The 72,089-nt window shown below is 37.3% G+C and overlaps 1 long non-coding RNA gene across 1 annotated transcript; it reads right to left on the bottom strand.

The window, feature by feature from the left end:
* Positions 1–16,456: 16,456 nt before the first annotated feature.
* Positions 16,457–52,007, bottom strand: LOC306640708. Its single transcript, XR_013757866.1, has 3 exons — positions 51,634–52,007; positions 51,184–51,223; positions 16,457–17,473 (listed from the first exon to the last, which is right to left on the bottom strand). It is a non-coding gene; the product is annotated as an uncharacterized lncRNA (long non-coding RNA).
* Between the last annotated feature and the right edge of the window lie 20,082 nt (positions 52,008–72,089).

Here is a 72,089-nt window from a genome sequence, read left to right as displayed (position 1 = left end):
GCAATTCCTTGGCACAAACCCGATCATATCTTTAGCAGAACTTTTTAAACCTAGATTACTCTCTATCAGCATCTTTCTGTGGCAGAACTTCAATTTGTAACGAACACAATGCCCCTTTGTCCTTTGGATGTATGAAGTAAGTGACTGAATTTCTGTAGTCCACAATATAAATCCTGACTTATTATCAGACACAAAGTTATACCAAAAATCCAAATATAGGAGTTTGGCCTTCGGATGTCTCCCTTACAAATAAGAGAAAAATGTTGCATTAGGACAATATCCAACTTTTCAGAGAACTGGAAAATAGAAGGCACATTCAGGCTCTCTTTACCAAAACTTCTTTCATAGAAGTATGTGAAAGAAACTTTCTAAGCATTGACTAGAGACTTTAGGAAGTGGCTTAATCAAAGGAAATGAATCTAGGCCTAGACTCACAGGTGATTCATTCAGGGTCTACTTTTGGCAAAATATCAAAGTGGACAGATTCTTTCCTTCTAGTAGGAAGGCAGCTTAATATTACAGAAAGAGCATTGATACTTACTATGGACTGAATTGTGTCCTCCTCCAAGTTAATGTGTCAAAGCCCTCGCCCCCAACATGATGGTATCTGGAGATGGGGCCCTTGGGAGATAACTAGTTCACGAGAATGGAGCTCTCATACTGGAATTAGCGCATGTTTAAGAAGAGATACAAGAACTCTGTTTTTCTCTCAAACACACACACACACACCACACACACACACACACACACAGATGTATAAAATATGAGACCATCACAAGGTGGCCAGCTGGCAAACTAGGAAGGGAGCTCTTGTTAAAAAGTAAATCAGCAGGGACCTTAATAGGAGACTTTTCAGCCTCTAAAATTATGAGAATTTAATGTCTATTGCTTAAGTTACGTAGTTTGTAGTATTTTACAATATATCCCTGAGCAGTGTTGGACCCAGAAGCATTTTAATTTAAAGTCCTACCTAGGCTTCTTAGTAGATGAATGATCTCAAGCAAGTTACTTCAATTTTTGAATCCTAACTTCTTCATTGTTAAATGGGATAAGAGATGCTTTTTAACATTTAAATGGGAGTGGCACATACAAATGACCTGACAAAGTACTTGGAGCATACTAGTTAACAAACAAATGCTAGTTTTTTTCCCCCTGGCTTTGGCATTTTCGGACTCTTTCATCATATATCCACTGAGAATATCTATCTTCTTCTTCCCTCATTCCTTATATCTCACATTTGAAAATAACCCAGAGATTAGATTTTAAGTGTTCTCACCACACAAAAAATTAAACATGTGGTACTGTGTATGGTAAGTTGTTTGATTTAGGTATTTCACAGTGTACCATAAATGTAGAAATTTTCTATCAATTAAAATAAAATTTAAAAAGATTCAGTATTAAAATGCTTTGAGGACAGGTGGATCTTTTGAGCCTTCTCATGACTCTTACCATGGACAATGATTACTTTGCAAGTACAAAGAAAAAGTAATTGAGTCAAACATAAAGATAAAACAATCATTGGATCATCCATGTTAATCCACTGGGCTTAAAAATGAACAAACTTAAGTGGATTATATATTTTATCACTCTGGTCACTAAAGTGTGGCTACAAGACTTTACCAGTGGTGACAGGTGACAATATTTCTGACTCACATTGCATTGTTCTTCTCATTCTCTGCATTCTAGAGCCGTTGACCTTCTGTCGGTCCTTTAAGGACACCAGACTCATTCACTTTTAGGGGCTCTGCACTTAATTTTTTTCCCAAGCCTTTCTTGGCAGTCAGCTTTTTGTCATTGAAGCCTCTGCTTTTTCCTTCCTTCTTGCATTGAACAAACATTCACAGGTCAACCTTATGTGCTATACAGTATCATAAATCCCTGCATTCATGGAGTTTACTTTCTAGTGGGTGGAAGGACAGTCAGCAATGATCATATAACATAAGTAAATATTATAGTACAAAATGGCAAAATGCTATAGGGAAGAGAAAGCATGGTAAGCAATCAGAAGTATAGCCCTGCATTGGGGAAGGGGAGAGATTGGTTAATGATATGTTATAGTCGGATAACAGAAATAACAGCTAGGGATTGAACCCAGGGTCTCAGGCATGTTAAGCAAGTGGTCTACCACTGAACGTACATCCTCATGCCCAGATAAGAGATTTTAGATGTATTCACCATAAAGAAATGATAAAAGTTCAAGGTGTGTTGAACATGGTGAGCACCCTGAGTTTATCATGACCCAATTTGTACCTGAACCATAAATATCACATTGTATTTCATAAATATGTTACAAATATTATATGTCCATAAAAAAGAAAAAAGAGAGTCACGAGCAAATATTGACAGAAATGAGGCATTATTCATTCAGATATCCATAGGGAGAATCTTTCAGGTTGCAATAGCCAGGGCAAAGGCCTGGGGCTAGAGTGTATGAGTGAAGGCAACAGAGTAGGAAATGAGAGACATCAAGAACCAGACTGAGTAGAGTCTGGGCAACATGAGAATTCATTAGTGGTATTAGAATAGAGAGATTTGATGTGCTGTAACTCATGACTTTAAAGAATCAACCAGGGTGTCTGGTATGAGAAGAGAGCATAGGTCCAGGTTTTTCAATCTTGGCACCATTGACATTTGGAGTGGATAATCCTCCACTGGGGGCTTAGCTGTGTATTGACAAACGATGATCGCTATCTCTGGCCTCTACTTCATAGACATCAGTAGCAAATGCCCCTCTACTTGTGACAGCCAAATGTGTCCCCAGATGTTACCAAATGTCTTTTGGGCAAAGTATTCCTACTTGAGAATCACTGCTGTAGTGAAAAAAGTAGTTTCAAAGGTCATAACAAAAAGTTCTCCTTGACTGCCCTATTTCAAACCACCGCTACTAGCTGCATTGGCCCCTGTACAATAACACCTTGTTTTACTTTCTTTATACTATTAAGGCCTGAATGTTTGTGTCCCCCCCAAAAATCATATACTGAAAATCTAATCAATGATGTAATGGTATTAGTAGGTGAGGACTATGGGAGATGATTAGGTCATGAGGATGGGGCCCTGATGAATGTCCATAGTGCCCATATAAAAGAGGCTCCAGAAAATCCCCTTGTTCCTTCCACACGTGAGGACACAGGACCCAGTGAGAAGGCCTCATCCACAATCTTGAAGCAGGTCCTCACAGAAACAGAATCTGCTAGCACCTTGATCTTGGACTTCCCAAGCTGTAGAAAAAAATAAGTAAATTTATTTTTGTCAATTTATTCTACAAAATAAATATCTATAAGCTACCATGTCTATGCTATTTTGCTATAGCTTTCCAAACAGCACCATACATCACCCTGAGAAATTACCCTGACCATTCATCAATATACTTGTTTACTGATGGCCTCTTCCCGCACAATGGCCTTGTAAGCTCCACAAGAGAAAAAGAAATCACCTGAATTGTTCCACTACTCTCTTATCCAATGCTTTGAAAAGTATTTGGCTGTCAATCACCGCTAAAACCACTTAAGATATTATATTACTTTTTCATTGCCTATGCAAGCCATGCAATGTACATTCTACAACAAATATAGATGAATACTCTAAAGCAAATGCAAAGTGAATTTTACTGCATTTAAAAGACTAATAAAATATATCAAGTACACTTGGGGAAAACCTTACTGCTTCAAGTGGGACACAGGGCAGGGAGAGATAGCAAAGATCTGCGTTAAATATCTCTTTGACCAGTTCAAATCATAATTTCACTTTCTCCTTGATGCTAATTTTATTGTTTTATTCATTTGTATTCTATGCGACGTCCTCATTGGGTACCCAGGTACTATTCCATTGCTGAATAATAGTTCACATTCTATTGAGATTGTTGCAATCTTTCTGTTCTACTTATCTTTTCACAGGTCAAAGCTAAAGTTAGAAGCATCTGGATTTACAAAAGTAAGGATGGAGGAAGGATTCTAGAAGTGGAAAACTCCATAAAAAAGAAACATTCAAATGCTTTTTGTACATATTGCCATCCTCAATATAGGGCCAGTACTGGCAATTCTTGACCATTGTATTGTAAATTCACTACACAAGACTTTAAGTTTCACACTATGACTCCATGACCCCCCGAGAGCCTCAGTTATTAGTAACAGACTGAGAATCTTTGATTTTATTACCATTCTCTTTTCACAAGAGTCATAAGATACTGGGAGATGAATAGCTTCAATCATTAATTCATTCATCCTGCAGATGTCTACTGAAAGCATCCCTGTCTAGGCATATATGAAGCACTGGGGAAAACTGAAAGCCTTGTGTAGTCAATTCTGGCCAGGGAACTATGAATTAGTTTTATAATTAAATATTCTGATGAGCACTATAAAGGCAGTGCAGGATGTTATAAAATTTATTTTGTGGAGACTAACCCAATCTCAGGGAATATGGGAAGATCACCCTGAGGAATATCATCTTTGAAAAACATCGGCAATTTAGACAGGAGCTAAAAGGTAAAGAATGGTCTTTCCAGGAGTAGGGAAGATCATGTGCACTTCCTGTCCTCTATGCCAGAGCATCAAAGGACTTTATATGCTCTCCATAAATAAAAAAACTATTCTAGTGCTTCTCATGTGATCTTGTTCGGTTCACTTAATTGATCCCATTCTAAAAGGAAGGGTGTGGATCAAGAAGCTTTTAGCTTCATCAGCTTTAACCATTACTAAGAGCCTGCTAGGTACTCTCAAATTCCTGGCAAAAGGAGGTAGCAGACATTTGGAGGATCAATGAGTGGAAGCTTTCCTTTCCAGATCTGTTGTGGTTATTGTGGAAGGAGAAGGGTAATAAACCCAGGAGTCTTATTCTCAGTCTGTTACTGGTAATTGAGAATTTGAATTCAAACACAGAATGTCCACCACACAATGGTACTTTCCCAGAAGGATCTCAGTTCGTATGGCATGTTCATGTGCCCTGAACTTTTACTCCCCTCACAGGGCATCCTGCCTCCAGCCTTACTATTATGAACCAGTGCCCCAAGCTTAAACCTCCATCTAGGAAAGTTGAACACTAAGTGTGTACAACCTAAATATAAAATGAGACAGAAGAAAGACGGGAACTGTGCTTTAGAGGTTATCCTGACAGTGATATTAAAAACATTTAAATTAGGGCAAGAATTGGAGGCAAGAAAAGGGAGTTGGGACCCACTGGAATAAACCACAAAGAACTCAAAGGGAACCTGCCTGGGAAAAGAAAGCCAAAATGGAGGTGGAAGGAATAAATCTGAGCTGACTTGCATAGCCAGAATCAAAAAAATGACAGGACAATGGATTGGCTACCAGGTTGGAGGGAAAAGGGAAAAATCCATTTAAATCACATCATTTTCTCAATTCCTTGTGGTTAAAAAAATAGGGCAGGTTTTAAAAACCTGACACTCACCCCTCCTCACCACCTCCTAAGTCCTCCCTTCACAGAAGTAAAAGAATATTGAGAAGATGTCTGGTTGTTCTCTTCTATCAAATTAATTTTTTTCATCCCCCATATGTCATCGTTACACAGCCTGTTCTAAATTTTGATCTAGTGCATTATGATGAGCTCTTAAAAAGAGATTAGAACAATGATCACCCACTCTTTTTCTGGGAAAAAAATCTTCACAAGAAAATGAACTGGCAATTTAACTAACATGAACCATTCTACTAGTCAGTAAATCATATGTATGGCAGACTTTTTGACAAATGTAACATTTTCATTGGCTAAGTAATATCTTTGTGGGCCTACTGTGGGATAAAGCACATGATTGACAACTGACTTATTTAAAAACATTTGATTAGATTTACATTTGCACACTGCGGGGGCAGGGGGGCAGAAATATGCTTCTTAATATGCTCTTAGCTAATCTTAATGATAGAGGTGTCTCTTATTTACTGGTGATACAAATGGCAATTCTAAATCCCTTTCAGGAAGAATTTTATAGTCTAGTATATCTGTCTTTGGGATACGCCTGAAGTATTTTTCACTTCTCAATATTATTTTTTTTTATTCTTGGTAATTTCTTATTAAAGTGGGGCTTTTTAAATCAAATATCCATGCCTGACTTGAGCATTTATAATTAGAATTCAAGTTTTGTATTGCCAACATAGTAAACTGAATAAGAATGCAAATTTTGAAGTACACATGCCAAATCCCAGCCTACTTTCATGTACTATATCTGCTCTTTGACAAGCTATGACCAAGTCAAATTAGAAGGGAAAACAATGATTTTTCTCATAGAAATAATCATGATTGAGGTTATTTTTAAGTAAATAGCAATTAATTTGCTTAAAATTAATTTTTTAGATTCAAAGAAGGTTTTTATTATATTACTGTTAACTCACTGGTAATTCATTTTTAATTGTGTAAAGTACTATTTTCTTATTGCCAAAACAATAGTGTGTTCATAGTAGAAATTTTTTTTTAAAATGGAAAAATAAGAAGCAGGAAGAATAGAGAATAAGGCAGAAGGAAAGATGAAGGAGAGGGGAAGGAAGCAGGGAGAGGAAGAAGAGAGTGTATTCACTGTCATGCCACCCAAAGGGGGTGACTATTAATTTATTTTGTGGCCTTCCCAATCTTTCATAATTCATTTTCAACTAAATTGTAATTGTAGTATAAAATTCTGCTTTGTAACCTGCTTATCTCCCTGATAACATTACTGGCAAGTCAGCAAATAGTTTTCTACAAAATATTTTTTCATGATCAAATATTATTTATTAAATATATATTAATATATACCATTACTTACAGTATCTTTGCATGTTGGACACTTCGGTTATTTCTACTATATAAAGTGCTATAATAAATAGATTCATACATATAAATATATATATATATGTTTGCAATTTGCTTGACTATTTTCTTAAAATTAGCTCATTGTCATGGTCTTATCCATTTCTTGAGGAGCATAACTTGTTTTCAGCTGCCACTATCTGCATCTCTTTGGCTGCCACTCAACCCAAGCTGACAGCCAACTGGAACACCAGGGAATTGACAGTCTCAAGATCGGTTCTCAACCAAGTACAGGGTCACATTTTGAGAATGGCTGGAGAATAAGGATATATTCTCGAGTCCTTCTTCCCTAGCTGTGATAATTTTGAGGCACATATTTATACTCTCTCTAAGAGCTTCCCATGACATTGTGTCCAACAACCCGCTATAGTTAGTGCACACTTTGTTAACCATCTATTCCCTATGTCACAGCCTCATGTCTTTCCTAGTGGGCTCTGTATCTCCCAAATAAATGGATACCATTTGAATTGTTATCTCTGGGATTATTTCGGGTGAGCCATATAAGACTCTGGAATAATTGCAATTGCTGAATTAAAAGGGTAGTACATTTTAAGATTTTTTTGATACACATTACTAAGTTGCCCTCATTAAATGCTATATAATCTTCCATTTACATGCCTTTTAGCACAATCTTACCAAAAGGTAGATATTTTATGATTAAAGACTGCCAATTTTGATATGTAAAATTCATTTTAAATCTCATTTATTATTGAGATGGTTTCTTTTCATATGAATATTCTCACTTATATTGCTTCCCATATTATTTATCTGCTTATATTCTTGGCCTATATTTTAATCTAATTTATAGGAGCTCCTTTAATCTTAAGGGTATTAACTCTTTTTTAGTGGACATTTTAAAATTAGCTAGTTAGGATTCTCTTTATTCAGATAGCATTACCTCCCAATCATTCATATATATAAATTCTTCATGGGAGCCATGCCTTACCTATTGCAGGAATATGCATGTCTTTATTGGAAAATCTCTCTTAATAAATGAATGTGTGGACAAAATAATTGCTGGACTAGTTTAGTTCTGTTGTTGGGGTGGTAGTGGACACACTGCCAATTACTGAATTATCTATAGTTTTAAAGAAGAGAGAAGCCTGTGGACTTTCTTGTTTGTAGCACTCTGGATACATTCATTACCTGACTCTAAATTCCATGATCTCTCACTCTTACTACCTTACTCAAGAAGTAAAAAATTACCTGTCTTCCTACAGAGATGAGAGTATAAACTTGAATGGCTATGACCATTGAGTTTTTTAGATACATTTACTATTGAATATAAGGTATTGCTGATGTTAAATCAAATTTCAAATACCAATAGGCAATTCCTAGGAATAAATTAGCCTTTATTCTTCTTAACAATTCAGCTGTTTTGACCATTTTTGTGATCTCATCCCTAACCCTGATTAAGGCAATTCAGACTTTATGGCTTTTTAAAAGCATTTCTACTGATGTATCATTATCATCTCTGGAAACTTTAAAAAATGCTTCTAAAATGCAATGTCACTCTGTGCTACACAGTATGAATTGTATTAATTCCCTCATTTTACAGAATTGGCCTGCTTTGACTTGATATCTCTGCAATCAATGACTTTGATTGCCAGGTCTACTGTTTAGACCATTTATTGTATTATTTCTAATCAACTTTCCTCTTTTACTGTCACAATAATTTCCAAACCTTGGCTGGCTGCCTCTCCACTCAGGGCCAACATCTTTCATCATAAAACATTCAAAATGATTAAGCCTCAACAATTGGCAGCACGGGAAAGTCAAAGGAATTATAGATCCAACCTCACCACACTGCCAGTCTGAACTCTTCTCCAGTAGGGCCTTTTGACACTCACCAGGAACTTAGCTTGCGTAGGCACCCACCACCTCAGGGATAAAAAGCCCAAGGTCACAACATTCTGAGTTTTCGGGAACACAATGCCCATCCTCCCACCCACCAGGGAGTCCAACACAAAACTAAGAAGATCAGAAGGTGAAGTTCTTGTCCCATTTGACAACCAGTTAACTTACCTGTGACATACAGAGAGTAAATGATAATACCTCTCAAGGTTATATTGAGTACTCAAGATCGTAAGAGATTTTGTTAAACACCTTCAGATGTCATCCTATTTAATCCTCAAAAACCTATGAGGTATGTTACTACTTCCATTTATAGGTAAGGTGACTTGGACATGGAGTTATTTCATAATTCACTCAAGGTCACAGAGGTGCAAGGGGCTGGGTTTTCCAGTCTATATTCAGGCTGTTCCACTATAGGATCTTTGCTCTTAAAGACGATGCTACATATGAAATAGTTAAATAGCAAAACTTATAAATAATGTTTCTCTACGCACACACACACACACACACCACAAAACAGAATTATCAGTCTTAGAATATAAAGAAATTGAGTAGGAAGGGACATTGTACGACAGAATTAAAAAATTATAAGTATACTAAAACATTCTAAATAAAGATAATGTGTGTTGCCTAGAATGTTAATATTTTTAAAGAAACAATAACATATAGTGTCATTCAAGATATAAGGAAAATTTCCATTCATAAATTATGACAATTCAGAGTATTCCTCATTTTTTTCATAAATTTGCCTTAGAAATTGCCTATCTTTTACCAAAGTCATTTTACAGTTAGGATTTCATCCCAAAGAAATAATTATAGATGTGTGTACTGAAAGTTATCTACAGGGATGATCACTATAACTTGGTTTATAATAATGAAAAGTGAAAATTTACTTCTATCAAAAATTAGAGGTAGTCAAATAAGAAATGTCCAAATAATGGAGTACTACAGACCATTAATAGATGACATAGTGGAAGAATATTATCAACAGCAATATTTGTAATTGGGTAAACTGGATATTTATAAGCAAAAGAATGAAATTGAACTCTCATACCATACACAAAGAGCAACCCAAAATGTATTAAAGACTGAATCTGAAACCAAAAACCAGAAAATTCCTAGAGGAAAACTAGGGAAAAACTTCTTGACATTGGCCTTGGCAAAGGTTTCTTGGCTATGACAATAACAGAACAGAAAACAAAAGCAAAAATAGACAAGTGAGACTACATCAAACTAAACAGCTTCTACCCGGAAAAAAATAATAATCATGGAGCAAAAATTCATCTTACTGGTAGAAAATATCTGCACACTGTAAACATGATAAGGGATTAATACTCAAAACACATAAAGACTCTTACAACTCAATAACAACAAACAAAACCTATCTAGTCCAATTTAAAAATGGGCAAAGGAGCAAAACAGACATTTCCTCAAAGAAGACATAAAAATACCAAATAAGATATGAAATAATGCCCAATATTACTATCATCAGGGAAACACAAATCAAAATCATAATGAGATATCACCACACATCTGTTAGGATGGCTATTTAAAAACAAAACAAGAAAAATAATGATGATGGAGAAAAAGGGAAACTTTGTATAATTTTGGTGGAAATGAAAATTGATGGAAAATAATATGACAATTTTTTCAAAAAGTGAGAACTAGAATTACTATATGATCTGGCATTTCCACTTATAGATTATGTATCCAAAGGATTTGAAATCAGAATCTTGAAGAGATATTGCATTACCATGTTCACTGCAGGTCATAATGGCATTATTCACAATAGTCAAGATATGAAACAATTTTGGTTAATGGGTAAAGTAAAAGTGATATATGTGTACGAATAACTGTGTGTGTGTGTGGTGTGTGTGTGTGTGTGTATATGCACACATACGTATCAGCTATAAGAGAAAGAAGAAAGAAACCTTGCCATTTGCCAACCACACTAAGGACCTGGAGGACATTATGCTACAGGAAATAGACCAGATACTGAAGGACATATATTACAAAAGCCACTTAGAGAATGAATCTAAAATAATCAAACCCATAGAAGAGAGTAGAATGGTGGTTCCCAACGGTTGGAGGGTGGGGAACAGATATAATTAAAGGACACAAAATTTTGGTTTTATAAGATGAAGAAGTCCTAAAAAAGTACTATACTATGCAGTGTCTGTAGTCAACAACATTGTGTTTTGTTTGTAAATATTTGGTTAGTGATAGTGTCACAATGATATTGTCTCCAAACTCATCAAGTTATAGACATTACATGTATAGAGCTCAGGAATGTCAACTATGTTAGAAAAAGGGAAAAGTTTTAGAATTTGAATATAGGTCCTTTGGAATCAAAATTCTATGCTCTTTCCATTAGATCCCGCCACAATTGGAGCTATCCGGTCAGAAAAGGTTGTCACTCATACCTCAAAAACGTGGTTCATATATGGCTGTAATCACAGTGGCTCAGGGGGACCACAAATTTAAAGCCAGTCTCAGTAACTTAGTTAGACCCTACCTCAAAATAAAAAGGACTGGGAATATAAATCAGTGGTAAAATTATCCCTGGATTCAATCCCAAACAAATGGGTTCAAAAAAGAAAATTAAATGTTTATGATAACATTAAGAGGCTTGCAAAATATTATTTATAGGGTAAACTTACACTTCATATACATGTACCAGAATAAAAATGGAAGGATATATACCAATATGTTGACGGTAGTAAGAGCTGGACAATAGATGGGTGAATGCTTTCTTAATTTCTTATTTCTATGTTTTACATAGCAAAACATATTACAAGCATTTTATTATTTTTACACCTAGAAAATTTTATTAAAAGTAATTACAAACCTAATTCCTTTTGCCCCAATTCTAAAATGGACCAGTTGCACATCTCTTATAAGACAAGCAATGTGGCATGGTTGTTGCAGACAGAGTAGAACAAGTTATTTATGTCCCAGTTATCTGTAGGACGTGGTCCAGCTTTCTTTCACTTTGGGGCGGGGCAGTCCTCCATCTGGGGTAGCTAATTAGCAATGATAGCTGCAATCTGTAACTTTGCTGTTTTGCTTGAGAATCATTTCTTTTCTTTGGAGACTGCCAGCTTGTTTTAGAAGCTATACACTTCAAGGTTATCTTTTTCAAAAAAATCAAGATTTTTGAATGTGCAGTCTCATTTATCAAGCAAGTTACCCAGTTGATAAATTAAAGAAAAAAGAAGGAGAAAAGAAAAGAAGGGAGGATACGAATGTGGGGCAGGTAACACATTTGTGTGTATCCAGGTAACATGGAAGTAAATCAAGAGGGGACGCTTGGAAAATCTCATTTATCTCTGGACTTATTTTGTAGTCTTTATTTTCACTTCTGGGTGGCCTTAAAATACATCCACCAAAATATGATTGTCCTATTGGTCAAAGTCAACTTTAAATGTTTAATTTTTGTCTGTGGAGTCAGTATACAAAAAAGGGGAGCCTGTAATGCATGACTCTGTCTTGAAGTGTTCCTGTAGAAGAAATTACTAGAGACAGCTGAGTGAAACTCAGTGTCAGCTTGATAGATTTTTCTGAAAGTGAAGGCCTTAGATTTTTCTAAAAAGAAAGAAAAAATCAATATTAAAAAAAGCAACGTGTCTTAGAAGAAAATAGAGGCTGAAGTTTTCTTTTTGTCACATACTTAGGACTGCAAACAAGAAGAGAAGAACCCTAACCACAGTGCTGTGTATCCTTCAGGACTGCTGGACAAGGATCCCTGGTTAAGAACTCCAATTTATATGAAGGGGTGCAGGGAAAACAGCTCGGAATTTCGACTCCAAAGGACCTATAGTCAAATTCCTACTTCTTCCTTTGACTTGAATAGATGACATTACTAAACTCAACCTTCCCTAATGGATAAAATGAAGGACAATAATTTTTATTTTGTGAGATTTATAAAGACTGAAGGAGACATACATGAACACCAACCCGACAGCATCATAGGTACTAAATAAATATGTCCTTCCTTCCTCTCAAATCCATCCATTAGGCCTACTTCTAAAACCCACTAAATGTTCATAAGTATTTTCTTCAGTTCAATTATCCTATTTTCAAACATTTTTCACTCCTCAGGTTCTGAAGCCTGATCAATATCTCAGTTTTTCTTAAGTACTCTATAATTTTTCATTTCTAAAATGTGGCAGCAAAATGATCCTCAATATCTAAACATGATTGTTCTTGAAAAGAAATGATTAAAATTTATTCTAAATACAATGCTTTTCATCAGTGTAGCCTCAAATGGAGAGGGGAATGTGTGTGGGCATGTATGTGTGTTTATGTTAATGTTAGCATATGTGTGTGCCTCCACTGAGTCATATTGCTCACTAAGCTAAAACCTTTCAGGCCTTTGAATGTATATGCACAGTTAACATTCATTGAACAGTTATGTCCTGAACACTGTTCTATTTCTTATACCTAAAGTGTTAGTTTAATTATAGCAGTCCAATATGACAGTTACCATTATTGTCCCTATTTTATGGATGAGAAAGCAAACACATGATGTTATTGAGTGAAAGACCTAGAATCTGAGCCTATAGATCAGACACCTCCTTGGTAATAATAATTGAAGTGTCACATACAGATTCCTCATATTCCTTTAGAAAAGAGAAAGAAGTTCTTACTTCTGGTATGAACATCTGTTTATGTCAGTCCATAAGCCCACACACTATGAATCTGCCTCAAGGTTTACCCAGCAAATTCAAAGAACAGGGAACATCTACTCATGACTAAAGTCAGATTTACAGGAAGGAAATAAAAACAAGCAGTGACTAAATCAACGTGGCTGTGTCTTTTCCATCAGAAGGGAGAGCAAAATCTAGCTTTTTCTACAGGTTCTTATTAAGGTGCCTTGAAGTGGGTCAATAAGTGGTAGAGGAAGAGTCTGAACAGTCAGGGACTCTAAATTCTAAAACCCAAATTCAGCCTCAGCAGGTCTTTCCTCTTTGGTTTTATCGCACCATGGAATTTTCCATGATATTCCATTTTCCATAATAATTCACTGGACAAGTGGTTGTCCTACTTTGAAAATTATAAAAACCACTCACACAAAGTATAGTTGCTTAGTGGTCAAGACCCCATAATTTCATGTGTCTACCTGTGATTTTGGTCATGCCCAGCACTTTCTCTGAACATTAACTTCAATCCTGCTTTGCAGGGTTATCTTAAAGAAAAATGATATTTAGGAGAAGCACTTTAAGCTTGCCATTAATTATAATAATATTTGGCACATCAAAAATACTAAATTTCTGTGTCAATATGAAAGTTCTCCATGGCCCATCAGCTAAAATGCTTTTGACTCATGGCAACTCATAAGAGGAAATAACATTTAAACAGAATGAGATTTTGAGTCAGAATCATTTTGATTCAAACCCCACCTCTATCACTAGGAGAATGACTGGGAAAGTGACTTTCAGCTTCTTAAACTTTAGTTCTCTTGCCTGCAAACTAGGGCTACTGACAGCAGGGTGGTTATAAAGCTTGACTTCAATGAAGTTATATATCTAATATTCTTTCATGCATTGAACAGGGCATAGGACATCCCATAAATGGAAACACTGATGACCTATTAATATCCTTATATCATTTCTTATCTTTCAAGCTTTCTACCTGCCTTGTGAGGGAGCCTTAGGAGAAACAGACTTTAGTCACACTTGATTATACAGAAGTGAATCTTGAGCCTCCTCTTCTTATCTCCCTTCACCAACAGACATACATATTCTGTAATTGCTTTGGAGTGTACTGGTAACAAACATGGCCAACTGTTCCTAGTGATGACTCAGGCTTTGCTCTGAAACAGAATGGGTATGTGTGATGGGAGGCTGTAAAACTTTCAGGTCTGAGTCACTGTGATGCTGCAGCTTCAAGCCCTGATGTTCCAAGTGTCTTCACAACTCCACACCCATATGTCCACCACTCTGCCTAAGAACACCTCAGTTCTGTTCATCTCACCCAGCACAATTCAAACCATTTACTACATATATTTACACTGACTGATCCTGTAGTCATCCCATACCAGGGCCAGCTCAAAAGCCATCTCTTCAGCAAAGCCTTCCCAAATGACCCTGGTCAGTGAAAATGACTGTCTTCACTGATGTCCTCCATCCGCCATGGTCTACCAGTCATCATAAGCTCATCCATTTTGCACAGCAGGCTTTCTACAGCATTGACTATGCACACTTGGTAAATGCTGCCATTTTTAGTTGGCCAAGGAGATATTCTGACTGGATCTTGACAAAACTGTTTTAGGTCCTAAATTTATTGAGGAAGACTATTACTCTATTCATTCTACATCCCCTCAAAGTAAAACATATATGATAAGTGTTCAATGCACAAAAAATGAAATGCAAATATATGTCCTACTCTTCAATGTAGGTCAATCAATGATGTGCTACTTCATATGGCAGGGAAAAATTGAGATTGTCATAAACAACTTTAAATCATCTCAATTAACTCTTATACATTTTAAAATTCAGTATTTCATGTGAAAGTTTAGCCACTAGTTATACTGATATCATAGAAGTTTTATTAAATACTATAAAAAGAAAAATTAGATATATTTTAGCACAATCACTTATATCTATTTTCTCCATTAAAAATTAGCTGATATTCACATCTATGTGTTTCCAGAACAGTGATTTGTAGGGCTTTCAAGGAGTCTTGGCTTTTTATGAATTTGAGTTGCATACTACAAATTGGGAATTTGCTGTCACCACAAATTGAAAATAACTGAATTAAGATGATTAACCTCCTGCAATAAGAATTTCCAATTCCAAGGTCACTGCCTTTTTCATTAATAGCATAATACATGGGGCTGGAGGATGACTGAGTGGTGGAACACTTGCTTAACATCCCTGGTTCAATCCTCAACAGTGAAAATTTTTAAAAAATCTTATCTGTCCAGTGACTATAATCTTTGGAATTGAGTACTATGCAAAATAGAAAACAACATGGGTATAACCTGTTAACTTTTACCTATGTGCATGAAAAAATTTGAGATTTTGTGCCCTTTTCTATCTGTTCTTCTGGACCAGACTTTCCCCTTGCCAACAAACCATCTCCTCAAACCCAGATTACAGAAGTCTCTTGTCAGTTCCTTAACTTTAAACTCACTTGATCTGATCTATTTTAAGTGTAGCTTCAAAGTATTTTCTTCCTTAAATAGCACTTTCACAATGTTGCTCCTGTACTTAGAAACCTTTTATGGTTTCTGAGTTCTTACAACTTCACTGTTAAATTGTCCTTGATCCTGTGGAGGCACCTTACTTTCCACGTGCTTCTTCAGTTGTATGAACTTCTGACCCATTTCACCAATGCACAATTAAAGGTGATTTGCTTAGTGCCCATCAACCAAATAACTTGTCTGCACCAAACACCCTGCTTCACGAATAAGACAAATTCCCTCACCTTACAGATAGCACGATAAAGCAGGGAAAATAAAGCACCATTAAACCATCAGAGAACAAAGGTGTTGCTGGATTTGGCATGATGTGCAATGGGAGTGCAAACAGGAGGCTAGTGAAGTGATTAGAACAGGTTGGAAGGACCTTATGTGCATGTTGCATCTTTCACCTCATCCTTTACTTACTCTTCGCCTTTGTTTTAATCTCATCCTTTACTTACTCTTCGCCTTTGTTTTAATCTACCCACCTGTTAACAGTTAACTCAAAGCAGAACTACATGGTGAGTGAGTTAGGAGTTAATCTGAGTTCCACAAAAAAAAAAAAAAAAAAAAAAAAAAAAAAAAAAAAAAAAAAAAAAAAAAACAGATCCTGAGATAAGTATCCCAGTAAAAATAGTTTATTGGTGCTATGATCACAAGGAAACCCCACAAGGGGAATAAGAAAAGAAAGGTAATCAAAGAGCAGTAAATTATCAAATAAATTACCACTTTGTATAACCATAGCTTAATCACACAGGGACAATGCTAGGAAAGCAGGATAGACCCCACACTTCAGAGCTTTCCTACATTTGGTGCAAGGGACATGGGATATTTAAACACCAACTCCTGTCTCTCATCCACTGAAGCATGCTCATAGGGGTGTTATCCTTCAGCAGCCTCCCTGACTGGAAGTTCGCAGTAAAGAGATGTAGATGCAGGTGGTAGGTATTCTTCTTCTGGAGTTCTGATTTTGTGGAGCCAGGAGAATCTGAGCTGCCACAGAAAGAACCAGAATTGTCTGAGTTGTAATGATCAAACTATCTCTACCTCTTGTTACATATGTGCCATTGAGTATGTACAACTTATGAGTCTCAGTTTCTTTATCTTTAAAGGAAAAGGATAAGTATTGTTGGTGATTTTTCTTTTTTTAGAATAGCAAAATATTGTTTGCCAAAGAAAATCTGGAATAGAACACTAATATGTAAATCTACTTGTTATGGTTTAGATGTGAGCTGTCCCCTAAAAGCTCATGTGAGAGAGTAAGAAAGCTGAGAGGTGAAATTACTGGGTTATGAAAATTCTTAACCTAATCTGTGTATTAATCCACTGACAGAGATTAATTGGATAGTAACTGTAGACAGGTAAGGTGTGGCTGGAGGAGGTGGGTCCTGGGGTGCGTGCCTTTGGGGTATATATTTTGTTCTTGTTGAGGGGAAGCTCTCTTTCTGCTTCCTGGTACCGGGTTCCCAGCTGCTTTCCTCCACCACACACTTCCATCATGATGTTCTTCCTCATCTCAGGCACTGAGGAATAGAATCAGCCATCTATGGACTGAGACCTCTGAAACCAGATGCCCCAAAATAAACTTTTCCTCCTTAAAATTGTTCTTGTCAGGATTTTTGGTCACAGCCGTGAAAAAGTTGGCTAAAAAAATAAAAAATAAAAAAATAATAATAAAATAAAAAAAAAATAAAAGTGAGTTGTTCATATTGAAGCAGTAAGAAATATCTTGAATATCTAGCTTCCTGAGAACAACAAATAAAATACCCTCTGCCATTGGATAGTACCTAATTCTCCTGATATCTCTGCATCTCCTCCTCCCAAATATTCTATGATATTTAGTAACGTTAGTACTGTTATTTAGTACTACTCAACCAGTTCTCTTCCAAGAAAAGAAAAGCACCAATGACCAAATTTGTACATCTCTTTAGCCATGGCTCAAGCATTTCTGTATGGGAATAGTGATTGTAAATCAAGTTGTACTTATAGCTCAAGGTGCTAAGTGTCTTAAAGCTGTTTGAATAATAAATTTATGACATCTTATTTAGTTTTCATAGCCTATTTTCAGTGATTTTAAGGATGAAGGTAAACACTATGAGGTGATTACAAATTCCCAACATCAATTTATTTTTTTGCCACTGTTCTTTCTTTTATTAAATTGGTACAACTTTATGAGATAGGTATGGTTATATTGTTTTCGTTATAATTATTATTCTCATTATGTTATTATTGATTTAAGTGCAGAAAGTCATACAAAACAATTAAGAATTCACTTTAAGCATGAGTGATTTTCATTTTTTCCATGCATTCATTAAACATTTTTGGTAGATATTTTATTAGAGCTATTGTGCTGCACACATAAAGCATATTAAGGAAAAAACAATAACTGACCTATTACTCTATTCTAAATGATGTATAAGAAGGGAATGTGAAGCAAACACATGTACTCTGTTATATGTAAATACAAATCAATAAAATCTCATCACATATATTTAATAATTTTATAATAGGGGAAGGAAGGAAATCACCTTTTTTTTTTTTTTTTTTTCCCGCAGTGCTAGGGATTGAACCCAGGACATTATGCTTGTGAGGCAGGCACTCTACAAACTGAGCTATATCCCCAGCCTTGAAACCACCTCTTAAAAGAAAGTTCACAGAGAAGGCAGTCTTTGTACTTGTTCATAAATAATGGTTTCATTTTGGGAACCACCATTTGACCCAGCTATCCCACTCCTTGGCCTATACCCAAAGGACTTAAAATCAGCATACTACAGAGATACAGCCACAACAATGTTCATAGCTGCTCAATTCAGAATAGCCAGATTGTGGAACCAACCTAGATGCCCTTCAATTGAGGAATGGATAAAGAAACTGTGGCATATATATACAATGGAATATTACTCCATCATAAAGAATGATAAAATTATGGCATTTGCAGGCAAATGGATGAAATTGGAGAATATCATGCTAAGTGAGATAAGCCAATCTCAAAAAACTAAAGGACGAATGATCTTGCTGATAAGCGGATGAGGACATATAATGGGGGGGGGGAGGGGTTAGCGTTAGGGTTAGGGTTAGGGTTAGGGTTAGGGTTAAGGAGGGTGGTAAGAATGGAGGAAGGAAGGACTGTATAGAGGGAAAAGAGGGGTGGGAAGGGTGGGGAGAAGGGGAAAAAATAACAGAATGAATCAAACAACATTACCCTATGTAAATTTATGATTACACAAATGGTATGCTTTGACTCCGGGTACAAACAGAGAAACAACATGTATCCCATTTGTTTACAATTAAAAAAAAGAATGGTTTCATTTTGGAAATTTTAACTAGAGTATTCTATAATGAGTGAAAAGCAATGTAAGAACACTGAACAGGAATATTAGTGACATCACGTGTTCAGATACAAAGAGAAGAGAAAGTCTCAATTGTACTGTTCTGGAAGCAAAGGGGACATCTAGAAGACACTGGAAACCAGGCTAAGGCTTCTTCCTTTACATTCTATAAATGTGGGTGAGGCACTGAAGGTTATGTTTAGGGAACTGGTTGGAGATGTGCTTTAGAAGTTATGAATTACTACCAACCTAAAAAGGAGAAATGAAAAAATTAATTACATGTCTGTTGTGAGCCAAATACTGTGATAAGTGCTTTACCTTACTAGTTCATTTAGTCTTCATTTCACCCTGAAAAAGTTGTATTACTACCACTATTCTTACCCTTTCATAGATGAGAATTTCAAAGTTAAGAGAGAAAAAATAATAACCCAATGGCTTGAGGGTCAGTAGGTAGGAAAGTTAGGATTTATTTACACTCAAGTCATCTTCAACTAAGATCGCAGATCTTTTATGCAAACTAGATATGGAAGAGTTTGGAAGGCTAGGCACACCTGGGAAAATCACAGTAATTCTGCTTCTATCCAAAGAAGATATTCCAAGCTTCTCCATCCGTGGGTGCCTGAAACCATGGAGAGTACACATTTCTATATACACAAATTTGTGTACATACATACACAAATTTAATGCCTTTTCCATCTTATCTGAGCACTTTTCTCACACTGTGGCTTTAACTTTTGCAGCTGATAAACAGCAGCAGCAAAGCCAGTTTGAATTTTTTTCCCTTTTCACAATGTAAAAGATAGATTTGTTCTTTTTGAAGATCTTAGCAACCATCAGAATACATTTTTTTGTTTCATTATTAAGTCAAGAATATTTTCCACTTAAAGAAATCACCTCAAAGCTTCTCTTTGTCATGTCTAAATTGCCTACATCACTATTCTTGCACCTTGGGCCCATTATTAACTAAAATAAGGGTTATTTGAACACAAGCATTGTGATGCATGAAAGTTGATCTAATAACCCAGAGGGCTGCCAGCTGAATAACAGGTAGGCAGCAAATAAAGCATAGGCATGCTAGACAAATAAGATGATTCATGCCCTGCACTGGATGGAGCTAGACAGTGCAAGACACCTCATGCTACTCAGAATGACATGCAATTTCTTCTGAATTGTTTCTTTTGAGACTTTTCCATGTAATATTATCAGGCCACAATTGACCATGGTTAACTAAATGTAGATAAGGTGGGGGAGGCTGCGACATTAGAAAACCTCAAGAACAATTTCATGCTAGGACAGAGATTTGATTTTTTTAACTCTTCATTACCTCTCACCCCATCCAACACTTACGGCCTTCAATGACAGCATCTCATCTCTGAATGAACCTTCCATGACAGGGACTTCAAAGCTTATGCTTATTTCAGCTCACCATCCATATGCTGAGTCAAAATTTAGCAGGAGGAGCTTTCCCCAAATAAATTGAATAAATTTCAGAGATGGGGACACAGTCATTCCTAGATTCATATCCCAATTCTACCACTTCGTAGAGGGCATTTTAATCAACCCCATAATTATCAATTTTCCTTATCTCTTCTTAAAGACAAGGATAATAGCTTCCTACAAAATGGCTAATGAAAACTTAAAGGAAGTGTCTGACATGATACAAGGAAATAGAAACCTTAAGTACATAATCATTTCTCCCTAATGCTTCTAATCATTGACCCTATTTTTGCTCATTGAGGACACCCAAAAGAACTGCCATTCAAATGTGTAAGACCAATATTGTTCTACCCTTCTATATTGTACATAGGTGTATTATGTGTGTGTGTATATGTGTGTATGCCTCTTTCTATATCATGATAGGCAAAATAATGACCCCCAAATATGTCTACTTCCTAATCCATAGAAACTAAAAATATGTTAGATTACATGGCAATTGACATTGCAGAGGGAATTAAGGTTGCTAATCAGCTGACCTTATGATATAGGAAGATTATTCTGGATTATTTGGGTGAGTCCAGTAAATCCTTAAAGTTGGAAAACTGCAGAAGAATTTCCTGTCAGTGAAATGTTACATGAGAAGGAACTGACCCACCATTACTTGTACTGAAGATGAAAGGGGAAAGGGGCAGCACAAATCTGGAATTGTGGGTAGCATTTAGAATCTGGGAAAAACAAGGGAACAGCGTCTCCCCTAGAGCATCTGGACTGAAATGTTTCCCTGTTGACACCTCGATTTCAACCAGTGAGATCCATGTTGTACTTCTGACTTATACAATGTAAGATAATATGTTGGTATTGTTTTAACCCATGAAGCACATGGTGATTTGTTATAGTAGCAATGAAAAGTAATACACATATTCCAGCTTCTTCTGGATAAATTGCCCTATTTTTTTTTTTCAATGTGTGATTAACTTGACCTAGTTCTGAGTGACTTCACTAGCAAAGCTACTAAAGATCTGGGGAAAAGAGATTTGACCCTAACAATGACCTCCAAGAGAGTGCCCTGATCAGCACACAATGTCTACCACAGTACTGTTTATAGATGCATACAACAGCCGGAAACTCAACTCCCTCATTAGAGACTCTTCTCAGGTAACCTATTTTCGCCTCAACATTAAAAAAATAGTTACAGGCCACTTCTAGTTTCATACTGAAGTCTTAGCTAAAACATCTAAATTGTTTTTATATACATCATTTTTAAGGCACTTCTCCATTTTTGTGGTAAAATTTGGGGAATTTACATACGGACAAAGTAATATATTTGTGACATTGATGGAATGATGAGAAATACAATTATATCTACTCTATACCAGGGCATTTAAATTGAGATGCTTGGGCTGCTTATTGTAAACAAAAATGATGTTTTGCCCAGGTCCTGACTTACTTGCCTACTCAAAAGTCTCCTAGACAAATGCTTAATGACAATCATTTTCCACAGTGTGTCCTGGAAAGTCTCTGTCTTATAAGACATAGGAACCTACTACACTGGTTTGCAAAACACAGTCTGCTTGTGTTGGGAGTATAGCTGAATGGTACAGCACATACTCAGCATAGGCAAGGCTTGGGTTCAATCTCCAGCATAACACACACACATACACACACACACACACACACACACACACACAGAGTATGCTCTGCTTAGTGATCAGGGTCTAACCCTGCCTGTGTGAAGTCTACAGTTCTAGGTAAGTGATGTCACCATCTTTAGTCTCAGCTCACTAAAAGAAAGCATTATCCAGTAGGCAGTGTATAACCTTGGGAAAAACTCAGAATCAGAGATATAAACCTAGGAGATAACTTCATTTAGTGGTTAAGTGTGTATAGACTTTGGAAATGAAGGATCTGACATTGAAAACCAGGTTACAAATAGTTGTGTAGCTGCAGTAAACTTCTAGCTCTCCTCTATAAAATAGAAACAATGGTGTCAAGTTTTGTAGTCTACACTGTAAAACTCTGATCAGTGCCTAGATCACTGTATGTGTTCAAAATGTGTTGGTTTTTTGGTAATGATGATGACAATGATGGTAATGATCATTTTAGAAAGTCACATACGCACCGTTTTAGTCAGTTTTTACACTTCTGTGACTGAAGGATCTGATCTGCACAATTATAGAACAGGAAAAGTTTATTTGATGGCTCATGGTTTTAGAGGTCTTAGGCTATAGAAGGCTGGCTCCATTTCTTGGGGCTCAAGGAGAGGTTGAACTTCATGGCAGGAGAGTATGGCAGAGGGAAGCAGCTCACATCATGATCAAGAAGCAGCGAGAGACTCCACTCACCAGATACAAATAAATACCCCATAGCCACACCCCCAATGAATCACTTCCTCCAGTCACACCCTACCACTCAATTAATCCCTATCAGGGAATTAATCCGCTGATTGGGTTAAGGCTATAATTCAATCAATTCTCCTCCAAAACTTCTTGCATTGTTTCACACATGAGCTTTTGGGGGACACGTCACATTCAAACCATAACATTCCGACCCTGGCCCCCTAAAGCTCACACTCATCTCACAATGCAAAATACATTTTGTCCATTTCCAAGAGTTCCCATAGTCTTCCCATAGCTTCAGTCTCTGAAGCTCAAGGCATTCTCGCATTGTGAGCTCCTATAAAATTAAAAGCAATTTGAAAGTATCCAATATACAAAGGTACAGAGTAAACATTTCCATTCACAAAATTAGGGCCATAGAAAGAAGAGACAGGACCAAAGCAAGATCAAAATCCAGCTGTGCAAACAAGTCCTATAGCTCCACTTCTGGCATCTGGGGAACACGGCATTGTGATGTTCTGTCCAAAGGGCTATTTATCTCCGCCCCTGTGGCCTTGTTGGTTGCAGCCCAAGTGCCCTTCCTATTGGCACGTCTCTGCTGGATTCCTACAGCTTTCCTAGGTCGAAATTTCACATTACTGGCATTTATTAATCTCTAGGATCTAAACCACAGCTTCAGCTTCCTCCTCAAATTTCCACACTTTGCCTTCTCAGAATTGCCACAGGGACTCCCACCCTTCTGCACCTTGCCTGGCTTCCAAGGCCTTCTTTGGAAATCTTGGTGGAAGTCTCCATGAACCCCAAACTCCAGCATCCTGTATTCCTGTAGAATCAGCACCACATGGTTGATTCCAAGATCTGCCGCCATCTTGAGCAGTAGCCAAGCCTCCAGGGACCCTTGCTGCAACAGCCTCTGAGGGTCTGGGTGACTGAGCATGTTGAAAAAACTTTCTAGGCCCATTTGTGCAAGAAGGGTGACCCACTGGTCTCTTCTCAAGAGAATTTCACTTTTACTCCCTTGAGCTTGAGATGGGTGTGGTCTTGCCAGCTCCTCAGATGCCCTCGAGCCATCTTTCTTATTACTTCTAGCCAAAGTCTTTAGCATTTAGCCATAATGTCTTTAGCAACTGCGGTTTCCTAAGCCCCAGTTTTACTTGGGCCTGTCCAGTTCACATTTTCCAAATCTTTCTGCTGTGCTCTCTGCTTTCTGATCATGATGTGAGCTGCTTTCCTCCACCATACTCTCCTGCCATGAAGTTCAACCTCACCTTGAGCCCCAAAGAATGGAGCCAGCCTTCTATGGACTAAGACCATAGAAGCAAGAGCCTTCAAATAAATTTTTCCTCCACTACAATTGTGCTGGTCAGATCCTTTAGTCACAGCAGCAAAAAAGCTGACAGAAACATATACTATATTGGATGAAGTCATAAATACAGATGAAATTACCAAGGAACAAGTATTATAGGAAAAGTGAGTGGGAGAAGAACAGGAAGCATTGGAAATACCTGTATTCAAAATGTTACAACTCATTTTGCATGACAATATTTTCATTCCTATAAACTTCCCGAGATCCTTGACACTTTTCCCATCAAGAGGTGGAATCTGTGTCTCCATCTCACTGACTTTGTGACTACCTTAAGAAATAAAATGCATAAGACTGGGTGATTTCCAAGAACAAGTCACAACCTTGAGATATGTGCATATCATTGACTTCCAGAGTCACCGAGATGGAAGTCTTACTAGATGAAAGCCAGTTTTGGAAAGTTTAGCAACACCATTGCCCACTATAATGTAGAAAATGGGAAATAAACCTAATGCACTAGAATATCTAAGATTTCCAGATAGAGCATTGAAATTGCTGTTCACTTTCTTCTACTTGCCTATAGTAAAGAGTAAGAAGAAAGAGATAACTTAAATAAAAAAGTTGTTAACTATAAAGGAGGTTGGGCTTGCTAGATAAATAAAACATTTTCATTCAGAGTCTCTCTGGAGGAAACATAATCCTAAAATAAAGAAATGACTTCAGAAAAAGAGCCCAGCACAGATAAAGAAAATATGGTATAAAGTTAAGAGTATGACAGTAAAACTTTTGTTAAGAAAATTTAAGGTCCTCAACCAGAAAAAAGATCTGCTGAGAATGTCAAGTCTCAATGATCCTTTCATATGAAGGGTTTCTAAAACCCTGGAGTACATTGTCCACAATAGTCACACAGGAAGTCCAAAGGAACACTAGGATTACCCTGATGAGATCTGTGGTGGTGGCTTTTATCTAACAGAAAAGATTATAAATGACACATTAAAAAAAAAAAAAAAAAAAAAAAAAACAGAATTTTGAAAGGAATGAGAGATCAGTTTAGGCTGAAAGGGACAAACAGTACCAAATGAAAGAGGCTGTTGGGATTCTTGAACTTCTACAAGCAGAAATTAAGTAAAACTACTGAGCTGCAAACACAGGAAAACAGCAAAGACACAAGCTGTGGAGAAATCCTTCTCAGAGAGTACAAGTGGATGTTAACCAAGGAATCAATAATATAAGCCCAGCTAAGAAGCAGTGACTACTGTGCTTCCAGTGTCCCCCCTTTTCAATGGGAATGTCTACCATGCCTGCTCCATCATTGTATGCTGGCTATGGGACAGAGGTAGATGGCAAGTCACTTTAGTTTAAATATCTTAGATTAAGAGGAAAGTTACTCAAAGAAGCTATACACAAGAACCACACGGAGATGCCTTATCTACCCTGAACCTGTCTTACATGCGGAGATCTGATCCTTGAGCATATAATCTCAATGCCACAATGGAACAAGAAAGGGGGTCTTAGGAGACTAGGAGGCAGAGTCTATTTTGCTTGTAGAAGGGATATGTGTTGTGAAGTCTCTGTAGCTCCTCCCCTGTGGCCTTGTGGGTTACAGACCAAGTGCAAACTCGAAAATATTTGTTCCCAAATGCTGTTGCAGAATCTTGTCTCATTCCCAGCAAGAGCCTATTTCTCCACCCTTGAATCTGATGAATAAAATGTTTCATAAATGACAATGCATGACTTCTGAGGTCATGAAAGGTTAGTTCTCTCTCCCCACTCCTTCCCTTTGAAGGTCTGAGCCAACATACAAGAAGCATAACTATCTCAAAGCCAAAGTACTAAAAAAAAAAAAAAAATCTATGAGGAGACTACAGTCAGAGAAAGATATTCCAGCTTCAGCTGTCCCCATCTATTCACATCTCCTCCCTCTCCCCAGGAGCCAGACATGAATGAGTAAGCCTTTAGATGACTCCAGCCCAACATTCCTGATTCCAACGGCAGCAGAGAATTTAAGGGAGAAACACTACACTGAGCCAGTCAACCTCCAGAACCATGAAGGATAAAAATAAAATGATTGTCATTGTTTTAAGCCAAGAAGTTTGGGGGTGGTTTGTTATGCAAAGATGGATAACCACAACACAAATTTTTCAAATGTTGGAAGAAGTGACGCAGTCACACGATCAGGCAAAACTAAGATGGTAGAGCCATGGAGAAGCCAAGGGAAGAAATTCAAGAAAGAGTGAAAAAAGTCTGCAAAAGGGAGAGGATGAATGATAAATGGAGAGTCCTCTAGAAATCAAATGTGTTTGCCATCTCTTTTCTAGAATATAAAACTGACTAGTCTTCTTAACATAAAACAAAATCAAATAGAGAAAATCACCAGCATATGTTCCCCCTATGAGCCTCCTTCTTGCCCCACCAATCAAATCCTACTCAAACCCTGTCCAAAGCCTGGGATGGAAAGGACAGCAGCACTCATTATTTGTCAATGAGAACAAGACACAATCTCGGTGCTTTCCATATATTATTTCCATTAATAACAATAACTCCATTGAATGAGTATTATGCTCATGTTACTAATCATTAGTATAAGGTTCAAGAAAATTACATAATTTGAAGTTAGACATGCAGCTCATAAATGGCGGACCCATTATTTTAACCTAGTCCCATGTTACCCCCAAAGCCAGAATGAACACATCTGTAGTCAGCTCTTTATGATAAAAACTAGCCCAATGGAGGCTAAAATGAGTGCTGATGGTTTTAGTGCTGGTCTTCTCTGAACTCTCCCTCTTCCATATGGCATCCTCCAGATGGTTGGGAGCTGGAGAGAGTGATCTGTAGCAATTAGTTTTTCTCTCTCCCCAACACCACCAATCCATGTATTACTTGCCCATAATGCCCCTGGATTCAAAAGAACTGCCTTCTGTGGACACAAATTAAGCCAGCATGGGGAAATTAAGCACACAAAAAAATTCTAAAAATGGACTACTGAAAGGGTGTTTAATATAAGAATCAGGTTCCAGATTGTGTCCTGTTTACAAAGGCACATATTGTGCTAATAGTAAAATCAAGCAAGCTCTACTTTCATAATGGTAGCTCAAAATGAATGCCACCCACCCACTCCCACACCCTAACCCTCACTAACACTCCATCATAGCAATTAATCTTAAATCACCTTGCTCTGAACTACACAGATGAACGGAATTTTGTGCACATATTTATGTGGTTTGTTTGCCATTTTCTATAAATTGGTAAAGACCATTTGAAAATGAAAGGAACAGCTCAGCCACATGGCATACTGGGCTCCTAAGTTTAACTCATGAGATAAATGTATTTTCACAGTGATCTTGGAAAACCACTATATGAAATAGGTGTCATTAATTACCAGAAGCCAGTGCTTCAAAATATACTCCAGAGAATTCTGGGTTCCCTAAGACCTGATAGTTACTCAGTAAGAATAGAGTATTGTTGTCAAATAACTTGGGGAAACACAGCAATTCAATTTGTTCTCTTGAAAATTCTACACTGCATATTAGCATTTTTAAGATAGAGAAAATCTTACAAGGTACAAATCTGTTTAACTATGCTTAAATCAGGATTTCCCAAATCTACTGGGCTATAGAGTCTTATCTCCATACAATACCTATTACATTTCTTGTAGAATATAATTCTTCAAGAAATACATTAGATCAAATAGCATTTTTATCCCTATTGCAGGAAATTGTGTTAGGTCAATTGGTAGAACAATAGAGGGATGAGTTTTTTATCCTTTTCAACTTACTTAAATATGCTGATGGGGAGTCTGAGGAATGGTAGAGATACAGAAAATGCTAAGATACAGAAGAAGTTAAGAAGAAAGCATGCAGGATAAGACAGACATTCAATTACTGAACACAGGAGAACAGTGAGATATGACAGAAGATTGCAAGTTTCAGAGTCAAAAATGGATTGACTAAACTTCTATTTTACTAGTGGAAATGCTTTTTAAGCAAAGTTAAATCAAGTTACTTAATTTCCTTAAGTCTACATGTGCATGTGTGTAAAACAGGAATAAAAATAGGTATGTTGTAGGAATTGTTAAGAATTAAGTCAAGTCTAATGTAGAAAATGCCTTCCACATTGTAGGCATGAAACAACTAGGGTTTTCTCACTCTATGGTTGTTCCTTTATTCTTCACTTAAACAATTATGTATTGTTTCAGAAAAAATGGTGGTCCCATATGAACTGAAACAAAAACATACGAGTTCAAGTTATAAGCATTCTATCTGAGGTTCATATAGCTACATAAACACTGTAAGGACCCAGAAGAAATGGAATATTGATAGATCTCTCTAGACTCATCTGGTCTATGTTCTGATCATTCTAGACCCTCTTAATGGGAGTGTCTTCAAGGAAGAATTGTTCTGCTTACTACAATCTCTTCTTGTACACCTGAACCTCAAACCTTATCCTCCTCAATGGCCAACATCAAAAAAGCATTTTAAAAATTCTAGATATGGAATTATGTCTCTGCACTGTGATTTCTCACTAAGAAAATGTACTAGCAAAACTTACTATATAAACTTATTAAAATCAAGTTCTTATCTGTGTAATCTTCCTTATTTATAACATTCCCATACCAGCATAGTCCAGGGCTCCCAATAAATATTTAGTAAATGTTTTTGAGCTTTTAATTACAAAGAGATACTATGGACTAAATTATGTCCTTCTAAAATTCATATATTGAAGCCCTAAACCCCAGTTTGATGATATTTAGAACGAGACCTTTGCATGATAAGTAGGTTTAGGTGAGATAATAGTGATGAGGTCCACATCATGGAATTAGTGACCTTTTAAGAAGTGACACCAGACAGGCTGATCTCTTTCTCTCTCTCCCTGCTCTCCCACTCCTCCCCCTCTCTCCTCATGTAAGGACACAGTGAGAAGGCAGCTATCTACAAGCCAGGAAGAGAGAGCTCACCGGAAAACTACCACAATGACATCTGGATCTTCAACTTCCAGTCTCCAGAAAAAAAATAAATGCCTATTATTTAAGCCACCTAGTCTATGGTATTTGTTACTTCAGTGTCAGCTGATTAAAAAAAAGAGAGAGCTATAAAATTTGGATGCTGAAAGCTAAATTCATTCAGAAAATTCCCCTCCCTGGCAGTTTCCCCTTACGTACTCATATACATTCATGTTTGGAAACGTCTTGTTTCACCTAGTGAATGGAAGGACTGCAGGAATCAATCACAGTCATTTCTCCTCCTGGGGTGATCTCAATATGTTTATCTCAATATCCCTGAAACCCAAGTCCCTGAAGTCTCATATTTTATACACAAGGATTTGCAACTTTATATACAAGGTTACTGTATGATTACTTAAGAAGGTGTAATTATTTGAGTAATTATTATCAACTATAATTTCATGCTTAAATTTGGGCTGAAGGAGTAGATACAGATATAAGAAAGACAAGGATAATAGTGGATAATATCTACTGAAAATCCCTACCTATTTAATACTTGATGTGGTTTAAAAGAGCATATTATACAATGGAATATTACTACTCCGCCATGAAGAATGATAAAATTATGCATTGCAGGCAAATGGGATGAAATTGGAGGATATCATGCTAAGTGAGATAAGCCAATCTCAAAAAACTAAAGGACGAATGATCTCGCTGAATAAGCGGATGAGGACATATAATGGGGGGTAGGAGGTGTTAGCATTAGGCTAGGGTTAGGTTTAGTGGGTTAGGGATAAGGAGAGTGGTAAGAATGGAGGGAAGAAGGACTGTAGAGAGGGAAAAGAGGGGTGGGAGTGGTGGGGGGGAAGGGAAAAAAATAACAGAATGAATCAAACAACATTGCCTTATTTAAATTTATGATTTTTAATAAAAAAAATGGAAAAAAAAAAAGAATTAAAAAAATTAATTAAAAAAAAGAGAAATGAATGGAATTTTGGAAGAATAAGATCATGCTCTCCAATGATTCTGCTTGGAATCATAACTTCAATAATGGGAATAAGGAATGCAATGAAGTACATCTACCTGGTCGGTATTCACATAAGAGTTTTCATCTGAAATCATAAATAGCAAGGAATATCTACAATGCACTCTACTGGGCATCAAAGAGAGATATACAATGAATATTTCTAGACTGGTTTTGTCCAGAACAACTCTGGTTAATTTAAAAGTAAAACTTGGAGAGATATTAAAGAAATTAATGCATTCCACCCACCAAAATGGCAACCTATCAACTATCAAAATATGGAAAAGTTCAAACTATTAAATTAAGATGATAATACATATCAAACAAAAAAGGGGTATAAGAGCCATACTCCATGACAGCAAATATGAATACATGTACGATTATAATCTGGATAAAACAAGATGATAGTATATGTATACATTTACAATATGAATACATATACAATATAATCTGGATAAACAAGAAAGGGTATATTTGGGCAGCAACGAAAACCACCAAAGTGGTTTCCTACTTTATTGACTCCATCAGTATAAGAATTGGTGTCCAAATTCTTCCAAGATCCTATCCCTAATAGGATCCAAGAAGACTAAGTAGTGGCCCTTTGGAGGTGAAGCTATGACTCTTTCCACTCCACCTTCAGGAGATGCTGTGCCTCTCTGTCCTCTCTTATGGCCCAGCCAACCTTTGGTAGGTCTTTGAGGCTTGCAGCCCTCGCAATGCAGTACTCTTTGCCCCAGTACTCACATCAGGGCCCCCTTGTGTTGACAATGCTGAAGTCACCATCTTCATGACAACCAATTTCTTCTTTCAGCGAGAAGGGATTCTTCCACAATTATTAGTATTCATACCAAATCCCAACATGACCCTGTTATTGTAAATTTGTTAATTGCTTCAGTCTTGTCATTTTCTCACAGCTACCTATTCCTCTTAAGGAAACAGGCATGTTTCCAGAGTAGAGAGATCAAAAGCAAAGCAAAAGAAAACCCTATAGAGAGTGACACGCAAAATCAACTTTCTCCAACTCAATACACAACCAGCATCCCTAAATTCTTTGCTGATGGCAGATTCTATCAAAGTGTGCTTCCCTCCTATCCAATATAGGTAAATGTGACAGAGTTTGCCTTTAAAACTTTTGTAGGTCTCAGTTCTGAGATTCACCACTAGGAATTCTATCCTGAACAATCCTCCTATTCTCAGGAATGCCCATCAGGACAGTAGGGGACAAGAGAATAAATCACCATTCCTAACATCATTCTTTCAAGTCAAAGTCACAGCTGCAAATCATGTTTCTGTTATTACTAGTCATGTGACTTTGAGCTAGTTATCGAACCATTTAAAGCCTCAGTTGTTTTTACTTGTAAAATAAGAGAAATTAACAATTTTAATAAAAGTTGTTGAGTTGAATAAGGAAATGATGCTTACAACACTTAGCCTAATTGGTACAAGTTGGTTTATGTAATATCCAAGTCTATCATAGTTGGTCCATCTTGCCATGTCTTCATTTCCATAAATAAAAAAGGAATAGATTGTTTTTTGTCATTAATGCGTAGTGAGTACATTTAATTAGGAGGCAAGTAGGATTGGTGCCTAATACAAAATTATACATAATTCCCACCCTGTGACAAAATTTAAAAGGTAGTAGCAATCATAAATAAAACCCACTTTATATACACACAGTTTTATGAGCTAAAATCCATAAAAGTGCTACAAATGCCGAGATATATAAAAATATGTAAGATGGAAACCACTATTGTGAGAAAGTTAAATTATGTAAGAAATCATAATGTATTTCATTTTTAATGTGAAGATGCTTACACACCACCATAGGGAAAGAGATAAATGGTATTTGCTGTAAATGTGCTTAGCATTCCAGACAATTTTATCACCAGGAGGTTTAGAAATATGGCTAAGTAAAATAAAATCAACTGGTATTCTAGAGAACAATATGTGTAAAGACCAAAAAAGAGTATGTAAAAGACATTTTTTTCTTTGTGTTTCTACAGATAGATTGAAAATAAGAGCAGCTCAGAATTTTAGGCACATACACTTAAATGAAATGCTTTATTACCAATGAATCCATAAACAATAAGAATCCTTTAAATCAAGCCAGAAAGAGAAGGTGAAGCTGTTAACAATTGCCTCTATAGTGTCTCAAACTGAGTGGTTAGCAATCTTGAGGTACAACAGAGTTTACTGTGGCTAAAGATAAATCTCCCCTATGCCTTATCAATTGACAGACCACACATGTATGATACATTGCCAAGGACACTTAGATTCCCTATATCTAATGAGAAACGATAGAGATAATAAATAAAATTGAGATTTATAACCACTGTAAAATTGGTCAAAATTATTACTTTAAAAAAATAGTAACATTTAGGGATACTAAGTCTGCAACCCAAATCCAATTGTCCATTATGTTCATGTCAGTGAGATTTGTCTGAATAAAGATTCATCTAACAGTGTTTTGAAAGTACATAATCCACAGAGTTTGCTGCTCATAATATAATCCATGTTGTTCCACTGGTTTATGGAGGGAAATAAACCCTCAAGCAGCATTGCATTCAGAGTTAGCAGAGAGAAAGTTTACTTTCAAGGGAGGGTTTTCCAAGGTTGACTCCTAGTAATTCAGAAGGGTAGGAGTGAATGTCATTTTTTGCTCTAAGCGTTAGCACATGTATTGTACAAGTATGACACTTATCATCTCACTGTCACTGCTGGAAGGTTGTAGGAGTATTTGAAAAAAAAAATGCATCTCATGAGAGCAGGTGCCTCTGGAATGCAGCATATTCTTTGCTTGACTGATTTATTGGGAAATTATACCTACTCATTTTTCTCTTTTACAGCATTTGTTTGGTTGTATTTGTGTGTCTTCTTGCATGTTAAATAATTCAGTGATTAATATTAGGCAAATATAAATTACGGGATTTAAGCAACTTTATTTAATTATTTATATATGTATATAAATGGTATTATCAAGCAATTTACTTCAGGAACACAATGTGCAATCCTGAAATGATTGGGATAAACCTAGCCTAAGCTCTCATTATGCAATCCTAAAGAAAATAAAATACCAGAAATGTCACTCTCCATTTTTTATATTTCCTTTTACATTTTATAATATGAACTCATGATAAAATGACAATTATGTATGTAACTACCACTTTAATATGATGGTTTTTTTCAGGCCATTGCTTTCTGGCCCTATTTGAAAAAAGTACATCATAGGAAAAAAATAAATGAAATAGCACAAAAATATGTGAAAACCTCAGTAGTCAATATGGTATTGGCAAAAGAGCACATAGGTTTTAGAATCAACATATCTGGCTAGGGAAACCCCAGTTCTGCTACTTAAAATGTGCTCTGGGAAAGCTAATATTTTTGATCCTCAACTTTTTATCAGAAACAAAATGGAGATAAAAGGACAAGTCTCCAAAAATTCCACTTTGAAGTATATGCTCTAAAGAAGTGAAAACAGGTTGCAGACAGATACTTTTATACTAATATTAGTAGTAGTATTCTTCACAATAGCCAAAAGGAGGAAGCAATTCAAATATTTGTCAACAGATGAATAAACAAACTATGGTATATAAATGCTTCTTGACTTACCGTGGAATTACTTTCCTGAAAAAAAACAATCATAAGTTGAAAATAATGTAAATAGAAGCAGCCCAGCCCCTCCGGCAGGAAGCGCCTCTCCAGGCTAGCTTCCCGGGGCAGACCACCCAGTGAGAGCCTCTCGATGCAGAGCCATCCACAAGTCCCCAAGCCAGTGGAAATATTCGACACGCAAGCAGATTCTGGGACCAGGGCTGGGCAGCCAGAGACCTCTCCAGGCAGCCTTGTCCTGCTCCAGCTGCAGGCTTTTTCCACGGGGCGATCCAAGATGGCGGACTAGAGGGTGACTGCATCTCAGGTCCCCTCAGAACTCAGGATTCAAGAAGGGGAGACATTGAGAGACTCGGACTAAGATAGAACCACGGGGTGAGTCTTCCTCACCCAGCGAAGCTCAGCTGGGCGGCAGGCCCCGGATTCGAGTGGCTTATTAGAGTGGGACAGGGCAGATAGCGTCTCCCCCAGGCAGCTCTGTGCAGTCTGGCAGTGGGCTTCGCCCACAGGGACAGATCCTCCAGCCTCTCGGAACAGGCCCCCCAGTGACAGCCCTTCTGCACAGAAGCAGCGTGGCCAGCTCTAGCCCACCCCGCTGCCAGCTCCAGCCCGCCCGCAGGTTGCTTCAGTGACCAGCACAGGGCGCCAGGGGACTCCCCCAAGCAGCCCAGCCCCCTCCGGCGGGAAGCACCTCTCTAGGCTAGCTTCCCGGGGCAGACCCGCCCAGTGAGAGCCTCTCGACACAGAGCCAGCCACAAGTCCCCAAGCCAGTGGAGATATTCGACATGCAAGCAGCTTCTGGGACCAGGAATGGGCAGCCAGAGACCTCTCCAGGCAGCATTGTCCCCCGCCAGCTGCAGGCTTTTTCCACAGGGCGATCCAAGATGGCGGACTACAGGGTGACTGCATCTCCAGTTGCCCCAGAAACCCAGGAATTCAAGAAGGGGGAGGCACTGAGAGTCTTGGATTAAATAGAACCACGGGGTGAGTCTCCCCCACCCAGCGAAGCTCAGCTGGGCGGCAGGCCCGGATTCGAGTGGCTTATTAGAGTGGGACAGGGCAGATAGCGTCTCCCCCAGGCAGCCTCGGTGCAGTCTGGCAGTGGGCTTGGCCCACAGGGACAGATCCTCCAGCCTCTCAGAACAGGCCCCCCAGTGACAGCCCTTCTGCACAGAAGCAGCGCGGACCAGCTCCGGCCCGCCCCGGCCAGCTCCGGCCCGCCCCAGCCAGCTCCAGCCCGCCCCACTGCAGCTACAGCCCCGCCCGCAAGTTGCTTCAGTGACCAGCACAGGGCGCCAGGGACTTCCCCAAGCAGCCCAGCCCCCTCCAGCGGGAAGTGCCTCTCTAGGCTAGCTTCTTGGGGCAAATCACCCAGTGAGAGCCTGTCTACACAGAGCCAGCCACAAGTTCCCAAGCCAGTGGAGACCTACAACCTACAACCAGCCTCTGGAACCAGGACTGTGCAACAAGAGACCATCCAGGTCTCTCTCCCTGGAACCGGTAGCGGGCTAGGGGCCAGCGGTTCTTTGGAAGCACTGCATTATCAAATTAATCCAAGACTTCTGGCTACTGAAGGCTGGTAGGGGATACACTGGAAAATCTACAGGGTCACTATAAGCCAATACAGGAAATCTACAATATCACAGAGTCCCATTGACATCTGATCAATATGAGAAAACAAGGGAAGAAAATGTCCGAAACAAACCTAAATACTATATCAATAAAACCCAATGACAGGACAGCAGAAGAAAGGTCTGAAAGGGAGTTCAGAATGTACATAATTAAAACAATCAGGGAAGCAAACGAGGAGATGAAAGAACAAATGCAGGCATTAAATGAACGCACCAATCAACAGTTAAAAGACCAAATAACGGAAAGCAAAAGATCATTTCAATAAAGAGTCAGAGATACTGAAAAAAAAAAAAACGGAAATCATTGAAATGAAGGAAACAATAAACCAAGTTAAAAACACCATAGAAAGCATAAACAATAGGATAGATCACCTGGAGACAGAACCTCAGATATTGAAGACAAAATATTTAATCTTAAAATAATGTTGACCAAACAGAGAAGATGGTAAGAAATCATGAACAGAATCTACAAGAATTATGGGATATCATGAAAAGGCCAAATTTAAGAATAATTGGGATTGAGGAAGTCTTAGAGAAACAAACCAAAGGAATGAACAATCTATTCAATGAAATAATATCAGAAAAGTTCCCAAATCTCAAGAATGAAATGGAAAACCAAGTACAAGAGGCTTATAGGACTCCAAATATGCAAAATTACAACAGACCTACACCAAGGCACATTATTATGAAAATACCTAACATTCAAAATAAAGACAGAATTTTAAAGGCCACGAGAGAAAAGAATCAGATTACATTAAGGGGGAAACCAATAAGAATATCAGCAGATTTTTCAGTCCAGACCCTAAAAGCTAGAAGGGCCTGGAACAACATTTACCAAGCCCTGAAAGAAATGGATGCCAACCAAGAATTTTATACCCAGCAAAACTTACTTTCAGATTTGACGATGAGATAAAATCCTTCCATGATAAACAAAAGCTAAAGGAATTACTAAAAGAAAGCCGGCATTACAGAACATTCTCAGCAAAATATTCCATGAGGAAGAGATGAAAAACAATGAAGCAAATCAGCAATGGGAGGAACTAGCCTAAAGGAATAGCCAAATAAAGGAGAAACCAAATCATGTCAAAATACAAAAATGAGTCCAATGACTAGGAATACAAATCATATCACAATAATAACTGTAATGTTAATGGCCTGAACTCATCAATGAAAAGACATAGACTGGCAGATTGGATTAAAAAGAAAGATCCAACAATATGCTGCCTGCAAGAGACCCATCTCATAGAAAGAGATACCCATAGACTGAAGGTGAAAGGATGGGAAAAAAACATACGATGCACACGGACACAGCAAAAAACTGGAGTATCCCATCCTCATTTCCGATAATGTAGACTTCAAGCCAAAACTAGTCAGAAGGGATAAAGAAGGACATTACATACTGCTTAAGGGAAGCATAAAGCAGCAAGACATAACAATCATAAATATCTATGCCCCGAACATTGGCTCATCCATGTACGTCAAACAAATCCTTCTCAAATCCAGAAATCAAATAGACCACAACACATAATACTAGGCGATTTTAACACACCTCTCTCACCGCTGGATAGATCGTCCAAACAAAATTGAATAAAGAAACCATAGATCTCAATAACACAATCAAGAATTTAGACTTAACCACTTATATAGAATATACCATCCAACAAAGAACGAATACACTTTCTTCTCAGCAGCACGTGGATCCTTCTCTAAAATAGACCATGTTTTATGCCACAAAGCTACTGATAGCAAATACAAGAAGATAGAGATACTACCTTGTACTCTATCAGATCATAGATGGACTGAAATTAGAAATAAATGACAGAATAAAAACCAGAAACTTCTCCAATAATTGGAGATTAAATAATACACTATTATACGATGAATGGATAACAGAAGACAATCAGGAGGGAAATTAAAAATTCTTAGAAGTAAATGAGAACAAGGACACATCATATCAAAATCTCTGGGACACTATGAAAGCAGTACTGAGAGGAAGATTTATTTCATGGGGGCGCATTCGACAAAAGAAGTAGAAATCAACACATAAACGACTTAACACTACAGCTCAAAGCCCTAGAAAAAGAAGAGCAGACCAACACCAAAAGTAGTAGAAGACAGGAAATAGTTAAAATCAGAGCTGAAATCAATGAAATTGAAACAAAGGAAACAATCAGAAAAATTAACAAAATAAATAGTTGGTTATTTGAAAAAAAAATAAACAAAATTGATTAACCCTTAGCCACACTAACAAAGAGAAAAAGGGAGAAAACTCAAATTACTAAAATTCGAATGAACAAGGAAATATCACAACAGACACGAGTGAAATACAAAACATAATTAGAAGCTATTTTGAAAATCTATACTCCAACAAAACAGAAAACCTCGAAGACATCAACAAGTTTCTAGAGACCTATGAACTACCTAAACTGAACGAGGAAGACATACACAACTTAAATAAATCAATTTCAAGCAATGAAATAGAAGAGGTCATCAAAAGCCTACCAACAAGAAAAGTCCGGGACCAGATGGGTTCTCAGCAGAGTTCTACAAAACCTTTAAAGAAGAGCTCATTACAATACTTCTCAAAGAATTCCATAAAATAGAAGAGGAGGGAACCCTCCCAAACTCATTCTATGAAGCCAATATCACCCTGATACCTAAACCAGACAGAGATACATCGAGGAAAGAAAATTTCAGACCAATATCCTTAATGACATCGACGCAAAAATTCTTAACAAAATTTTAGCAAATCGCATACAAAAATATATTAAAAAGATAGTGCATCACGATCAAGTGGGTTTCATCCCAGGGATGCAAGGTTGGTTCAACATCCGGAAATCAATAAATGTCATTCATCATATCAACAGACTAAAAGTTAAGAATCACATGATTATTTCAATAGATGCAGAAAAAAGCATTCGATAAAATACAGCACCCCTTCATGCTTAAAACACTAGAAAAAATTGGGGTAATGGGGTAATGGGAACATTCCTTAACATTGTAAAGGCCATCTATGCTAAGCCCATGGCTAATATCATTCTAAATGTTGAAAAACTGAAAGCATTCCCCCTAAAACTGGAACAAGGCAGGATGCCCTCTTTCACCACTTCTGTTCATCATTGTCCTTGAGACTCTAGCCAGAGCAATTAGACAAACCAAAGAATTAAATGGATACGAATTGGAAAAGAGGAACTCAAACTATCCTTGTTCGCTGATGATATGATTATATATTTAGAGGAACCTGGAAATTCCACCAGAAAACTCTTAGAACTCATAAGTGAATTCAGTAAAGTAGTAGGTTACAAGATCAATGTTCATAAATCCAATGCATTTTTATACATAAGTGATAAATCTTCAGAAAGAGAAATTAGGAAAACTACCCCATTCACAATAGCATCAAAAAAATAAAATACTTGGGAATCAATCTCAAAAAGAGCTGAAAGACCTCTACAATGAGAACTATAGAACACTAAAGAAGGAAATTAAAGAAAACCTTAGAAGATGGAAAGATCTCCCATGTTCATGGATAGGAAGAATTAATATTGTCAAAATGGCCATACTACCAAAAGTGCTATATAGATTCAATGCAATTCCAATTAAAAACCCAATGGTGTACCTTACAGAAATAGAGCAAGCAATCATGAAATTCATCTGGAAGAATAAGAAACCCAGAATAGCTAAAGCAATCCTCAGTAGAAAGAGCGAAGCAGGTGGTATTGCAATACCAGATCTTCAACTCTATTACAAAGCAATAGTAACAAAACGGCATGGTATTGGTACCAAAATAGACAGGTAGATCAATGGTACAGAATAGAGGACATGGACACAAACTCAAATAAATACAATTTTCTCATACTAGACAAAGGGGCCAAAAATATGCAATGGAGAAAAGATAGCCTCTTCAACAAATGGTGCTGGGAAAACTGGAAAACCATATGCAACAGAATGAAATTAAACCCTTATCTCTCACCCTGCACAAAACTCAACTCACAATGGATCAAGGAACTCGGAATCAGACCAGAGACCCTGCATCTTATAGAAGAAAAAGTAGGTCCAAACCTTCAAATTGTTGGCTTAGGAGCAGACTTCCTTAACAGGACACCCATAGCCCAAGAAATAAAAGCAAGAATCAACAACTGGGATAGATTCAAACTAAAAAGCTTTCTCTCAGCAAAGGAAACAATCAGTAATGTGAAGAGAGAGCCTACAGAGTGGGAGAATATCTTTGCCAAACATACTTCAGATAGAGTGCTAATATCCTGAATCTATAAAGAACTCAAAAACTCTACACCAAGAATCCAAATAATCCAATCAACAAATGGGCTAAGGAAATGAACAGACACTTCACAGAAGAAGATGTACAAGCAATCAACAGATATATGGAAAAATGTTCAACATCTCTAGTAATAAGAGAAATGCAAATCAAAACTACCCTAAGATTTCATCTCACCCCAATTAGAATGGCGATTATCAAGAACATAAGCAACAATAGGTGTTGGCAAGGATGTGGGGAAAAAGGTACACTCATACATTGCTGATGGGGTTGCAAACTAGTGCAGCCACTCTGGAAAGCAGTATGGAGATTCCTCAGAAAGCTTGGAATGGAACCACCATTTGACCCAGCTACCCCACTCCTTGGCCTATACCCAAAGGACTTCAAATCAGCATACTACAGAGATACAGCCACATCAATGTTCATAGCTGCTCAATTCACTATAGCCAGATTGTGGAACCAACCCAGATGCCCTTCAGTTGATGAATGGAAAAAGAAACTGTGGCATATATATACAATGGAATATTACTCCGCCATGAGGAATGACAAAATTATGGCATTTGCAGGCAAATGGATGAAATTGGAGGGTATCATGCTAAGTGAGATAAGCAAATCTCAAAAAACTAAAGGACGAATGATCTCGCTGATAAGCGGATGAGGACATACGGGGGTGGGGGGTAGGAGGGGTTAGTGTTAGGGTTAGGGTTAGGTTTAGGGTTAGGGATAAGGAGGGTGGTACGAATGAGGAAGAAAGGAATGTATAGAGGGAAAAGGGGGGGGGGGGGGGAGGGGGGGAAGGGGAAAAATAACAAAATGAATCAAACAACATTGCCCTATGTAAATTTATGATTTTTAATTAAATTAAAAATTAAAAAAAAGAAAATAATGTAAATAAAATATGCACTTAATACACCTGACTTCAAACACAACAACTTAACCTAGCCTACTTGAAAATGCTCAGAATACTTACACAGTCTATTAATTGAACAAAATCATCTAACATAAACCTATTTATAATACAGTGATAAATGCCCCATTCATTTATTGAAAAGATCACAATTTGAATTTTGAAGTCTGGTTCATGCTGAATGTGTATTGCTTTCACACCATTGTGAAGTCAAGGAAACAAATTGAACCATCCAGAATCAAAGATCCTTTATATGCATACAATGGAAAAATACTTGACCTTAAAAAGAGTGATGTTCTGACATATGCAGCAGCATGGAAAACATTAAACTATGTCTTATTTCAAGACAGACAAAAAAAGGACAAGTATTTTATGATTCCCCTTAAATGAAGTCACTGAAGTAGACAAATTCATAGAAACAAAGACTAGAATAAAGGTAACCAGTAGCAGGGGATAGAGTTTGTTGGATATAAAGTTACTGATAAAAAAGTTCTGGAAAAGAGAGAGGTGATGGTTAATATCACTGAATCATATACTTAAAAATAAAATCTTTATTATACTTAAAATGTCTTTATAGTTAAATAATGTTATGTATATTTTGCAGCATAAAAAGCACTCACCTCATAGAATTGTTAAGATTAGATTATCTAGTCTATGTGAAAAATACCTGCCAAACTAGGCATCTGATAAATGCAATCAGAACTCACCTCAACTCCTTTTGTCTTCCTTGTTGGAGACTAGCAGGTTAATGCCACATTGTATTAATTCATGCTGGCACAGAGAAGGAACCAAGGAAGCGAAAGTGTTGTGTCTCCACAAGAAAGATATTTTGACCAAAGAACTCCTGAATTGCTCATGGACCTTCTCATTAGATTAAAAGGGATCTCCAACTTCTCAATAGACTGTCTGCTCTGTTTCTATAATGCTTCTGGATTTCAAAGCTTTATTATAAAATGCTGTGAGCACCAGCTGAGAATTTTTTCCCCCCTTTCCAGGGAATGCATTTTCTTCAGGCCTTTGGAGCAATACTTGAAATGAACATGATCCACTTTTTCATTTACCCTAAGTAATTTTTAATGAGCATTAAATTATAGGGCACAATTTGAGTTCTCAAGACCTATAATACTAACTCCCTATCCTCAGGAACTGTAGTAAAAATAAGAGATGAAAAGAATAGATTCCCTCTGGGAATAAATTTCTCAGGAAGGATCTTCCAAAAGACAGTCATACTACAAAAGATATTTTTTGTTGTTTCTATTGTCCTTAGACTTCATTTCCGGTTACCTCTTCTCTCCAGGTTCAGCTACGGCTTCTAAGTCCTCCTTGATACCTGTGTCCTTGAATGTTCATGTGTACATATTTACATAAGCAACCTCACCATGCTAAGAAGATTTCAAGATTTACCAACAGCTCCTCCTATTTCAAAATCACAGAATCCATTGGTCTTGTCCAGGCTGCTGGGCCCCTATGCTTCTGCTACAGTTCATTCATAGCCCTGCTCGATCTGTTATTTTCAAAATCCCCCATCCTATACTCTCTATCACACAAACAATCTGATTTCCCCTCTTGCCCACAATCAGTTCCTCTATGCATCACTCCACTTTCTTCCCCTACATCTAAACTCTGGTGGTCCCCAAGACTCGACTTTATCATATCCCTTGGGTTTTCACAGTCCTGCCTTTGAAAAGACAGTTTACTATGGTCCAGGACCTTCTACATTATACCTCCACTGATGTCCTTTGAAATGATCTTCAAAACTGTTTTTATTCCCCCAGAATCCTAGTGAGTAAATATTTTTACTTACATATCTTTCCCACATGAAAACTTCAACATTTTCAAAATCCAACACAGTTTTCCCTGCCTTTCCCCAAAATTCATGTTAGTAACGTTTTTATTGATCCAACTATTTGCCACTGACTTGCCTGTGGTTAATCAGCATTATATCCATAAACCCCCACTAATGTCTCACTGACAGCTGCCTCATCATGTCACAGCTGCATTACTTTAATGGCCTTTGGTTATTTCCGATTAAGTCTTTCTAACAAGCTGTTAAAAGAACAGTCTTTAATAGTAAAATGTCTTGAGAGCTATAAGGTCAACATTTTAGACAAAATGATTATTACAGATAAACTACAGAAACTTTCTGTAAACAGTTCAGATCCATCCATTACTCCCTACTGCCTCTAAATCAAATCTAAGTTTTCGTATCTAGATTTGAGGATCTTTGTAAAGGGAAAGCTCTCTACCCACTTACTGTAAACCTACCATTTCCCAGAATATACTGTATGTTCCATAATTCAGTTAATCATCTTACTGCTCACTCACAGGTCTGCCATACCTATTTTTTCTATTAATCCTCCCTACCTCATTAAGTTTTATCATCCCTCCAGACTGCCAAAAGCATCTCTTTAATGAACATTCAGAACAATATTCCAATCCAAATCCACATCTTTTATCTAATTCCTTTGCTTCTATGATAAAACTTAGCACATAAGGATACACTCAAAAAATATTTGCTCTTAATTCCCAAGTTTCCATTTTGGTGTATGTTTTTGTGGCTTTTTCTCTGCTGTAACTAAAAGACCTGACAAGAACAATTTTAAGGAGGAAAAGTTTATTTGGGGGTTCATAATTTCAGAGGTCTCAGTCCATAGATAGCTGGCTCCATTCTTTAGGGCTCAAAGTGAGAAAGAACATCATGGAGGAAGAATGTGGCAGAGGGAAGCAGCTCACGTGACGGTCAGAAAGCAGAGAGAGACTCCATTCTCCAGATGCAAACTATATACCCCAAAGGCAAGACCCCAAAGCCCACTTCCCAAACCACACCCTACCTGCTTTCAGTTACCACTCGGTCAATCCCTACTGGGATATTAATTCACTGATTGGGTTAAGGTTCTCATAATCCATCAGTGTAGTTTGGAATTTTCCTGACTAAAGTTTAAATATTTGATTCACTGCCTACTGGATGCATGACTTGCAAAAATCTGTACTCTTACATGAGCACTGTCTGAATTTCCTCAGAAGTATTCCAATAACATTTTCATAACGTTCATGAAACAGTAGAGGGGATAATATAATAGCACATTAGTTGGCTATTGATGTTGTAACAAATTACCTCAAGTTTAGAGGCTTAACACAAATCTAATATCTTGTAATCCTGGAAATAATTTTAACTGGGCAGCCCGAACTATACTCATTCTGAAGTCTCCAAGAAAAACAAAAAAATGCACTTCCCTGCCTTTCCACCTTTGGGAAGCTGCCTGCATGCCTTGGCTCAAATCAGTGCCAAGTTACTCCAACCTGTGCTTCTATGGTCACATCTTCTTTGACTCTCCTGTCTCCCTCTCTCATTGATAAGATCCCTTATGATCTCATTGAGCATTCCTTGATTTACAGAGCAATCTTACCAATTTAAAGATTCTGAGCTTAATCACATCTTCAAAGTCACTTTTACCTTGAAAAGTAACATATTCAGCTTTCAAAGACCACAGTGTAAACATCTTCAGCCTATTGCAAATAGGCTACACAATACCTATCAGTCCCTTTTCATTATCTAGATTATAAATTATATTAAGGCAAACACCAGGGTTCATCCCCCTTCTCTAACCTTCTCAATGTATATAATGGTACAGTAGCCAATGTCGGCTATTGAATAAAAAGCTAATTCCAGTTTACGTATGTATGTTAGAGTTAGTGAGATTGAACCATTCTTTCCTGTCTCTACCACACAGGCCATTTTCTACCACCACCACACACAGACCCTCAAGACTAGCACAGCACAGAAAGTAGTGGCAATATATTCCATTTCATCCCCAGTAGGATTAGCCCAAGAAATATAATTTTGTTCCCAGACCTATCATAACAATTTTTTTCTCATTTGTTCTGGATAATTTCATTTGACTTCTCAGGATTTTCTTTCATAAACACTGTATAATTTTCAATTTGCAGTTTTTTTAAATCCCAACAAGGGATTTGATAGAGAACACATTTATTTTTTCATATGAAAATAGATATCCTATTGCAAATAGACATTTTCTATAAATATTTTAGAAAATCAATATCTAATCACAAATGATTCTTTCATGGGATAAGTTCTCTGTTTTTCATAAGCTGTACCAGGTTGACACAATGTTATTGTTTTGTTTTGTTTTTTGCCTAAGCATAAAACCAATCCTTATCTTCATTCCCAATTCGATAGCAAAATCACCGTATTCTTCTTTGGGGATATATGAAAATGAATTCTACACTTCAAAGTAGATAGATATTCTCTGGGTTAGAATGTGTGGGTTTCTTCTTTTTATAAGTTTTTAATGATATTATTTTCTCAGGTCAATTTCAGGTTCTTTGATTGTGAGTCAAGTTTTACATATTGCCTTCAAATCACTTGCTTCCACTAAAACAACCTTCACAATCACATCACCTTAGCTATTAAAACTGAAAATGTCAAAAATGCCTGCAAACTTGCATGCCTGAGGAAAATACCACACACACACACATACACATGCACCTATACATACACACCACTACGAATGAAAACAGATGCAGGAAAAGTGAGTCTATCACTAACATAATGTCACCACTGTCATTTACAAAACAGATATCCAAACCTAAGCATTTGATGCTGTGCCTCACACGAGCCCGGAACGCCAATCACTAGCAGGAATGTCCCACGGTGTCTAAGAAATTTCGTATTCAGGATTAGCAGAAGATAATGTGCCACACTTTGACCTTTTGGACCTTACTTGGTTGAGACATATTTCTAAGGTTCTTTCAATGTACTTTTCTAAATTGAATTAATTGTTCACTGGTCCCAGGACTCAGGCTTTCTTTTTTCTCTATTAACCAGGATTTTACCTGTCTCCATTTCCATTACCCATTATCCCCAGAGGAAAGGAGCCAGCAAGACTGGGGATGTAGCTCAGTAGTACAGTGTATGCCTAGCATGTGCATGGTCCTGAACAACAACAACAACAAAGCCATATACAGGCAGTAACAAGAAAGCTTATTATCTAATTATCAAGTTTTGCCAACAAACCCAAGTGCCAAATTGCACAAAACGCTTCACCTTTTTCTCTACTGGAGGAAAAAAACTAAAGACTTGATATGGTACTAAATCTTTTCATGGTACCAAAGCATTCATTTTGAACTTTTTTTTTTCTCCTTGTTTTAGTCAGTTATTTCACTGCTGTGACTAAAGGACCAAACCAAAACAACTGCGAAGGAGTAAAGGTTTATTTGGGTGCTCACGGTTTCAGAGGTCTCAATCTGTGAACAGCAGGCTTCATTCCTCAGGCCTCCAGTTGAGGCAGGACATCATGGTGGAAGAGTGTGGCAGAGGGAAGCAGCTCACATGATGACCAGGAAGCAGAGGGAGAGAGATTCCACCTTCCAGATACAAAATATATACCCCATAGCCACGCCCCCAATGAATCACTTCCTCCAACCACACCCCACCTGCCTCCCATTACCATTCAGTAATCCTCACCAGGGATTAATTCATTGATTAGTTTAAGACTATAACCCAATCATTTCTCCTCCAAATCTTCTTGCATTGTCTCATACATGAGCTTTTGGGGGACACCACATCTAAACCATTTAGACTCCTACATCTGAAGATTATTCTATCTTGAAAAAAAAAAAAACAACAACAACAACAAAAAAAAAAAACAAAAGGCATACAAAATACACTATTCTAGAAGACATAAATGACAACAAAGGCCAGAAGAATGTCACTACAGAGAAACTTGACTTCACATATTAATAAACCAAAACAACACCCATAAATAGATTACATGTTTTTAATTGCCGCATCATTTTATATTTTTAAATAAATCCTCATTCCAAATTTTATACATAGACACATGAGCGCCTGTGCACGTGCATACACACACACACACACACACACACACACACACACACACACACCCTGCTGTGGAAAGACCCTATGTAAGAGAAATTCATATTCAAACATGAGCTCTACTTGAAAAGAGCTCTATACAGAAAATCAAGTGGAAGAAGATTCCTAAAAATTGTATTTTAGAATTCTGTTTCTTTGTTGATTGAATCTCCTAAATGGAAGGATTGTATACATTAGATACACAAAGCAAACTCTAGGAAAAACAGAAAGATTGGGTCAGTTTTATTATCCTTATAAATGATAAAATGGTATTCCAGGTACCAACCAAGGGCAAACCAAATATATTCTATTACATTTTACTGCAGAATTTCCATTAAAATACAAGAGAAAATGTATCTTTTCACAAAGGAACTTAACAGCAACAGAAAATACAGCACCTTCGTGTAGAACACAAGGTCTTGAAATATCCTCGCCCCACCACATCTGTGATCTTAGAAAGCAGAAAAATATTGAGGAGAGGAGAATTTCTGTTGAGAAAAAGAAAGAGAGATGGAGAGTTCTCTATTCCCATCACTTGGGTGCACTCCTTGTAGGGACCAGGAAGTCTTCTATGGCCATGATCCTGCATCCCCTGGGCCCCTGCCACTGACTTTGTTATTCACAACCATAACTGATTTCTCCACTGTAGATGCAGCTAAAGGGAAAGGTGAGAAAGGAGGCTTTCGAGTTCCTTTTAAGTAAATGTTTCCAAGGATAAAGTGAAGTATAAAGTCTATTTCCTCCCCACTTCTCTTTTTCTCTCTCCCTCCTCTCATTCTCTCTCAGATGCACAGACTCACAAACTTATTTCGCATACTTATTTTTCCCTGAAACCAAATAATTTAAGAACTACACAAAGCTGCAAAGTCAAAGGGTCATAAAAGTGCTAATAATGATGTCAGGTACTTGTTTGAAGCTCTGAAAGCCCTTCTTTTTAAAGAATCTCACAGAAATATTGATCAAATGGAATGTATACGTGACCAGAGACAGAACCACACATTCAGTGTCTAAGTGGACTCTCAAATCAGGACAGGTCAGGCTTAAACTTCAACCGTGATACTTAATAACCACATGCACTTGAGCTAGTTATTTACCTTCTACAAACCTCAATTTCTCCTGAGTAAAATGAAGACAATGATGCCTTATAGGATTGCTGTGAGTTGCAAATGATAGTTTCACAACACCGGAAGGCTGGGAATCTGGTAGGTAGTAACTGCTCAACAAATTTTGTTTGTTTAAAAGAAATGATTAAGCAAATCCAGTGTGTGAAAGATTTCTACAATCTGTCAATTCCCTTTCCTGCCTTAGCAAATAAAAGATATTTGTGGCTAAGGATCAAGCAAGTAGTTCTCAACATCATCAATCTAAACCAGAGCAGCAGATGTAGAAGGATTAACCACCAGATTGAATATCTGGCTCAGAACTTACTTTTTCTTTCTTTTCCATTGTCTTTTTCCTTCCTTCTTTCCTCCCCACTCCTTTTGTCTTTCATAATATCTACACAGGGCAACTATCGTGATGTGTTTGTGATGGAGAAATAAAAATACAGTTGATATTTCAAGGAAGTCATAATCTAGCAGGGAAGAGAAGTCAGACAGTAGATATGAAGTGGAAAATCAAGGACAGGTGTATTTTAATGTGTTACTTGAGCATCATATAAGGATAACTGAAAAAGAGTGAAAGGTTGAGGGAAGTCTTATGAGCAACTAAGGTTAAGGCAATCCCAGGCAATATACCACACATGAGTCTCAAATGCAATATATAAGACTATACCTAAAATAAGCTTTTCTAAGACCATAAGGAACATGAAGAACTATTTCCTAATTCAGCTTACTAAGCACCAGAACCTTGACTCTCAAAATTATCAGGTTAGTCTTCCTAGATCAGGTAGCTAAGTATAAACACACACACACACACACACACACACACACACACACACACACACACAGAGAGAGAGAGAGAGAGACTTCAATTCAGAGATTTATAAGGTCTATGAAAGGTTTTGTTAAGAAGACTATTCTAGCTGTAGAATGAAAATGACCTACATTCTATTCAAAGAACTGAATTAGGGAAACTAATAAACTATGAAAAATTTATAGTATGAACCTGAGAGAAAATTTAACTTCTCTCCTGTCTAAGGAACTAATGAAAATTCTTAGAAGGCAAATTGTGTCAATTTTTTGTCTTGAGAAATAGAATCAACAAATATCTGAAAAAATGTTCAACATCTCTAGCAATTAGAAAAATGAAAACTACACTGGGAAATCAAAACTACAGTAGGATTCCATCTCACTCCAGTCAGAATGGCAATCATCAAGAATACAAGCAACAATAAATGTTGGTGAGGATGTGGGGGAAAAAGTGTACTCATTGATTGTTGGTGGGACTGCAAATTGTTGCAACCACTATGGAAAGCAGAATGGAGATTCCTCAGAAAACTTGGAATGGAACCACCATTTGACCCAATTATCCCATTCCTTCAAATCAGCATACTACAGTGACACACCACATCAATGTTTATAGCAGCTCAACCCACAATAGCTACATTGTACAACCAACCTAGCTGCCCTTCAACAGATGAATGGATAAAGAAATTGTGGTATATATACACAATGGAATACTACTCAGCCTTAAAGAAGAATGAAATTATGGCATTTGCCAGAAAATAGATTTCACTGGAGAATATCATGCTAAATTAAATAAGCCAATCCCAAAGAACCAAAGCCCAAATGTTTTCTCTGATACACAGATGCTAATTCACAATGGGTGTGGACCTAGGGAAGAATAGAGGTACTTTGGATTAGAGAGTGGAGTTAAGGGAGGGAAGGGGGTCTAGGTGTAGGAATGATAGTAGGATAAATCAGACATTATTAACCTGTGTGCATATATGATTCCACGACTGGTGTAACTCTGTATCACGTACAACTAGAAAAATGAGAAGTTATACTCCACTTACATATGATGTGTCAAAATGCATTCTACAGTCATGTATAACTAATCAGAACAAATTTTAAATTCTTAAAAATTTTCTTCTTGCATGGTCCACATTTTCCAATTTCACACTAATCTTTTCATTTGGAGCCTAAACTGCTATTATTATCTTGTATTTGGTTTGTTAATACTATGTAAAGATATTTCAATTTCTATGAGCGCAATAACATTTGTTCATTGCTATATCCACACGCATTATAACTACTATGTGCTTGCACAGTAGGTACTCAATAGACCTTCTATGTTTAGACATACTAATGCCCCTCACCAAATACCAAGCCTGATAGAAAGCTGGCTTCTACCTCTGTGCAGCCTTCCTACTTTGCGTCTCTCTTTAACCTACTTTCAGTGTTGTGTGAATAGGAATGATGATATTTTGTTCTTTGTGACTAAAATAAATATTTCTTAATTGGAATCCAAATTGAAAATGGATAGAAATATTGGGGGAGGGATTCAAACTGACCAGAATGAAACCTACCGCAAAGCTGTAGAAATTATTTCACAAAAATTCTAATATCCCTTTAGATAAGATTTAGTAAAAATAAGCCCATTCAGTCACTGCTAATAAATATCTAATTCAATATCAAATATTTGAGGAGTTACATAACACGATATGCCAAAAAAACTAAAATTCATGACCTTTGGTCAAAGTAGTTCATTTTGAGGAATTTATCTCAAGGAAAAAGATAAGCAACCATAAAGATATATTTGTATGTACAAATATACATACAAACGATGTGCTAATCACAATGGAGTTAAAATGGCAAAACATTAAAAATAATCAAAATATTCAATAATAATCTTGATCATCTAAATTATAATTTCTCTATATATAGAATATAATGTAACTGCCATAAATTTTGTTGTAGAATATACATTCTCAATGGGGACTAAAATTGGTGCTTTAGGAGATGAAACACTTATGTAAAAAGAATAAATACATGTGCAGCACATAGAATATTCGTAATATTTAAATATCACATGGAGAGCAATTAGGGGAAAATATCTTTAAAATATCCTTTGTGGTGTAATAATGAGTAATAGGTTAATAAGTACAATTGCAGAAGAATATTTATTGACAAGAAAAATATTCTTATAAATAATTAGAATAATCACAGTAGCCACTGTTTCTGTTAAAGCAATAGCTAATCAAATGGGTCCAGTGTTATATGCTTTGCATGAACAATATGGTTGAATTCTTAGAAAGTGCTAATGAAATAAGTGTAATTAGTCTCACTTTATAAGTTAATAAACTGAAATTCTGAATGACAATTTATTCCCCAGATGGGAAACTGACCATCAAACAGGAAATTTATCCAATATAATACGGAGTAAGAGATTCAGATCCAGGTCAAGGTCCAGTTTAAATACTCTTAGCCCCTATGTAGGTTTCAAAATGGTGTAATTATGTGTATGCGCACACACACACACACACACACACACACACTCACACAGACTTGCAAACCAAAATATTAGTAAAAATCTATCAGAGATCAAGTATTTATTTGGTCTCTCTCTGCTACTGAACTTTGTACACTGCACAAGTATATTATTTTAATAATAAAACCATAACATTCTATACAGATAATATATCTTGTCTTCAATAATCTTTTAGATAAGCAGAAGAGAGACGATATGAAAGTCAATAGTTATAATGTAAGTGGAATTAATTCTCCTACCTGTATTCCTTGGGCAAATTCTCCAAACTATGAGTCTCAGCTAATGAAAGAAGTGAGAATATCTGTGAAAATTAATGTGGAAAGTATCATAGGAAAGTAGAAAGTAAGCTTCCAGCCCCGACACTGGGTCCAGATATCACCAGGGCCAAAGTTTCAGAGGCAGTGTCCCAGGAAGGACATTTGGAAGTGAGAGTGACCTTGAATGCCAAGCTAAGGAATTTTGACCAAGCCTAATAAATGTATTCTTGAATTAATTCTTAAAGCCAGTGAACTCTGTTTTCTTCTTTCCTTTATTTCCTTTTATTTTCTTATCTTCACTTTCAGCCCTCCACTTTTAGGACAAGAGGCTAAGAGATTTTTAAAGTTAACCTCAGGGTTCATATTAACAACTTTTCCTTTATTTCTTGCTGCAAAGCTAGCTAGAGATATCTTCTGTGCTAAAGGACTTACTAGCAGGGAATATGGCATATTCTGCAATCTGCAAGCAGAATTCAGAGCAGGCTGGCACCTGCCTTGTTCAATTAATAAGCAGGTGAAGTTTTTATCTGAACACACGTCTCCCCTCTCCTCATCCACCTTGAAGAATCATTAAAGCCAGACAGGTTCTGGTCTATGCTCCTGGGAAAGGCTTCCTCCCAAAGTCACCCCTCTCTGGACCTCCACTTGTTGTGGCCCTTCCTGGGCAGATGGTGTCTGGAAGGCATGATTGATAAACATGTTTAAATATAGAAAGCAGTCTTTTCTGTGAGCCAAGCAATTACTCAACATCACAGATAGGCCTGCCATGGACCAACAAAACAACTATAGTTTATGAATTTAACACATTAAAGAAATGGAAAACGATTAAGAAACCGTCAAGAGTCAGTGTGGCAGCAGAAGCTGGAAAATATTTATCAGCCACCATTCCCAAGGAAAACTACCACATTATAGAAAGGCTGAAAGTCACCTTGCCTTCACAAGCTGTGGCGTCAGTTTTCTAAGGAAGAGGGCTCTACTTCAGAACCAGTTTTAAGCTGGCCAAACTATGCCTCATCAGAACCTGATCACTTTATTCCCTGCAGCTGACCTCAATGAAAGCAATAATCATGAGCCTTATACTCTCTTTGACATTGCATATGTCAGATCCTGTGCAAAGCATTGTATTTGCATGGTCTTAAGTTCTAATGGCAAACACCCTGGTGGATGCTATTACCTTTCAAATAACACATGCAGAAATTTAGGCTCAGAAAAGTTAGATTTCTTAAGATGACAGAGTTTATAAGGGCTAGAGGCAGAATTCATACCAGGGATGACTCCAAATCCTGTGCTTGTTCCAAAAGACCAGGCCGATCTTCACTTCTTTAAAACCCACTCAAGTCATCTCAGGGCTCTTCCCCCATCATCATGAATATTTCAGCTGTGCCTTAACACCTTCTCTCACTCTAAGGTGTTGCTGCACGACAAAGAGAACAATATTGAAGAAGACCTGTCTTTTCCATTACAGCAATGGCTTCAAATTTTACTGCATATTTATTAAGAGAATTTATTTATTAAGAGAAAAAGGTGGACTGACCCATTTAATACAAAAGAAAAAAAAAACTCTTAAAATCAACAGGAAAAAAAAATAAAATGCAGAAAGAGGAGTTTGGGGTGAGGACTGAGTGAACCATAATCTACCCACCACCATATACCTCCTCACCAAGAGGCACATATCAGTGCTCACAGTATTGTAGACCTTGAGAAGAGACAAGACATACCGAGAGACACAGAATAGGAGCAGGTTAAAACCAAATATAAAAGCTCCTCTTTACATTCCATTCTTTATTGCCTTTCCTATTTGAGGATCTATGTTCATAGAACAATATTTGACTACATTTCCCAAAGCAAGTGGGGATAATCATCATGAAGAGAAAAGAGTCCCCAAGAGAGCAACAGAAATCAATATGGGGTGAAAAAAAATCTTGCCATGTAATAATTTTTTAAGCTAGAGGATTGTGGCTCTGTGTGTGTGTGTGTGTGTGTGTGTGTGTGTGTGTGAGAGAGAGAGAGAGAGAGAGAGAGAGAGAGAGAGAGAGAGAGAGAGAGAGAGAGAGAGAGAGAAAAGGAGAGAGAGTCCACTTACCCATGCTTATAACACAGAAGGAAATAGAAATACTAATGAAACCTATTTGACTTTGTAGCCAAAAAAAGGCAAAGTAACTCTATAATCACTGACTTCTCCTGTAGACTTGTCTGCATCATCCCTGATCAGATAGCATGAAATTCCACAATATAATACTCCTTTCATGGTTTAATATCTGCAGAAAAAGATTTGCAAGTCGCTTGCAGCCCAGAAACACTATTACTCATCACCAACAGTTATTAAACATTAAGCATGTATCAGAGCGCTAAATGTTTGGCATCAGTTCCTAACCTATGCTTATGAGATACCACAGTGGTATCCAGAATGTATAAAGAACTCAAAAAATAATAACAAATAAACAACAAATGAGAAAACTAAATTACATAGAAATTTGTAAAAGAATTAATCCAAATGGTCAACAAGCATGTGAAAAAGTGATCAACATCTTAAGGAATCAAAAATGCAAATCAAAACTACACTGAGATTTCATTTCACTCAAGTTATAATTGCAATCATCGAGAATACAAATAATTATAAATGCTGGTACAAGAGGAAAGGAACACATACCCTCTTGGTAGGATTGCAAATGAGTACAATGGAAATCAGTCTGGAGGTTTCTCAAAAGACCAGGAATGAAACCACCCTATGACCCAGTTACACCACTCCTCAGTATTTATCCTAAGGAATTAAAGTCAAATACTCTAGTAATACATGCATACGTATGTTTATACCAGCACAATTCACAACTGTCAAATTATGGAATCAGCCTAGGTATCTATCAGCAATGAATGGACAAAGAAATGTGGCCTATATACACAACAGAGCTTTATTTATAAGAAAAAAAGAACAAAATTATGTCATTTGCAGGAAAGTGAATGGAAATGGAGAGCAAGGGCCATATGTATGCTTTTTCCTAAATATGGAAGCTAGAAAGAAAAAGACCTCATGAAAATAGAAATCAGTAGATTAGAGGATGAGGATATGGGCAGAGAAAATTGGAAGGAAAAGGAGGGTTATGAGGGAATTAAATAGGCCAAATTGTGAAGTATGTACGTATAAATGTATTTTAGTGAATTCCACTGATATAAAACCATAATGCACCAATAATAAATAAAGAACAAACTTTATGGGTGAAAAATAGTCATTATACCCCCTTCCCTGATGAAATGAAGCTCAGAGAGTCTAAATAATATATTCAGAGAACATAACTAGGAATTGAACCCCGTTTCAACATATTCCATGTTTCAAATCCATATTCATAACAGTCGTTCTGCTGGTAGTTTTCTGACTCTAATGTTTATTTTTATTTATCTGCTGGAACAGGAAGCACTTTTTTCTGAATATAGGAATAGAACACATAATTATTCTGAAACAAATACTTATTTTAAAAAATATATGGCTTTGTATATCATTTAAGGACAAGAATTTATAACAAATCATTTTAAAGTGTAACAAAATTTAATAACAGCAAGCAAAAATACAAAATAGTTCATTATAAACTTAATTTTTAAAAATATGAAGAACCTAAAAATTTGCAAAAGTTTTTCAAGGGTCATAAAGTAATAAAGAAAGATAATCTTCCTAAAAGAGAATGACTCAATTTTCAAAAGATGAAGCTCTTCCCAAATTAATTAAGAGGTGTAATGCATTTCTAATCAAAAACCCAGTAAGATTATTTGGCAAGGAGCTAAAAGAAAGATCCAGAAGTTCATCCAGTAGGATAGAATAATTAAAATGAATTAAAAATTTTTCCTGAGAGAATTCAAGCAGAGAAATATACTTCCTTATTAGTTATTTGACCTTAAGCATTTACTTAGACCCAAATTCTTCTGCCTTCTTTACTATAAGTAGGGGGACATAATAGGACCCACTATTATGAAATGCTATTTGTAATAATAAAGTTCATTATGAACTTTTTTCAATAAGCAGAATTTGTTTGATGGAATATATAATAATGCTCATAAAACACTCATCAAGTGGACCAATACAGAATAAAGACTCAGTAAACATTAGTGGTAACAACATGATAACTACTAGTAGTTGTCACTATTTTAACAGCATAAATCTACTCATACATTTGCCCAAGGAACACATTAGTTGAACACATACTATGTGCCAGAGCAATTCTTGGTGCTGGAGAAATCATGATGAAACAGACAAGCAAGGCCCACCTTTGCATGGAGCCTAAGCTCTGAGGATAGAGACAATAATTAAGCATACAAGTAAACACACAAGAAATTTGGGATATTGCTAAGTTCTAGTGGGAGAAATATAACACCGTCGAGGGATCACCATTGATAGGGTAGCCATCTCTGTGACAAAGTGCTTAGGAAAGCCTCTTTGAAAGAGATGGGCATGATGAGGGATAAGCTATCTGAAGATTGAGAAGGAGCTTTCCAAGCAGGGGAATCAAGTATCAAGATCTCAAAGGAGAAACTAGCCAGAGTATAAAGAAGGAGTGGATGGCAGCAATAATTAAGGAGAAAATGAACAAGATGAATGAAGTTAGCAAGATAAATGGTCACGGAAAGGGCCCTACAGGCTAGGACAAAATGTTTGGGGGGGTAGGGGGAATCAAAGTAGATCCCTACACCATGCCTCATGCCTAAATTAGTTCCAGGGAAAGCAAAGGATTAGATATAAAATATATAACCACTGTAAGAAAATGTAAGGGAATGTTTATCTGATTCTGGACTAATATAAACATTTTTTTTAAAAGCACGAATTAAAGACAGAAGTCATTTAGGAATAGATACATGTAAACACACATATATCTTAAATTTCCCATGTCTTAAAAACACAATATGTAATAACAAGTAAACTTTTAACAAAGAAGTGAAAAGCCTATGTATGACATGCAATTGATATAGCAAAATGTTGAAATTGCTAACAGCTTACAAGAGTGAAAATATAAAATATGCAGATTGAAATAAAAATACAAAATCACATAAATACATAAAGATAAATATATATTTAAATAAATGTGATCCCAAATAGTGAAATACTGATAGCCAACAAATACATGAAAAATGTCATTGCTTATAGTTAAATAAATGCAAAAGTAAAAAGCACATACAACTTTCTGAAGTTTAAATTCAAAAATTCAATAAAAATTATAAATTCAGTGTTGATGAAAGTCAATTATGTTTCCCAATGGGATACACACTCCCATTGAGAGCTTTAGAAGGTGTAAATGAGAGTGTAACTTGGAATACAAAATGAAAATGTAAATTAGCAGAATCTTTCTGGAGGTTAGAAATCTTAAAAATCTATGCATGTTTAACCCATTAACTGCATTTGTAGAAATTGAGATTTAGAGATGTTTTAAAATATTAACCAATGTGTACTCACAAAGAAACTGATGCTATGGCAAACTATTAAGTGAACAAAGCAAAGCACAAAAGTGTAGTCTGAGGGAGAGGAGGCCGCTCAGCACAGCGCTGAGACTCGGAGCAACCACTGGGGCTCCCATGGCTGCCCAGGGGAGGAGTGGCGAGGAGAGCTGTGTGGACTCAGAACACCAGGGCCTGCCCTGAGGAGGAGGAAGAGGAGTGTGGCCACTTGGATTCGGAGTGGCTATACCAGAGCTACAGGCGGTTGCCAGAGGAGGGGCTGCGTGGCGAGCTGTTTGGACTCAGACCACTTCTGAACACCGGGGCCTGCCCGGAGGAGGAGGAGGAGGAGGAGGAGGAGGAGAAGGAGGAGGAGCGTGGCGGGTCGTGTGGACACGCAGTGACTGCATTAGAGCTCCAGGCGGCTGCTCAGAGGAGGAGGCGATTGGTGAGTTGTTTGGACTTAAAGCGACCGTTCCTGAACACAGGGGGGCTGCCTGGAGGAGAAGCGCGGTGCGTCGCTTGGTCTCGAGTGGCCGCGCCAGAGCTCCGGGCGGATGCCCAGAGGACGCGTGCAGCAGGTCACGTGGATTCAAAGCCACTCAGAGCGACCGCTCCTGAACACCCGGGGGGTTACCTGGAGGTGGAGGAGGGGCGGGGAGGGTCACTTCGACTCAGAGTGATTGATTGCCCAGGGCTATGGGTGGTTGGTGGGAGGAGGAGGCACGCAGTGAGTTTCTTGGACTCCTAGTGACCGCACCGGAATACTGGGCGGCTGTCTGGAGGAAGAGGCGTGTGGCGGGTCTCTGGGACTCAGAGCGATTGTACGGGGCCCCAGGTGGCTGCTCAGAGGAGGGGCCGCATAGCCAGGTAATTAGGTGCAGAGCAGGGTCCCAGGATCTAGGAGGCTTCTTGGTGGAAGAGCCGCACAAAGACACGCTGAGGGCGGAGCGAAGGTTCCAGGACTGCGGGTAGATTCTCTGAGGAGGGGCAGCCTAAGGAGATTCATCTGCAAAGGGTGAGGCTCCCAGGCCCAGGAGGTAGAGCCAGACCCCTGGGAACTTTGCAGAGGAAGGCAGCCCAGCCCAGGTGGTAGCTGTAAATTGAGGGGAACCTCTAGGAGGGAACTGACCAGCGAGACCTCTCCACCGGGTGAGTCTTCCCTGCCGGGTGAGGTTTCCCCACAAGGATGGTAAAACCAGAGACACAGGCCCAAACAGGCCTTGCCTCAGCCCGCAGCCTAGTTCCCCTTTGGATGACCATTGATCAACAAGTGGAGGCATCTCTGCCCACTAGCAGGGATTATACCCCACCTGAAGGCCACCACTCCTAGAGAGGCAGCTTCCTTGTGGAGCACCGCATTATCAACTTCCTCCAAGACTTCAGCCTACTGAAGGCTAAGGGAGGATATATATAGAAATCTTCAGGGACATTGTAAGTCAATAGAGGAAATCTGCAATATCTTAGCGGTCCACTGATACCTGAACAATATGAGAAAACAAGGAAAGAAAATGCTGCAAACAAATCTAGATGTTACATCAATAAAACCCAATGACAGCATGGCAGAAGAAATGACAGAAAAGGAGTTCAGAATGTACATAATTAAAATGATCAGGGAAGCAAATGATGAGATAAAAGAGCAAATGCAGGCATTGAATGATCGCACTAATCGACAGTTAAAAGAGCAAATACAGGAAGCAAAAGATCATTTCAATAAAGAGTTAGAGATATTGAAAAAAAACCAAACAGAAATCCTTGACATGAAGGAAACAATAAACCAAATTAAGAACTCCATAGAAAGCATATCCAGTAGGATAGAACACCTGGAAGACAGAACCTCAGACATTGAAGACAAAATATTTAACCTTGAAAACAAAGTTGAACAAACAGAGAAGATGGTAAGAAATCATGAACAGAATCTACAAGAACTATGGGATATCATGAAAAGGCCAAATTTAAGAATTATTGGGATTGAGGAAGGCCTAGAGAAACAAACCAAAGGAATGAACAATTTATTCAATGAAATAATATCAGAAAATTTCCCAAATCTGAAGAATGAGATGGAAAATCAAGTTCAAGAGGCTTATAGGACTCCAAATACACAAAATTACAACAAACCCACACCAAGGCACATTATAATGAAAATACCTAACATACAAAATAAAGACAGAATTTTAAAGGCTGTGAGAGAAAAGAACCAAATTACATTCAGGGGGAAACCAATACGGATATCAGCAGACTTTTCAATCCAGACCCTAAAAGCTAGAAGGGCCTGGAACAACATTTTTCAAGCCCTGAAAGAAAATGGATGCCAACCAAGAATCTTATACCCAGCAAAACTTACCTTCAAATTTGACGATGGAATAAAATCCTTCCATGATAAACAAAAGCTAAAAGAATTTACAAAAAGAAAGCCAGCATTACAGAACATTCTCAGCAAAATATTCCATGAGAAAGAGATGAAAAACAAAGAAGCAAATCAGCAAAGGGAGGAATTATCCTAAAGAAATTGTCAAATAAAGGAGGAAACAAGTTGTGTCAAACAAATAAACAAATAAAATTTAAAAAATGAACCAAATGACCGGGAAACCAAATCATATCTCTATAATAACCCTGAATGTTAATGGCCTGAATTCATCAATCAAAAGACATAGACTGGCAGATTGGATTAAAAAGAAAGATCCAACAATATGTTGCCTGCAAGAGACTCACCTCATAGAAAAAGATACCCATAGACTAAAGGTGAAAGGATGGGGAAAAACATACCATGCACATGGACTCAGCAAAAAAGCTGGAGTATCCATCCTCATTTCCGATAATGTGGACTTCAAGCCAAAGTTAGTCAGAAGGGATAAGAAGGTCATTTCATACTGCTTAAGGGAAGCATAAATCAGCAAGATATAGCAATCATAAACATCTATGCCCCAAACAGTGGCTCATCCATGTATGTCAAACAAATCCTTCTCAATTTCAGAAATCAAATAGACCATAACACAATAATACTAGGTGATTTTAACACGCCTCTCTCACCACTGGACAGATCTTCCAGACAAAAATTGAACAAAGAAACCATAGATCTCAATAACACAATCAATAATTTAGACTTAACGGACATTTATAGAATATACCATCCAACCAAGAGCGAATACACTTTCTTCTCAGCAGCACATGGATCCTTCTCTAAAATAGACCATATATTATGCCATAAAGCTAATGTTAGCAAATACAAGAAGATACAGACACTACCATGTATTCTATCAGATCAAAATGGATTGAAGTTAGAAATAAATGAAAGAGTAAAACACAGAAACTATTCCAACATCTGGAGATTAAACAATATGCTATTATATGATGAATGGATAACAGAAGATATTAGGAAGGAAATTAAAAAATTCTTAGAGGTAAATGAGAACAAAGAAACATCATATCAAATTGTCTGGGACACTATGAAAGCAGTACTTAGAGGGAAATTTATTTCATGGAGCGCATTTAATAAAAGAAGTAAAACTCAACAAATAAACGACCTAACACTACAGCTCAAAGCCCTAGAAAAAGAAGAACAGAACAGCACCAAAAGTAGTAGAAGACAAGAAACAGTTAAACTCAGAGCTGAAATCAATGAAATTGAAACAAAAGAAACAATATCAAAAATTGACAAAATACATAGTTGGTTCTTTGAAAAAATAAACAAAATTGATAAACCTTTAGCCACACTAACAAAGAGAAGACGAGAGAAAACCCAAATCACTAAAATTCGGAATGAACAAGGAAATATCACAACAGACATGAGTGAAATACAAAACATAATTAGAAGCTATTTTGAAAATCTATACTCCCAAAAAATAGAAAATTTCGAGACATATGAATTGCCTAAACTGAACGAGGAGGACATACACAATTTAAATAGACCAATTTCAAGTACTGAAATAGAAGAAGTCATCAAAAGCCTACCAACAAAGAAAAGTCCGGGACCAGATGGGTTCTCAGCCGAGTTCTACAAAACCTTTAAAGAAGAGCTCATTCCAATATTTCTCAAAGTATTCCATAAAATAGAAGAGGAGGGAACCCTCCCAAAGTCATTCTATGAAGCCAATATCACACTGATACCTAAACCAGACAGAGACTCATCAAGGAAAGAAAATTTCAGACCAATATCCTTAATGAACATCGACGCAAAAATTCTCAACAAAATTTTAGCAAATCTCATACAAAAATATATTAAAAAGATAGTGCACCATGATCAAGTGGGTTTCATCCCAGGGATGCAAGGTTGGTTCAACATCAGGAAATCAATAAACGTAATTCACCATATCAATAGACTTAAAGTCAAGAATCACATGATTATTTCAATAGATGCAGAAAAAGCATTTGATAAAATACAGCACCCCTTCATGCTCAAAACACTAGAAAAAATAGGGATAGTGGGAACATTCCTTAACATTGTAAAGGCCATTTATGCTAAGCCCGTGGCTAATATCATTCTAAATGGTGAAAAACTGAAAGCATTCCCCCTAAAAACTGGAACAAGGCAGGGATGCCCTCTTTCACCACTTCTATTCAACATCGTTCTTGAGACTCTGGCCAGAGCAATTAGACAAACCAAAGAAATTAAAGGGATACGAATTCGAAAAGAAGAACTCAAACTATCCCTGTTCGCTGATGACATGATTATATATTTAGAGGAACCTGGAAATTCCACCAGAAAACTCTTAGAACTCATAAGTGAATTCAGTAAAGTAGCAGGTTACAAGATCAATGTTCATAAATCCAATGCATTTTTATACATAAGTGATGAATCTTCAGAAAGAGAAATTAGGAAAACTACCCCATTCACAATAGCCTCGAAAAAAATAAAATACTTGGGAATCAATCTCACAAAAGAGGTGAAAGACCTCTACAATGAGAACTACAGAACACTAAAGAAGGAAATTAAAGAAAACCTTAGAAGATGGAAAGATCTCCCATGTTCATGGATAGACAGAATTAATATTGTCAAAATGGCCATACTACCAAAAGTGCTATATAGATTCAATGCAATTCCAATTAAAATCCCAATGATGTACCTTACAGAAATAGAGCAAGCAATCATGAAATTCATCTGGAAGAATAAGAAACCCAGAATAGCTAAAGCAATCCTCAGTAGAAAGAGCGAAGCAGGTGGTATCGCAATACCAGATCTTCAACTCTATTACAAAGCAATAGTAACAAAAACGGCATGGTATTGGTACCAAAATAGACAGGAAGATCAATGGTACAGAATAGAGGACACGGACACAAACCCAAATAAATACAATTTTCTCATACTAGACAAAGGTGCCAAAAATATGCAATGGAGAAAAGATGGCCTCTTCAACAAATGGTGCTGGGAGAATTGGAAATCCATATGCAACAGAATGAAACTAAACCCATATCTCTCACCATGCACTAAACTAAACTCAAAATGGATTAAGGACCTCGGAATCAGACCAGAGACCCTGCAGATTATAGAAGAAAAAGTAGGTCCAGATCTTCAACATGTCGGCCTAGGACCAGACTTCCTTAACAGGACTCCCATAGCACAAGAAATAAAAGCAAGAATCAATAACTTGGATAGATTCAAACTAAAAAGCTTTCTCTCAGCAAAGGAAACTATCAGCAATGTGAAGAGAGAGCCTACAGAGTGGGAAAATATCTTTGCCAAACATACTTCAGATAGAGCACTAATCTCCAGAATCTATAAAGAACTCAAAAAACTCTACTCCAAGAATTCAAATAATCCAGTCGACAAATGGGCTAAGGAAATGAACAGACACTTCACAGAAGAAGATCTACAAGCAATCAACAAACATATGGAAAAATGTTCAATATCTGTAGTAATTAGAGAAATGCAAATCAAAACTACCCTAAGATTCCATCTCACCCCAATTAGAATGGCGATTATCAAGAATACGAGCAACAACAGGTGTTGGCGAGGATGTGGGGAGAAAGCTACACTCATACATTGCTGGTGGGGCTGCAAATTAGTGCAGCCACTCTGGAAAGCAGTGTGGAGATTCCTTAGAAAACTTGGAATGGACCCGCCATTTGACCCAGCTATCCCACTCCTTGGCCCATCCCCAAAGGACTTAAAATCAGCATACTACAGAGATACAGCCACATCAATGTTCATAGCTGCTCAATTCACAATAGCCAGACTGTGGAACCAACCTAGATGCCCTTCAATTGATGAGTGGATAAAGAAACTGTGGTGTATATATATATATATATATATATATATACCACAATGGAATATTACTCAGCCATAAAGAATGATAAAATCATCGCTTTTGCAGGCAAATGGATGAAATTGGAGAATATCATGCTAAGTGAGATAAGCCAATCTCAAAAAGCCAAAGAACGAATGATATTGATAATAAGTGGATGATGACACATAATGGGGGGGAGGTAAGGGTTAGTGTTAGGTTTAGAGTTAGGGTTAGGGAGGGGGCAAGTATGGAGGAAGGAAGCACTGTATAGAGGGCAAAGAGGGGTGGGAGGGGTGGGGGGAAGGGAAAAAATAACAGAATGAATCAAACACCATTACCCTATGTAAATTTATGATTACACAAATGGTATGCCTTTACGCCATTTACAGAGAAACAACATATATCCCATTTGTTTACAATAAAAATAAATTTTAAAAAATAACTAATTTAAAAAAAAAGTGTAGTCTGAGTGAACAGAACTACATAAAAGTGAAAGAAAAAATAAAAACCTAAGAGCAAATAGACAATGCCACTAGTTGCCTTGGAGGGCTGGCTAGTATTGGGGGTTTTGCCAAATTATACTGTTTTCATTCTTCCACCATTTTTCAAAATGAACATGAATATTGCATATTAGATTCAGCCTACAAAAAAGAAGAAAAATGACTACTTAAAACAAATAGTATTCCATATCCTAGTATCTTCTCCATTCTAAAATTTACTTATATTTTCCTTTTTAGTATCAATTTCCATTGTATAATTTTGGGGTCTCTCCTCTTCTCCACCAGACAAGGATAAATCACTCATAACCCACTAACATTTCTCACCATATCAGTGACATCTGCACATATGTATAACTGAATATACATGTTTATATGTGTCCTACAAAGAATTTTATAAGGCTAATGGAATATATAGACTAAAACATTGAATGGTATATTTTGGAGATATCTACATCTCTATGACAATTTTGATTTAGATACCAGGTACCATGACTTCTACTTTAACAAAGAAGATGAAGTCTCATAATCAGTGTGTGATAAAACATCTTAAAGTCTAAATGGCAGTTGGATGTATGTCTAAGGCATGATTGTTTTGATCTTGGACTTCACCTCATATGAGACCCTTTGCTAAGCTTATTTTGAGCAATCTAAGAATAGGAACACAATTTGTTTTGCTTGAAGTAAAATCAAAATAATGCACTGCCTGAAGACTGTTCTTCTCCCCTCTAGAAGACACCTTCTCTAACCTCACCTCAGTCCATCAGTGACAGTTTAATTTACTCCATGAAGCATAGGAAAATGTGGATGGATACCAGGGCAAATGAATGGATGAGCCAAAAGAATTTCCTGATGTTAAGGAGGATTCAGGAATCCATGGCCGCAAAACTGGCCTTTCAAGCACCAACTAAAGAAGGAGATATTTTCAGCAAAGAAGTCTTATCTGCCTGAGTCTATTAATTCCCCTGTGGACCAAATAGATCAAATACAATTCAGAATTATTTCAACAAACCATCTTGGCAAGTAAACATTTTCTGCAGACTGTGGCTCTTTCTGGCTATTGAAAAATGAATTGTGCGAACCATGCTGAGGTAATATTGATAAGAATCAAACAGTAAAGCAATATCGTGCTTGTGTGCCCAGCTGCCCAGCTGTTGATGGAGACTGGGTCAATTTGAAGAGTCTAAATATCTATTTAAAACACTCTTTTCATGTGTTCCCTTAGCAGACAATGATTTTTCTAGTGCTATTTTTAGCAGCAATTTCCCCCCTCTGTGAGATTCAAACATGAAACCTCATTTCATACGGCATGTAATTTGAAGCATTCCTGGATGACATGTGGCAGGGGCCCAGCCACTTCAAATACACCTTCCCAGTCCTCTTAGGCACTTTCCTACAGTCCTAAGATGCATGCAGGGCAGCCTAAAACTCCACTTTGGAAGAACTGAAAACAAAGGACTCAAAAAAATTGACTGATAATTTCCATGTGTGTCTTAAAACTTTACATAAAATCCATTGGTGCACACACACACAAAAAAAATTCTTCAAGCAAAATTACCAGTGTTTGTTGGTTGATTTTCATCCCACCTCCATTTTCTTCACCACCCTTTCTCTTTCTCCCTCACACTTCCTCAGTATTTTCCCCACGGCATGGGTACCTGCCAGAGAGGCCTTGGCTAACCAGAGCTCAGCCACCTCCGTCTGTCTCCCAGACTACCACCACCACTGCATTCCCTTAGAAGCCATCCCCCACGGCAATAAATGTGCAATGTCAGAGACCTTCTAGTAAGCAGCAATAATTTTTTCACCTGATGTCCATTCATGGCTTTCCCTTGACAGCATTTTTCTCCTTCAGTGTTGGCAATCTTGATGGATAATCAAGATAATAATTAATCAAGGTGTCTTATCCTAATTAATCCAAGTGGAGGCTTCTGCCCAAGGTGGTTGGTCTTGGTCTCTCCCTCCAGAGATTCTGAATCTTGGTCAGAGGATCTCAAAGAGAAAGGTGGGGCTGATTCATCCCATCATGGCAATAACCTCCTGAGGAGACAGTCCACCAGTTGTTATAATTTAGATACGACAGTCCTGGTTATTATGCTTTCTGCATATGGTCTGTAAACCTTGTGCTTTGATGTAGTAAACTACCCAAGGGTCTTCCAAGTAATTGCCTTTCAGCCTAAGTCACCCAAAATCAGTCTGTTGTTTATATCCAAAGAACCCTAATGATACAAGTTTTATAAAGCATTTCAAGATCCATCTCTTAAGTTGACCCCCTGGAAAATTTTGTGCAATTGTGTAGGAAGTACTATCAATCTCATTTTATAGAAAAATAAATAAAGGCTTGGATGATATAACTATATTATCCAAAGTCACATATTCAGTACACAGTATGTCATCATGATTCAAACTCAGTCTTCGGACCCTAGAACATAATCTTACTTTTGCCATGTTGACTCTGAAGATAGTACCCAAATTCTAGATTATAAATCTAGCCCTCCCGGGAAAATACAGGTTTTTTATTTATTTGTTTGTTTTGTTTGTAGTATTAGGAATTGTAGGTATTGAACCCAGGGCATAATGCATGCTAGGCACACACTCTATCACTGAGCTACATTCTCAGTTCTTTTTATTTTATTTTGAAATCGTCTAAGTTGCCAAGGCTGGCCTTAAACTTGAATCCTCCTGCCTCAGTCTCCTAAAGAGCTGGGATTCTAGGCATATGTCACCATGCCTCGCTTGGAGTATTCTTTTTTTATGTTTAATTCCCTTGGAATTGTCACTATTTAATTTAAAAAGTTAAATTTAATTGAATAAAAGTCTGATAGATGGTTCATGTGTTTTCCTTATCAAGGGCATTAATGTACAATAGAAACACAAACACACATATCAGCATATACACCTTTAACCCACAAAAGCATTCCTTGAAATAAATGAGCTCTAAGAAGGAAAATTTCAGAAATGTATTTTTGTGAACACAAAATACCTGTAAATGTATATGTTCTATAAATATATATATATTCTGTAAATATGTATGTTTTATGTATTATTTATATGTATATTTATGTTCTACATTACATATTTTCAAATATCATTTCATATATTTTTTGTCAGGAGCTTTGCAGGGAGTATCCAAATTCAACACTGCTTGATTTTGGATAAACTCCTATGTAACTCAAACTATTACAAAAAGAAAAAATTACAAAGGCATTGGAAAGTTGATATGCCACTTGGAATATAGCAACAAGGGAAAAAATAAGATAACTAAATTTCTAAGCCTATTTCTAACCAAATAACCCAGACCATAAAGCTCTTTCGCATATTGGATCCACAAGGGATGAAATGGTATTTTCTTACCGTACTTTCCATACCTACTTATAAAATAGAGTTACTCAAACCACAGATATAAAATGAGGATCCCTTATTTGCTATCACAACACACACATACACACACACGCAAACTTCAGACTGATAGTTTATAATGTAAGAATTTTTAAAGACTTGCTTCTATATTGAACAATCTATCTAGAATCCCTGCCCCTTTCCAATGAAAAGAAGAACTAATCTCCACACTTACGCTTCTACCTCCAGGCTTAAGTTTGTCCCTCTGATCACAAAAGAAGTGAAGAGATCAAAGAGCACAGAACTCAGTGTCAGAAAGCTCATGGTCCTTTCTGAGCCCTTGCTCAATCACTTTCACAATGGATGAAAATAGCATTACTTACTCTTCCAATTCATGGAGATTTCTAGTTGACTATTGATGCAGATTAAGGAAGGAGGTGTAGAAAGAATCTACATATCATCTGACAGAAACTAGCTGGCCACTCAGACCTATAAGCATTTTCCTTACCTTAGAGAGTAGATTCAAAAATCTGGCCTGTCATTCTATTGAGAAAGGCTCTCTCTCTCAGGGGGTAGCTCTTGTTAAGATAATCATGAGACTTCTTTCTTTTCCCATTTTTAATTGGTGCATTATAGTTGTACATAAGGGTAGAATTTGTTGCTACATATTTTAAACATGCACACAATGTAAGAATATAATTTTGCTCATGCCATTTCCCAGTACTTCTCCTTTCCCTCCTTCCTCCTTTCCTCGGTCTCTTTTCTCCACTCTACTGATCTCTCTTAGATTTTCAGAGTCATGAAACTTATATGCAAAACTAAAATGCCTCATTGCTATTTTACATAAATATTAAAAATAGAACTGACCCTTAAAAGATGTGATGCTTGATAGATGTGTATATACTAATTTATTATGAGCCTGTATTCAAGCAAGGCCATATTTATATTAGCACATAATTTTCAATGGACTTGCATTCTCCCCTACATTTTTAGGCAATAATTCCAAATTCTTCTATAAGTTTTCTTTCCCACATGTCTCTAATAACTTCCAAGAGTGGCTACATTCAAAAGCCCTTGCTTTTCCACTTTTCCCTATCTGTAAAGAATACAGCCATTAAGATTGAATTGGATTCTCTTATGAGTTCTAAAAGTTTTCTGGTGGAATTTCCCAGTTCCTCTAAATATATAAACATGTCATCAGCAAACAGGGATAGTTTGAGTTCTTCTTTTCCTATTCATATCCCTTTAATTTCTTTGGTCTGTCTAATTGCTCTGGCTAGAGTTTTAAGGATAATGTTGAATAGAAGTGGTGAAAGAGGGCATCCCTGCCTTGTTCCAGTTTTTAGGGGGAATGCTTTCAGTTTTTCACCATTTAGAATGATGTTAGCCATGGGCTTAGCATAGATAGCCTTTACAATGTTAAGGAATGTTCCCACTATCCCTATTTTTTCTAGTGTTTTGAGCATGAAGGAGTGCTGTATTTTATCAAATGCTTTTTCTGCATCTATCAAAATAATCATGTGATTCTTGACTTTAAATCTTTTGATATGGTGAATTACGTTTATTGATTTCCTGATGTTGAACCAACCTTGCATCCCTGGGATAAAACCCACCTGTTTGTGGTGCACTATCTTTTAAATGTATTTTTGTATGCCATTTGCTAAAATTTTGTTAAGAATTTTTGCATCGATGTTCATTAAGGATATTGGTCTGAAATTTTCTTTCCTCGATGTGTCTCTGTCTGGATGAAATTGGAGAATATCATGCTAAGTGAGATAAGCCAATGTCAAAAAACCAAAGGACGAATGATCTCACTGATAAGCGGATGATGATACATAATGGTGGGTGGGAGGGAGGCAAGAATGGAGGAAGGAGGGGCTGTATAGAGGAAAAAGAGGGATGGGGGGGTTAGGGGGAAGGAAAAAATAACAGAATGAATCAAACACCATTACCCTATGTAAATGTATGATTACACAAATGGTATGCCTCTACTTCATGTACAAACAGAGAAACAAGTCGTACCCCCATTTGTTTACAATATTTTTTTTTTTAAGATTGAATTGGAAACATACTGATGTTAACATTTATTTTTTCCAATCCCCAACAGGCCTGTTTCCTACTTCTGGCTAGCATCGTTATCACTGAGTGGCCAGTGACTAGGTTGGGCTCCCATCCCGACTCTGATGTTACTGTATACATCTTCACATTGATTTTAGAAGAGAGTTCCATGGGTTCCTCAGGCAAAGACGGTTCTGTGATGCGAGATGATGGTTGGTTTTATGATATGTGGTGAAGGAATAATGCTGCTAGCTTTCAGTTCTACTCAGTTCATTTTTAAAAACTGCCAAATACCTAAGGGTTCTTAAGTTGAAATGGGGAAGTTCTTTAAGTTCAAACATATATGAAGGTTTTCCCAGGGCATATACAAGATTTCAGTGCACGTGTCAAAATGGTTCCAGTGTCAATAATCCCATGCATGGAAACAGGACTGCGTCCTCTTGAAAAGTATAGCCCCTGATGAGAGAAATGCTCTCTGATTAGTATTTCTCATATCTCCAAATGAGCTGCCATCCAAACACCTCATTGCTACTTTCCATAATTTGACCTGTATCAAAGATACCTTAACACATCACACACATTTCAATATCTTTGAATCTTAGAAAAAGAGTAGTCAGTCCCCATATCCTTTCTCACCAGAAGCCCTTTTTTCCTATGTAAATTAGTAGATACAAATGAATTCAAGTAACAATGATGCACTACCCTGCAGTGCCCAGGCCACAAGAGTTAATACATATTTTTAAAAGCTAGCAGGAAGAAGTGATTCATGCTTATAATCCCAGCTACTCAGGTGCTGAGGCAGGAGGATCATGAGTTCAAACCCAACCAGAACAACATTGCGAGACTCCATCTGAAATCTCAAAAAGGGGGAAAATGATTAAAGCAATTATCTCCACCTACAAAGTTTGAGACTTAGACCGAGTTAAAATGCTCCATCACACCCTCACTCACACACACACACAGAGTTACCATCCATAGAAAGATGTTCAAAAACTTCCAGTGCTTATGAAAATGCACCAAAGGAAAAGCTAGACTGAAAAACTGGACAAAAATTATATAGAGACATCAAATGAGCAAGCAGCTACATAATAAGCTGTTTGATGGAGCCTGGGAATTTAATGAGCAATGTGAAAAAAAAAAATCTAATATCTGGTTGAGAAGGAGCCTAAAGATCATTTAATCACTGTGAAAAAATAGAGATGAGATTTTTCTAGCTTTTTTTATTTCATAGCTGAGAAAATGGAGATGCGGTGACTTCCCATGGTCACGCTGCTCCTCCAGACACATTTGGAAGTAGTTTTTCCATGGCCCCCTACCTTCTAAAAAGACTCCATATGTAGAATGTGCTGGAAAGCTTGTCTTTTGCTACTAGATGAACAAAAAGGGTCATTTTCATTATGTCCATTCAACAAATCAGGTTCTGATTCTTTGAGTTAGAAAATACAGGAAAGGTCTTAGATGTAGCTCAGTGGGAGAGAGTATTTGCCTAGCATGTGTGAGGTCCTGGGTTGTGTCCCCAGCACCACTACCACCACCACAACAAAAAATACACAGGGTAAAAAACAGTGTATAACAATCTCATTCCACCCTAAAGCACGAAACTTACTTGTAGCCTTCACAAGCCATAATAGTAATGATATCTCTAATTAATATTATATATTAAATATTTCCCATTCATTGGGTACCCTGATAAATACTTAAGAATTTTTTTTCTTTCATTGGTCTTCATAATAAACACATTGAAAAATAAATTTTAGTCATCAAGTTACTAAGTGGCAGACTAGGATTCAAGCCTCAGTCCTCTGGAGGGAAATGCAGATTGCAGTGAGCTGTTTAGGGTACTTGCTGGTTAGATAACATCTTTTGTGTCCTTTAGACTACTCTGACACCTATTCTATTGTATAGCTCCATTAATGGAGCTAGTCTACACTGCATACTGCTACCACATTCAACTTCATGAAGACTTCTTTGTGTGACACACCCTTACTCCAAAATCTTCCATAGCTCCCCACAGCCATTTAATGCCTTGGTATATAAGACTTCCATAATCTATCACAATATGCCCATAACAATAATCTCATTATTTCTCTATCAATTCCCTGTTCCTTTCAAGGGTTCACTTCCTATCTCCAATATTTGCAATTTACTATTCATTCTCCAACATTCACTGAATTCCTACTATGTTCCAGGCATTTTGTTGAACATTGAAATTGCAAATATAAAAAATATATCTGTCCCTTCTTAAAGAAATCTGGAGTGCTATAGATAGATTGCCAACAGTGACTACAGTCAAGCAAGGAGATTGCATAATGAAGATGATCAAAATGCAGTGGAAACCTTGTCAGTGTTTAGTGTCTGATCCACTTTCTGCAACACTTACCTCCACCTTCATTTAACTACATCCCACTGAATCAGCTTCAAATGCCACTTCCTAACTATGCCTATGTGTTTTGTCCCCCAAATGTGGAGGAAGTTCCTACCAAGTAAACAAAAACATATATATGTTTTACTTTTTGTTTTAAAATCTTGAAAGTTCCTGCTTAGAAAAGCAAGAGATGCAGAATATGTGCCCAAACTCTAAGGGTGATTGCAAGAACAGCAGTGGTTGAAGGCAGAGGTTCCTCTGTCCAATTTTATTCCCAAACTTCTGGCTTTCCTTTCCCTACACCTCAGCTGTTTTAGGACTTGGTACTGGTTCCCAGTAATGAAAAAGAAAAGAAGAGGAAAGATGACAGAAGAGTTCCCTGGTATGAATAGTGAAGAGAGAAAAGAGTATGGAGGCACCAATGTTGCTTGAAATGAAATAATGAAATTTACAAGAAACCTGAGGTATAAGGTGAACAGCCTCCTGTCTTGCAATATAACCAAGATCTGCCCCCAAAATGCAAAATCAAGTAGTTTCCAAAAACAGTGAGTATTCCAGACTATTCAGACAAATTTTCACGACTACCTCTAGAAACAGACTTCTAGGCTGCCTCTCATCAGTCACTTATATTGAAATTCATGAAATCCCTCCCAGACAGAGGATTCTTGAGTACAGACACCTTATCAAATTCATTTTTCATGTTCTATAATATCTAACACACTCTTGGGTACACAGTAGGTACTCAGAAATATTTGCTGAATACATGTTAAATAAAAGAACAAATTGGCATTTAACCAGTTGGAAAGAGCAACTGTAAACCACAGCAATGTGCATATTTCCAGGCTTCTTCTCTGAGATGCTGTATCAGTTGTCCTTCTGAGCACTTTGTCATCCCAGTCAATGAAGTAATAAATCTCTAGGCAGGTCCAGACTGCCACATTCCCAAGAAAGTTGCTTTTACCTTTTTTCTATTCCTTTATATAGAAAAGG

Source organism: Sciurus vulgaris (assembly GCF_902686455.1).
Source record: "Sciurus vulgaris genome assembly, chromosome: 11".
NCBI lineage: Eukaryota > Metazoa > Chordata > Mammalia > Rodentia > Sciuridae > Sciurus > Sciurus vulgaris.
The sequence above is the reverse complement of the archived record's forward strand: the minus strand, read 5'-3'. Positions and strand labels throughout refer to the sequence as shown.